Source organism: Dermacentor andersoni, chromosome 4, assembly GCF_023375885.2.
Source record: "Dermacentor andersoni chromosome 4, qqDerAnde1_hic_scaffold, whole genome shotgun sequence".
Classification (NCBI taxonomy): domain Eukaryota; kingdom Metazoa; phylum Arthropoda; class Arachnida; order Ixodida; family Ixodidae; genus Dermacentor; species Dermacentor andersoni.
The window spans coordinates 126,721,084-126,793,172 of NC_092817.1; the positions used below are offsets into that span (position 1 = coordinate 126,721,084).

Genomic DNA, 72,089 nt, shown 5'->3' on the forward strand with positions numbered 1-72,089 from the left:
GACAGTTTTCTCAAGGTCCACGACATCTACCGAGATTTACCAATAGCCCAATTGGGGGCCTATCAATGAATAATTGGATCCGTGCAAGCAGTCCAAGGCGTCATCAATACGCACCAAGGGGTAGACATCCTTGCCTGTGATTTTGTTGAGGTGTCTGCAATACACACAAAACCGCCGACTTCCGTCCTTCTTGACAAGGACAACAAGGGGCGCCCACAGACTGCATGAAGGCTCGATAACGCCTTTAGTCAACATCTCATCGCCTTCTCCTTGTAACACTTGTAGTTCACCATGTGGAACACGGAACGGCCGGTGGCGTATTAGATTGGCGTCTCCGGAGTAAAAACGATCGGTGACTACATATATCTGGGCTAAAGGATGGCCGTCAAAGTAACAAATGTCGGGGTAAGTTTCCAAGAGACAACGGAGGTCAGTAGCTTGTGCTGAAAGAAGATCAGGTGCAAGCATCTAGCTAGGTTTATCTCTGAGAGTCGGTGAATCGGAGGTTCCTGTAGATGGCGACGAAATTTCAGCTTCAAGAGCCGATATCTCGCAATCGTTCATAGGTGAGATGTTGCCCAAAGACTTGCCCATGGGAAGAATTTGATGTGAGCAGTTAAGATTAAGGAGAAGGAGCGAAGTCTGCTTGCCTGTAACAGTGAGCACGGCAGGTGGAACGGCCAAATTTCTTTCAAGCAGTATGTCAGCGGTATGGCATAGTATATAGACACCGTCTAAAACAGATGGCAACAAAAGTAGAGTAATGTACGTAGTGGCTTGAGGCGACAGGCGGATGTCTTCGGGAGAGCATAACAGTGGTTGATTGAAAAGATGAGTACTCCCTCTTCCCAATATCTAACTGCAAGGTCACCATATTGCCCTGAAGATATAATATATATTATTGGAAGTCATAATTGATTCGAAAAAAAGTTTCATCCCTCACATGAAATACCTCAAGGCCAAGTGCCTGAAAACAATGAACATACTAAAAATCATCACGCTTATAAATTGGGGTAGTGGTAGAAGATGCTTAATGAATCTCTACAAAAGTCTTATACGATCGCGTTTAGACAACGGGGCTCATCACCCCCGTAGTCGAAAGAGGAACCGTTACAAAAGAGACATTACAGGAGGTAGTAGACGTCGTAGCGAGATACGCGGAGGCAAGCAAACTTCAATGCGCTCCGAAGAAGTCGGAGCTCCTCATAAGCAAGAAGCGCTCTTGAGGACGATCACCAGCCTGGGCCGCTATTTTGTAGCGATGCCTTATGCCTTATTCTATGCTATTCTTATCATCCACCACACACGGCCGCCTGATCCCGTTGATAATGTGGGCAGACCGTCGCTCTGACCACTGGCCAAGCGCGAAAAGCCTGAAAAAGCATAGAATCGGAAAAGGCATCGCTACAAAATACCGGCCCTGAGCACCAACCATCGGCCTGCGAATAGGCCCTAGAGAAATCTCCACCGGAGACAGACTTCGTATCCTCGGTTTACACTTAGAAAAAGACGAGGCGGGTGATACGACATAGAAAAGCTGCAACACACGACCACACAGATCTTCCGCATGATGCAACGAATTACCAGCAGGAAGAGGGGACTCAAGGAACAGGACCTGATCCGACTTGTGCAGGCTGTGTTTGCGAGCTGCATCGCGTATTGGGCACCATGTATAAATTTGAGCCATGCTGACACGCAACGCGTGTAAGCGAGCGCTCGGGCTCCCAGCAGGAACGGTCGCTTTTCCCCACGACAATACTGGCGCGCACAGCTAGCCACAGGAAATCATAGAGGCCCACCTGGTAAGCCAGAAAGGAAGGCTACTACATGGGCTGGCAAATATACTTTGCATTTGTATCATGATACGATACAAGATAGTCGGGCAACAAGTATTTGATATATAGATGTATTTATTTATTATACATAATTTTAAGGCCTAGTGGGCAGAAGAGAAAGGAGTGGTGAAAATGTGCAATATATGCAGTAGAGGGCAAGAATAGAAAATCAAACTATAAGGCACCTTGAGCGGCGATCTTAACGTTGGTGGTGTAACAAATTCAGACTGTGAAGGCGGGAAGGTCGTTCCATTTAGTGACTTTTCTTGGCAAAAAGGAAGAATGGCGCAAATTAGTTCGACAAAATGGCACTTCAATTTTGTGTTGATGGTCGATGCGAGACTAGATGTAACTAGGTGTGGTCAAAAGATTTTCTTTAAGAGAAGAATTAAAGTAATACATTCTATGAAAACGACAGAGGCGAAAGTGCTTGCTACATAACCAGAGGTCAGGTAGATCTAGGGTTCTTTTCATGGACGTGACGCTAGAGTGACGGGAATAGTTTGAGAGGATAAAACGGGCGGCATGGTTCTGGATGCTTTCAAGGGAAATGTCAAGATTGGCATGAGCAGGGCCCCATACGGTACAAGCATATTCTATGTTTGGACGGGTGAGTGTCTTCTATAGAGTAAGCTTTAGTGAGGTGGGTGCTGATGCAAAGTTTCGTCTCAAATAGCTTAACGTTCGGTTAGCATGCTAATGATAGTTACTTAGTGATGTTAGTTAGTGACTGTTAGTTAGAGAGTTAGTGTTAGTCATTAGTGATGTTAGTTAGCATGTTAGTTAGTGGATCCACGTGCCAACGTGGAATCCCCTACCCCGCACAATCAAGACGCATCTTACCTACCACACCCAGCACTTGTGTCTTCGATCTGCTCCTACGCAGATTTCCAAACCAGGCTACATACGCCGTGACAAGCCGCGCGCCCGCATCAGAACAGCGATGGTTGGGGATACGAGCACAGGTCTAATTGTTGCTCCCTCGTCCTACAAGTCATTTGATTTACTTAGGTCTTACTGGTACTTGCTGTCTTATACCGCAACCGCTGCTGCTGCTACTGCTGCTCTGTTGCACTTGTGTTTTGACCAGTTTTCCAACTTGTGGATTCGCGATGCATATGCATATTGAATTAGCTAAGAGAATAGATGACCTTGAAGCAATATTTGACCATCGAATGACAGAACTCACTGGCAAAATCGGACTTGATGTCAAAATGAAGCTTCGAGAATCGGGATTTGATCTCAGTGCTTCTAAATTGGAAGTTACGAGCGTGGATACTAGCCTCAATGTGCTTAATGACATTATTGAGGCAACCCGTGATCAAAAGAAAAAGCTTTGTTCTGCCAAGAAAGATATGAAAAATTGAGAATGAAGCTCTAAAAAAGAAGGCGGCTGCCCTCGAGCAGTATAGCCGGCTGAACAATGTTCAGATTAAGGGCGTCCCTCTACGCAAGGGGAGGACTGTGTTGTCATTACACAGTCCATTGGCAACAAAATGCTAAAAACAAAAAAAATATGCTGCCCCAAATATTCCGTGGCTGACACCTAATCTATTAAAATGCCTGCAGGAAAAGAACAACGTATACAAAAGAAAAAAAATCACCGTTTAATATTAATATACAGAGGTGTTCTCAATATTGCTCAAGCACTATAGTAAAATTACTTAAAGCCGCTAAAATGGCGTACTTCGAAGAGAAAATAAAACTGGCTGGGAGTGACGGCAAAAGTGGAAAATTTTGAGTTCCTTCCGTGGCACAACTACTACGCATTGAGAGATAACGTTGATTCTCTCGGGGAACGATGTGATTGAAAACCAATCACACATTGCGAATGCTTTCAATGACTTATTCGGCATTGTTGACACTACCCCTCAACTACACATGCTCGCGATTATCATATTCTTTTTTTTCTTTATCCGGCTTCACCTGAAGACGTTTACCACGTTATCATCAGTATTAAGAACACAGGTGCTGGTTTTGATAATTTTTCTGCTGCCAACATAAAAATTATAGCACATTTAATCTGTGATGTTTTCTGTCAAATCGTCAATAGTGTATTTATAACTGGGTTCTGCTTAACAGCGCTGCAGAAAGTAAGAATTATTCCCGTCTTTAAGAAAGGAGACAAGCGATTAATCTCTAATTGCGGCCCCATAGCAATTCTTTCATTTTTCAGTAGAGTCATAGAAAAATTTTCTGCAGGATATTTAAGAACTTATCTAGACAAGTTTGGTATCCTTCTAACAATCAGTATGGTTTCAGATCAGAATGCTCAACTGAATTGGATCTAATGTCGGTAACAGATGAAATTAAATTTGCCATTGACATCGCTAATGTCGTTGGAGGTGTATTTATTGACCTTTCAAAAGCTTTTGATTCGATTATGCACGACATTTTATTGCAGAAACTGGAGTCAATCGGTGTATCTGGGTCCCCATCATAACTAATTCATAGTCATTTGCATGATCGTGAACAAAAGTACATGTGTCTGGTACCTATTTTAATCCTCAAACCATCAACATATGCGTTCCGCAGGGGTCTGCTTTTATTTCTAATTTACATCAATGATATTCCACTAAGTCCTGTACATTCTTCCTGTATACTTTGTGCAGATGATACCACTCTAATAACCGCCAATAAAGATGTTGACACCATGTTGTTCAAACATAATACAGATTTAATAAATGTTGGTGAATGGTTAAAAAGAATAAATTGAATAGAGATACTAAAAAATCTAAATTCATCATATTTTCTCTATTAACAGAATTATTCCTAACAATTCATTTGCCTATGTGGGTGATTCTCGAATTCGTGCAAGCTCTAGTGCAATGTTTCTTGCGGCCAAAATATATGAACAATTAAAGTTTCACTTGCTTATCTCATTGCTCCCACGAAAAGCATCATATGCCGTTCAAATTTTATTGAAAGTTCGTCCTTCCTTTAGTTTTGAAATATTGTTGTTGCTTTATTACGCTTTCTTTAGGAGCAACATTGTCTGTTGCATCTCATCGCGGGGAAACGCGCACGTTGCTCATTGATCAACCATTCATCCCCTCCAGAATCAAGCAATAAGAATTATATCATTGAGCAGGTTCATGTCCAATGCGTCCTCCTTACTCTACTCACATGATATTTTATCGGTTACAAAACCGAACAGATACTTTCTCGCCATTCTTATATATAAATATATGCATAGAAGGCTTCCAAAAACTTTACTGCACACTGATCAGTTTCCTCATGTATCATCAACTCGCTTTGCAAAATTAACTATCCTTCTCTTACCTAAACCCAGGACTAACTATGGCAAGTCTACAGCTCATTTCTGATCAGCATCATCTTGAAATTCCTTGAATGTAGCTATTTGCGGCGAGCTCGACCACTGGAAAAGCTAGCGCCACCGTCGGCGTGACGTGGCATGAGGGATCACGTGGACACAGCGGCCGCGTCGGCTGCTTCGGAAGCGCCAAAGTGAGCTGAAAACGAAAGTTTAAAGTCCCACCTGCGCCGCGGTTCTGATTAAGTGGTGAGGCTTTACCGCCTTGTGTGTCTGCTTGACACCACTTGAAAGTACTATAATAGGTAGTGGGTGCCTTTGGAGGCGTGCGGCATGGTAGGCTACTGCTCGGTGCCGCAGTGCCGGACGCACGCAACGGAGCCCGGCGTCAGCCTTATTCACACGTAGCCGCAGGGTAAGGAGCTGCGTGAAGCTTGGCTGGCGAAACTTAGAACCGGCAGATAGCCATCGGCTACAACTCGGGTATGCAGCAAGCACAGGTGCGAGGAAGATTTCTGCTACGGCGCCGGGACTGCGATGTTCGGTGAGTAGCAGAAAACGCGCACCGAGACGCTCGCCCGCGCCCGCTGCCCGGCTAATGTCATGACGGTTTGGTCTATGAATTGTTGATGCAAGATACTGGCAAGTTCACTGGAACGGAAAGGGAGCGGTAAGACGCACAATATAAAAAGGCACGGCATATGGTCATGTTTGTGTCATGAATTAATGCACTGGATTACGAAAATCAAGCAGAGGGAAATCGCACACTGAGAAGACCGATAAACACACAGTGCGACGCAACTTGAGAAATAATATTGAAATGTCCAAGAATTTAGAAGACAAAAAAAAAAAAGATTAAATCGTCGCGACGGCACATCACAGTCGCCGTAGCTAGCGTCGAAATCTCTATAACGGAATTATTTTTAACAGTTCTGATAGCGTCCACGCAACAATGGTTGCTAGTGTACTGTCAAATGCTCATATGCTACGGCCTAAAGCTCACGGCATGGTGCGAAAACACGCTCACAGCGAAAGCAAAACATTGTGCGCGGACATGCTTGCAGACGCGCAGTCGGTCGCTGCGAACCCGTGCGATCGCTGGATTGAGGCTCGATTCTGTTATGCCTCATTTGGGTATACAGACATTCCACCATAAGAACATATTTCACATAGTTTACTCTCAGCGTTTGCCTACCTTTCACGCAAGAAGCCGGTTTGGGAGACTATTGCGGCGACCGCGCGCAGTGGCGTTCACGTACTGTACGTATTCGGTAAAGAGATAGCGTCTGTAAACGATTCCGTGCTTTGAGTTTGCCCAAGATTATTATATCGACAGTCAAAAACTTCCATCCTTTTGAGAGTACCTGCGTAAATGTCCAGGAGGGTTGCCGCGTGGTGTTTTTATTGAGCGCCGTAAGCGAAACCTATATATGAGGAGCGCGCCGCATGATCCCCCATACTACGAAAGGGAGGCGCTTCCGACAGATGGCGACTCCGTAACTCCTCGCTGCCAATAAAGAAGAAATTCCTTGATATTTTTTGAAAGGCTTTGCGCTCGTACTTGTTAAACTCATAAACACTTCTTAATGTTCACATTAAGTGCTCTCATATTTATGTATACATGTTTTAATTTTTTGCTAAACTGAACATTTTTATAACTCAGTTTTCTGTGCCTACCACTGTTTATCCAAATGTTGCTCTCAGATGTATGATTTTATAACAGGTCTGACTCTCATTCTTGCGACTTTGAGGACTCCTTCTTTATTTATGCCTCATATGCAATGTATTAAATGTAGATTGATAATAAATCTTGAATTCAACATGCACATTCCATGAAAATTTTCTGTTAATATACAGGCCAAGATACTTATAGGAGTTAACAACCGACAAGGCAGTAGAATTAATAGAATACGGGAATACATCAGAAGAGGTAGAGCTAGAGTAGACGCGCATAATTTTGCATTTAGTAGTGTTAAGCTTCTAGAGCCATTTGTTGGACCAGTTGGATACGCTATCCAGGTCGTCCTGTAGCGTACCGGAATAATACAATAGATACAAGAAAATATCGGATAATTGTATCCGATACGATACTTTGCGTTTGTACCTTCAGGTACTACGACACATTCTCAAATTTCTTTGGTGCTTGCGAGCAACAATCACGTACACAAAAAAGGCGCATTATGCACAAGTCTCGTGGTAGTAGTGCCATCCACGTGTTGGTTCACAACCGTTAAACTTGCATCCACAAGATTCTTGAAATCACTAATTTGTGAAAGCCACTAGACGCAAGACTACCCCATTCTTCCATCCTTCCCAATTTGTAACAATTTCCGGAATATCCCACAAGATTTCGCGGTCCACTTTCTCATACGCTCCTGTAATGTCTGTAAGAGCTCCACACAACGGTCTACTTTCTGCTCTTGATATTTCAATACACTGAGTAAGAAGAAATAAGTTATCATCCAAACGCCTACCTATTCTGCAGCCATTATGAAGTTCGTCCAAAGCGCCCTTATTCTCTGTCCATGCTTGCAGCTTTATCTTGATTGCCTGCATTGCTAACCTCTATACTACCGATTTAGTGGTCAACGCTCTATACGAGTGAATTCTTTTTCCCCCTTACCTTCATAAATTAACTTCATTATACTTTGTCGCCAACTGTCCGGTATTCGTCTATCTTCTAAAGCTTTTTTCCACTGCTTTCACCAGAGCTTCCTTACTTTTTCGTTCTAGTTCATTATTCAGCCTAACGGGAACCTCGTCTAGCCCTGTGGCTGTACGATTAGGAATTTTCTCTTCGGCTTTCTTCCAGTTAAAATTTGTCAGCCCTAACTACGTTTCCATCTGGTTTTCTTTCATTCGCTTTTTTTGTTCAAATACAATCTCGTCATTCCCTTGGAAACATAAGGCTGTTATTTTTCGGATTAAATCTAATGCCACTTCCCCTTCCAGTTTGTTTCCATCTTCGTCTAGGATGTGTTGTTGCATTGTTGTTGACTTCCTGATTAATAATTGCATGTGGTTCCAAAATATTCTAGGTGCGGCCTTCTTTCTCTCACGTATTTCTGAAAACCAACGTTCACTTTCACCTTTTAATTTTGCTTGCAACAGTATCTGAACCATAGAATATTTCTTCCGGTATATTTCCCATTTACTGGCTTCTTCATCCTGCGGCAACTGCGCTTTTTTTCCTGCCTGGGCTCGCGGGATGCATTCTGTCGTTCGGCGACAGAATCCTATTCCCATATCCTATTCCAGAATCCTATTCCACATATCCTATTCCCAAAGTGATGCGTTTATGGTCACTCTATATGCTGCTATACGCGTCTTCGTCAATCACCATTTCTCTCAAATTATCGTGAATTCCCTATATCATCAGATAGTAATCAATAGTTAATTGCCGGTTTGCCACTTCCCACGTGATCCGCCCTTCACACTTAGGCCCTGTATTCATGATAACGAGGTTATGTTCCTCACAAAGACCTAGCATTGACTTCCAGTTGTTGTCGGTATTGCCATCTAGATCCTGTATGTGGGCACTCATGTCACCTAATAGCATGATTTCGGCATCATTCCTGAAACCCTTAATATCAGCACTTAGGCATTCCACTAACTCTTGATTCTTCTCAGTGAATAGTTTCTGGTCCACCAATACGTTACGCCCAGCCAAGTTTTCTTTCCACTCATTGTCCCTGATTGAATTAGCATTCCAACTCCCCCTCCTTTCTTTCCGACTTAGTTCTGTTGCACCCTTGGAAAACATAAACCTCAATCACTGGTGGCTCTTCCAAGTCTCTAAGGTGCGTTTCTGTTACCGCATACACCCCTATTTTTTTCTCTATTTAACTGCTCCTCAATCTCTGCCCACTGTTCTTTTCTCTGATTTCCTGCGCGGTTATGTAACCTATTAGATGGCGAGCTCTGTTTTCTTTTCCCCCGTTTTTTGTTATTGACTGCGATGCTATTCTGAGTTTCCACTAGGCGACCTTATTCCTGAGACCCCGTGGGCGCCCTAAAGAAGCAACAGCGCGAACAGCAAGTCGACAGGTCACTTCTCGTCGAAGCCTGTAATTGGAAGTGGATCCCGTCTCGTTCAAAACCACCACACCTTCTCGCTTCCCTGTTTACTTCGGCAACCTTTCTCTCGGTTCATTTTTCACATCGCCTCATTAGCAGCGACTACGGCCCTTTGTACGTGACTGTCACGTACAGGCACCTCCGGCAGCGTGGACACCACGATCTGGACCTGAGGGGACAGCTCGCGCAAGTCGTCCACCCCCTTCGCCAAGCCTTGGGGTAGTCCTGACCCTTTCCTGTTAAGGCCGTCATTTAGCACACCTGCTACTATGACAAGGTTGCGCACGTCGGCATTTTCCGGGAGCCTTGCTTTTGCTCGCTCCATGACAAAACTAAGTGTCCGCCCCGGAAATGTCCCTACCACCATGCTTTTATCGCCTTTCACTCTCTCCACAATTGCTTCTGAGCATCTAGCCAGGCTTGAGTCACCGCACTTTTCAACATTTCACTCTCTCCTATCTCTCCCTGCTTACGTTTGACATTTTCCGCGTGATTCGGACTTGACAAGGGGCATTGACCCCAGCGCTCCTGCTTTTTTTGTGTGGCGGCCTCTAGGTAGGTTCCTGGGAAAACACGCCAATCCGCCACAAAATTTCCCCACAAATACGCGCAAACTGCCTCTGGTGGCCAGTCGTGCGACGAACGAGATTACCTTAATTCTGTACAGCTACGTGCCATTTGAATACTTTTAAATTTTGGTGCATGATAGTTGGAACACCCTGTATATGTAGATAACCATGTTTTATGATTAACTCTCTTTTATGCCTGCCTCCTCGCAATCTGTTTCCCTTGGCGTTTCTGTTTTCCTAACTGGACATTGTTTTATATACCGCATTTGTCTTCTCTGATCGTTCTGTAGTGCGTTACTTTTTCAGTGTACCCGTACGAAGGCTCCGTAGCTACCCCTTGGAGTTATAATAAACATTTTGTTATTATTATTATTATTATTATTATTATTATTATTATTATTATTATTATTATTATTATTATTATTATTATTATTATTATTATTATTATTATTATTATTATTATTATTATTAATTCTGCTTTAAAGACGAACACATTTCCAAAGCCTTGGAAAACAGCTCGGATCGTTCCGGTCTTTAGGTCAGGGGTATAAAAGCAGCTGTGAGTAACTACAGGCCTATTTCTCTCCTATGCGCAGCATCTAAATTATTCGAGTCAACTCCGCACTCAGTAATTTTATCCTCTATTAAAAATACTAATTATTATTACCTGTCATAATCGCTTGTTCTTCTTGTTAGGTCTGCCTGCGTCTTAGGAGTCGAAAACGGTCGATGTGCCTGGTCTATCTACCGCATGGATCGCAAGCACTGCACCATCTGACGTCATCAACCCACCGGACACCTGATACTTGCACGTGCTGAGCTGGCATCGTTCAACGAGGGTCCAGCGCCGGCCAATCAAAGCATCACACGAAGAACTGGAAAGTGTAAAACCGAGCGTTCCCCCACGATCGGCTGCAGTCCGGCGGAGCGTGTGAACCTGTCATAATCGCTTGTTCTTCTTGTTAGGTAAGAACAGTTGCCTTTGATTCTCGGTTGTTTTCACCTTTCTCCGCCGGACTGACTCGCAGAGCTCGTGAAAGTACCTCGTTTTCTTTTATCGTGGTATTTGAAGAGTGCATTGCTTGCCACAGTGCGTTACCCGATGATGGTCGTTTTATGTCGTGCGCTGAATGTAAACATGGCTACCATTTGGGTCAACCTTGTTCAGGCATAGCGCCTAGTACTTTTGCGACCAAGAGCCAAGCCAAGCGAGAAACGTGGGTCTGCAAAACCTGTCGGGCTGGCAGGCAGCGAGACGCTTCAGCATCGCAGATGGAGTGTAGCCAGTCAGGGAACGGCAGTTCTGTAGAGCCATCCTTGGCTTCTCAGGGAAATAAAAGGCAGTATTGCTTCTTTGTTAACTCTGCATGCAAAAGTGGATTCCATGGTTCTGCTGAAAACTGAGTTTATTAAGCTTTCCATGACTGCTAAAGACCTACAGGAATCGGTCTCATTTCTGTCGAAACAGTATGACTCAGTACTGGAGGAGATGAAAGCTAACAATGAGCGCGAAAAGGCCCAGGAAGAGGAAATTGTGCGCTTGAATGAAGTGGCAAAGGCCCAAGCGATACAGCTTGAGCTTCTACAACATGTACAGAATGAGAACGAACAGTACAATAGAAAGAATAACTTGCAAATTGAAGGCCTTTCACTGGAACAAAATGAAAACCTAAGGCATGTTTTATCAGAGGTAGCCATTAAGCTAGAGCTAACGAACTTTTCAAGCACTGATGTAGAAGTGGTGCACCGCTTGCCTAGTAAACGTAAAACAACCCCGACAGTCCTGATACGGTTCACTTCTGTAGCAGCGAGAGAAGCTTGGTTTGATTCACGAGGAAAGCTGCGGCGATTACACCAGAACAGTTCTCTACCCAAATTGTTTTTCAACGATAACTTGGCAAAGGCAAATTGTAGTTTGTTTTGGCGTGCAAGAAACGTGTTGTAGTATAGTGTCGCCCCTTGCCAGATCTCTGTGTTATCATACATTTATGTTTCTAGTAGTTTAGCTAGATGGCGCACCCCCCTTCTGTCATGTGACGAGCTGGGACCTATCAGGAGATGTCATCTGGCGTGTGAAGTCCTTTTTAGTAATAAACGGCCGCAAGCCGGCCCAGTCCTTGTCCGGGTTTCATCAGGAGCAGTTAGCTCCGTGTCTTCCTCTCTGCGTCGGCGCTCGCCGCGCGTTCGCTGGTCGGGGGCCCCCGCTTGCCTGCCGCTGCCGACACAACACGTGTCTAAAGAGAACGGGTACAAATTCGCCTGGGTAAAAGGCGTGAGATTTTTGTAAAGAAGGACGAAGGTGCACCTTTGATCCTAGTAATCAGGCCAGCTGATATTGCTATGATTGTATAAGCAGCATGGCGTCTAGTTTCTGTGTGGTTCCTGATTTTAGAAGGTTCAAAAATACGTTTAGCCTGAGGTCACAACATAATTTTACTTTCGTGAGGGTAAACATAAGAAGCCTACAAAAGTCCTGAACTGAATTTAAAGAGATAGCGGAAGCGGCTAGCAATTACGTTGACGCTTTTGTTCTCACTGAGATAAATATACCACAAGTCGGTGTCGATATGTTTACGCTGTCTGGTTATCGTTCACATTTCGTGACCCGGCCATGAGGGCGTGGAGGTGGTTTAGGGATTTTTGTTCGTGACATGCATGTGACGTCTGGAATAGATATTACGTTCGCTCATGCGAAATGCCTGGCCATAAAAATAAATGTTTCAAATGCAGATCTAATCCTCCTTTCGATATATCGTCCACCATGTAACAGTATGAGGCGATTCTTGGCAGAGCTCGATGAAATACTGGCCAAATGGGGTTCAGCTGTGCAGTTATGCTTAGCTGGTGATTTGAACATAAATACGCTATACGTCACGTCAACTACTGTTTCCGATTACCTATCCATTTTGTCTTCTTATGGTTTGGAATCCATCATAAATCATCCGACTAGAGAAGAGTGCTTAAATAACCGATTCATAGGGTCCTGCATAGACCACATTGTGGTGCGCGCATCTGACTATTCTGTGGCTGCTTGCGTCATAAATCAGAGGTTAGCTGACCACTACTTTGTGGCCTGTCGCCTTTTGAAGCCTTCTCTATCTGTAGAACATCAATCGGTTGGGAACACAAAAAGAACTAAAATGAAAATTCAAATCACTAATACATAAATGTTCGACCAACACATCACTAATTTTGCCTGGTCTTTGCTGATTGATGGCAGTGCACCCGATAAGGTATACGAAAAGTTCTCCACTCAACTTAAACACTTTCAGCGCCTAAGCACATATACTGTTATGAAAAAATGAAGAAATAATGTTAACTGGCTTAATGCTGATATTATGCGTGCCATATCTTTTAGGAATTGGCTCTGGAAGCGCTGCAAATGTTCTCCTAAATATGAGAGATTAAAAGCTGAATATAACATGACAAGAAACAGAATAGTCGGGCTTTTGCGAACAGCGAAGAGAATGTATTTTTTTAATAAATTCAACCAATCGCGCAAAAGTCCCGCGAAAACGTGGTCTATAATAAATAATCTTAGGAGAGGAAGTGACGTGCTTTCTAATCCCATTGACTCATTTCTAGATGACAAAACAGTGGTAGTTAACGCATTCAACCGTTTTTTCTCGCGTGCTTCTGCAAACGCTTTATCCCAACAGGAAAATCATTGTACGTTGAAGGAATCTGTGCCGGCGTCCACTTTTTTGCCTAACTTATCAACACCTGACCTGAAAAGGATTCTTGTTAGTTTTCGGCAAAATAAACCACCAGGAATAGATGGCATATCAGTAGGGACTCTGCGAAGAAACTTCGATGTGCTTGCGAACATCTTGCTTTTTAGAAACTGTAGTAATTCCCGAGACTCTAAAAACGGCTATAGTTAAGCCACTATATAAGGGAGGCAGAAAAGATAAGGTTGAAAACTATAGACCAGAATCAATTTTGCCGGTACTTTTCCAGATAATAGAAAAATTCCTTTACGAATGCATCACGTCTTTCTTAATGAAGTTTTCGACTTTATCGCCCAGGCAGTTTGGTTTCGTTGCTAATCGAGGTACCACAGTCCTGTTGGAAGAATTCTCAGATGAAGTATTTCTGCATTTGAAAACAACTTATTCACGTGTGCGCTATTTCTAGACATAGAAAAAGATTTTGATACAGTGAATCATAACATTCTACTAGAGAAACTAACTTTAATGGAATTCAGAGGGCCATTACGCAACGTACTGCGAAGCTACATGTGTGGTAGGTCACAGATAGTTATGGCCGACAAGGAAACCGTCAGTAGCAAGCAATAGCTTACAGCCGATGTTCCCCAGGGATCAATTTTATCACCTCTTTTATTTAACATATTCGTAAACGATCTTCCTCTAGTAATTTCTAAAGGCACTATCTATTAGTATGCTGACGATACGGTAATATTAACAAAGCATATAAATTATGATAAGGCTGTGGGCTCCCTGCAAAATACAATACACAGTGTATTGCACTGGTTTGCGAAAAATTGTATTAATGTAAATATCATGAAGACACAGTTAATATGTTTTAGAAATCTCTTAAAGACCACAGCAATAAACATTCCAGTATTCTTGCATGACCAGCACTGTGTTTCATGTACATGTACCCTGTTCAGTATGTAGACTGTGTGAAATATCTCGGTTTATTTATTGATAGCAGCATGTTGTGGCAGCATCATCTGGCCTATCTGTGTGGCAAACTTAGGAGTGTCGCTTGGTTGCTTTTTAAGACGAAATGTTTCAGGCCATCATCGATAAAGAAAACCATAGTGCATGCACTCGCATACAGTATATTGCGATACGGAATCACCCTTTTCGCTTTCTGCGCATTGCGATGGCAAACGAGAATTGACAGGTTACTAAAAAATGTATTGAAAAGTGTTGCCTATGGCTGTGGCCAGGTGTCAGGCGACAATTAATTTTCAGCGTTAGGTTTTCCTTCAGTTCAGTCGTTATTTAAGCAAACTGTTGTTCTTCGTCATTTTTGGAACGACCAATTGAGAGAGAAATATATAGCCCCGCGACTTTTGAGGGACAACATTCGTTTCAATGTTCCTTGTTCATCAACTAGGTATGGTGAGACACGACGATGTGTCTATGTGCCAAAAATCTTTAATGATCTACCTGACGAATTTTTCTCGGTTCAGTCAAAAAAGGTTTTAAAAAAAATGTCATCTTCCATCTGAGTGATTTTATGTAGGGGTATGTGTTTATTGGAAGTAATTTGGCTGTCTGAACTTGTATATATATATGAGCTTACAAGAATGTTCACTACGTTGCCGTAACTTGTCTTTAATTTTTGTTTTTTGTTCTGTATAAGCATGAAAGAAATGTTCACTACGTGGGAATAACATGTATTTAATTTTCCTTTTGTTTGCGCAATGTTTTGTCGGCACTAAGGTAACGCCTGTATGTACATACACTGACCTCATCGCTGTTGCCGGCGCTGCCGGGCCTAGTCACACAAGCCATTTAGACTTCGACAGGCCCGCTTACTATGTATACGTTCTTGTGGTGCATAAATAAATGTTGTTATTATTATTATTATTATTATTATTATTATTATTATTATTATTATTATTATTATTATTATTATTATTATTATTATTATTATTATTGGTTGTAAGCACCCGTGCAGTTATCATCAACAATTCACCATCTCAACGTCAAAACTCCTTATTTCCCGCGCTCTTCGTATCACCGCCTATGGCTGCTGTGTAAACTATTGAAAGTCTTCTAAGTTCTCATGCGCGACGCAGTGACTTGGATGCTTTTCAGAACAAACCGGAAGAATCGTGAAACTCTATAATTTCACCGAAAGAGATTGAAGAGCGCATTACAGCAGCAATGCACGCAACACCCATCATCCAAAGATCAAATTCAAGAACATCCGTTGACGTTATGTATGAAGAGCTGCGGGCAGTCTGACGTAGCGCCGAGAGGAAATAAAGGCGAACTAGATTGATATCAGACTTGAAGACGTCACGCCGCGTGCAAGAGAAAATTCAAAGATACTTAGACAAGCTCGACAGACAACGTTGGAGGTCCTTTTGCACCAGCCTGGACCCAAGAAAACCGTTGTCAACAATATGGCATGTTGTACAAGCACTGCCATCTTCTCCACAACAACTACGTCCCTTCCGAGCTTTGGCTATCATCCATAGGCGCAGTGAGAAGGAAATCGCGGAAGATTTCTGCATACACCTCTCCGGATCTACAACATCGGTAGCTTCAGTGCTCAGGTGTGCTCCTCCAACAATGGACGATCGCCTCGACCTCCCATTCACGCTGCAAGAGCTACGTGCAGCAATTTCCTCTTCAAGACAAACAAGTGCGCCTGGTCCTGATGGCATTACCTATTCTACCTTGCGCCATCTAGGCCCTCGAGCGACCGAAGAGCTTCTGGTTTTATACAATCTATCTTGGTCCTCGGGAACTGTGCCTGCACACTGAAAGACAAGCACAATCGTGGCATTATTGAAACCAGGCAAGACACCCCATGCTATGCTTTCCTACAGACCTGTGGCGCTTGCCAGTTGCATAGGTAAAACCATGGAACGCATGGTTTTGACGCGCCTGGTGTGGTTTTTGGAGAAGCGTTATATATATCCAGACGCAATGACAGGCTTCCGGAAGGACAGGTCGTCAATCTACAGCGTCATTGACCTAGTAACAACTGTTGAACATCAGAAACGTCGCCGTCGATTAACGGCTGCTGTCTTTCTAGATATCAAGGTGTTACGTTTCCCCTACGACGCGCGGTATAGCCGCCGCGGATGCAACGGACGCCGGGGCTTCGTTTAAAGCGGCGGACATTTTGGCCCGTTCAGCGCTGCCGCAACGCCTCCTGCCATGCACGTCCAGGCATGTTTCAATGCCACGTGTCTTCGTGTGTGCGTGTGTGTGTGTGTGCATGTTGGTGCCCACGCTTGTCAAAGCGCGGCAGCCGGGGAGAGGAGCTCCCCAACTGTGAAGCGAGGAGGTCTGACCGGCGCCGGCCCGGCGGATGCGTCACCTTCTAGTCTCAACGTGTCCGCGCGGCGCCGTCAAGTGCGCCTCATCCCGAGCCGTTCCTTCTTGCCCTCGACTCCGAGAGTATAAAAGCAGCAGCCCACGGACGCCGAGAGAGGCTCCGATTTCTTCCGTCGAGTAACGTGGTCTCCCGTCTCTCCACTTCGGTCGACCTGACCGGCCGCTCTTTTGCGATGCTAGAATAAACAAGTTGTTCTGTTAGCAGTCGACTCATCCTTTGCCAGGACCTTCGGATGCTTCCAGCTGTGCCCCAGGCCGCCAGGCCAACGCTACCCTTGGGGCTTGCGACCCATTTGCAACAACAGGCTGCCAGTGGTGAGATCGCGACAACGGAGGCCAGCAGCGAAGATATGCGGTCGAATGTATGCTGAGCAGCACAAACGACCATCCGGGAGCAGTGCAACGAGCCCTGTGTGATGACTGGTTGCCTGCAGCGGAACGACTGCGCTGAATTTTTGGCTGCGAGGTTTGGTGAGTGCGGGACTTTCTTCTTCTGAGTTTTGCCAGGCTTTTGTTAGTGTCAGAAACAGAGCTGGTAATTGTGGTTGTCGTTGCTGCCGGGTTAGTTTGCGGCAAGACAATAGTAGGCAGTAGAGAAAGCAGCATTCAGAGCAGCCATGGATTGGAAGTCATTGCGCAAACCGAAATTGCTGGAGCTTGCAAGAGAGTTGGGTCTGGATGTCTCAGACAAACTCAGAAAACCAGAACTGCTAAGGGCTATTCTTGAGTAAGAAGCTGAGGATGACGAGCTGTCGGAATGCGTTGAGACCAATGAGGAGAGGGAGACGGCAAAAAGACAGGAGCGCGAACTTAAAGAGCAAAAAGAGAAAGACGAGCGCGAACTTAAAGAGCAAAAAGAGAAAGACGAGCGCAAACGTAAAGAACAAAAAGAGAAGGAAAAAGAGGAGCACGCCCGTCAACACGCTTTGGAAATGAAGCGTCTCGAGGTAGAGATGGAACGCGCTCGTAATGGAAGTCAGGCACACGGTGCAGGAGAACGAGTATCGTTCAAAATGACTGACCTGATGCGGCCGTTTAAGCTTGGAGAGGACATTGGTTTGTTCCTGGTTAACTTTGAGCGAACGTGCGAGAAGCACGGGTTCTCTCGAGAAACGTGGCCACAGCGCTTGCTCACTTTGTTACCCGGCGAGGCGGCCGACGTAGTCGCTCGCTTGAAGAGAGAGGAGGCAGAGGATTTCGACCAAGTGAAATCGAGTCTGGTAAAAAAGTACAGGCTGCCAGCGGAGGCGTTCCGTCGGAATTTTCGGGAAAATGAGAAAGGCAGAAGTGAGCCATATACAGAGTTTGCCTACAGGCTTATGTCAAACATGCAGGAGTGGCTCAAAGAAGAGAAAGCGTTTGGTGACCACGAGAAAGTTCTGCAGTGTTTCGGGCTGGAACACTTTTATAGTCGGTTACCCGAGAACGTGCGGTACTGGGTCTTGGATAGGCCAGACGTTAGTACGGTGGCTAAAGCCGCCGAGCTAGCCGAGGAGTTTGTGACGCGTCGGGCTCGCGGAGCTAAGGACGGTCAAAAGGGTGAATTTGGCTCCAAGTTTGAGAGGCCGAAGTTCACGCCCGTGAGAGCAAGGGGGGACACACGTAGTGCGGATGCGAGAGAAAGCAGTCCGACCGAACGTAAGGAGATGGCGGCAGCCGAAGCCGAACGCAGAAAGCGGTTCGAGACGAGGCAAGTGCGCGTGTGTTATACGTGCCAGAAGCCGGGTCACTTTTCGGCGCAGTGTCCGGAAACAAGAATAAAAGTCGTGTTTTTGTCATTATGCAGCACTGACGAGAACATGAAGCTTCTCGAGCCTTACATGCGAGACCTCCTCGTGAACGGGAAAGAGTGCCGAGTGCTTCGCGATTCCGCAGCTACAATGGATGTAGTTCACCCCTCTTACGTAGAACCCGATATGTTCACGGGCTAGTGCGCATGGATCAAGCAAGCCGTGGAACCTCATAGCGTGTGTCTGCCCGTAGCAAAAGTGCTTATTGAAGGCCCTTTCGGAGCGCTTGAGACGGAGGCCGCAGTGTCATCTATGCTGCCCCCCCAGTACCCGTACCTATTTTCAAACAGGTCCGATCACCTCCTGCGCGAGAGGGGGCTTTTGTTCGGTGAGGCTAGCGTTCAGGCCTTAACCAGATCGAGAGTTCGGGAGCTCGCTGCAAAGGCGGTAGTAGCGGGGCCGACGGTGTCGAACAAAGAGAAAGGGTTGGAGGCGCAGCAAGCTGATATTCAGAGCACGTCCGAACTGAATAAAATTGAGCCTGTAGCGTTGAAGGCACCAGATACTGGAGAGGACATGCCCGACACGGGAAAGTTAGAAGAGCTATCTGCAGATTTGCTCATCGCGCCTACGTCAGATGGACTCAATAGGTTGCTAAAAGTCAGCCGGTCGGCTTTGATAGCCGAGCAAAAAAAGGATGGCAGCCTAGAAAACATGCGCTACAATGTCAAGGAAGGTATCGCCAAGAAAAATGCTCGTTTTGTGGAAAGAGGTGGGGTCCTGTACAGGAAGTATCTAGACCGCTGGGGAGTGGAGTTCGATCGTGCCTCAGTGCTGCCGTCAGGATCTGTTGCGCTTGTCGCATGGAGGTTCGTGGTCCGGACATCTAGGAGTTAAGAAGACTAAGGACCGTCTCTTGCAAGAGTACTATTGGCCAGGGTGTTTTCGTGACGCAGAACACTTTGTGAGGACATGTGACACCTGTCAGCGGGTGGGCAAACCAGGGGACAAATCGAGGGCGCCGTTGAAGTTGGTACCTATCATTACGGAGCCTTTTAGACGGCTCGTTATTGATACAGTGGGACCTCTGCCGGTAACAAGCACGGGGTACAGACACATTTTGACTGTGATCTGGCCAGCGACAAAGTTCCCTGAAGCAGTGCCGCTTAAAGAACTCAGCTCATTTGAGATAGTCAATGCACTACTGTCCACATTTGCGCGAGTTGGTTTTCCTGCGGAAATCCAGTCAGATCAGGGCACAGTGTTTACTAGCGCTTTGACGACAGCCTTTCTCGAAAGGTGCGGGGTAAAGCTGTTACACAGCTCAGTGTACCCCCCACAGTCGAATTCCGTTGAGACGCTCCACTCCGTCATGAAGCGCGTGTTGAGAGCATTGTGGTTTGAACAACAAACTGACTGGGAGCTGTGTCTGCCTGGGGTGATGTTTGCATTGAGGACCGCGCCGCATGCGGCTACGGGGTTTTCGCCAGCTGAGCTAGTGTACGGTCGCTCGCTTCGGTCTCCGCTTCGCATGCTTCGAGACGGATCACTGCCCTCTCCAATGGCTGCAGACCATCTCGTCCAAAAATGGCCGCCTCCTGCGCTCGAGTCTCGCTTTGCAACAATATTCCTTTGAGGTGCGTTACAAAAAGGGGAGTCTCAACGGTAGCGCCGATGGCTTAAGTCGAGGCCCCTAACGTAGGAATCAGCCTCAAAGTTGTTTGTTACTGATGTTTTTCTTCCTGAGGCAGGAGCTTTAACATATTGCTTTTGTTTAGTGTTTCAAAGTCATGACGTGCTTTCTAGTGCAATTTTCCAATTTGTGGACGCGTTCTGAGTGCTGCTAGACTACTGTAAGGAACTAGGCAATAGTATAAAAGGGGAAAGAGCCTGGCATGGCTTAGTGAGGGTTGTGTCGTGCTTGCTGACTGAGCGGTTGAGTTTCGGCGTAGTTCTAACGCTTGCTGGGAACGAGAACAAAAATGGCATCTCTCCCGAAGTCACTTTGCAGTGTCCTGTGTGAACCTGAACGTGAGAACGAGGCCTTCTCTGTGCGCTGCGCTCAAGAAACGCCGAGGGACGACCGACTTCGGTTACGAGCATCATCGAGCGACATCCCTCCGGACAGCGGATGCAGTCCCCTGACCATCGGGATCTCCTTCTCCCGGTGGGGCGGTCTGTTACGTTTCGCCTACAACGCGCGGTATAGCCGGCGCGATGCAACGGACGCCGGGGCTTCGTTCAAAGCGGCGGACATTTTGGCCCGTTCAGCGCTGCCGCAACGCCTCCTGCCATGCACGTCCAGGCATGTTTCAATGCCACGTGTCTTCGTGTGTGCGTGTGTGTGTGTGTGCATGTTGGTGCCCACGCTTGTCAAAGCGCGGCAGCCGGGGAGAGGAGCTCCCCAAGTGTGAAGCGAGGAGGTCTGACCGGCGCCGGCCCGGCGGATGCGTCACCTTCTAGTCTCAACGTGTCCTCGCGGCGCCGTAACGTGCGCCTCATCCCGAGCCGTTCCTTCTTGCCCTCGACTCCGAGAGTATAAAAGCAGCAGCCCACGGACGCCGAGAGAGGCTCCGATTTCTTCCGTCGAGTAACGTGGTCTCCCGTCTCTCCACTTCGGTCGACCTGACCGGCCGCTCTTTTGCGAAGCTAGAATAAACAAGTTGTTCTGTTAGCAGTCGACTCATCCTTTGCCAGGACCTTCGGATGCTTCCAGCTGTACCCCAGGCTGCCAGGCCAACGCTACCCTTGGGGCTTGCGACCCATTTGCAACAAAGGGTGCTTTTGACAACGTTCTACATGATGCAATTTTAAATGCCCTAGAATAATGTGGCGTCGGGGGAGGTATGCATCAGTGGATAGCCAGCTACCTTCAAGAGGGAACGATATTTATGACAACTCCAGACGGTGAAACAAAGAACCACCCCGTCTATAGTGGAGTGCCTCAAGGAGGTGTATTGAGCCCAACCTTATTTAATGTCGTTCTCATTGCACTGGTCAAAGATCACGCAGGCACAGTCTCGGTCTCTCTGTACGCAGACGACATCTGTATATGGACCACGAGCTTAACGCGCTTGCAAGTGCAAACGAAGCTGCAGCGCGCGGTGTCAATAACGTCGAGATGCCTAAACAGTCGCGGACTGCAGCTTTCACCGGAAGAAAATGTAACCATGGCATTTACACTTAAGTCAATGGCCTGCTACCCCGTTATGATTGATGGGAAGATTATACCTTCAGCAACCTACTACAAGTTTCTCGGAGACAGCATCGACCGCGACTTATCTTGGTCGAAGCACCTCTCTGGATTAAAAAAAAAACTGGACAGCTTTACTCAGCTCATTCGACATATGTCAGGAAAATCATGGGGGCCCTCCAGTTGTACGCACACTTGAAAGTGCTCAGGCGCGCGCACTGAGAATTTGCCTAGGAGTACCACGATGTGCGTCTACTTGGGGCACTATTGCAGAGGCAAGTGCGTGCACAGCTCGAGTTTATCTGCAACATGAGCCATTGCGAGTGCATCTAAAGCTACTGACTAGGCGCAGGAATCATCCACTCACAAACGTCACAAGCATACGTCCTGTCGCCGCCTACTCGGAAGCCGTGTTGTCGCCGCAAGACTTATTGCCGTCGGACTTCGAACCGGGAAAATCAGACATCCACCTGTCCGTAGCAATTGCTACAAAGGAAACCCATACGGGTTCCTCGAAAGAAAAGCCTTAGAGTTGAAGAAAAATTCGTCCTGGTCCGGGACTCGAACCAGGGACCACCGCCTTTTCGGGGCAGCCGCTCTGCCATCTGAGCTAACCAGGCGGCTAGCAGATGGCAGGGCGAAGTCGAATTTGTCGACAACACGAAGCATAGGCAAGAGTTTGACGTAGTAGTCCTGCGGAAACCCGGAAGGTGGAGAGAAGTAATGAATAAAGGAAAGATCAGACATCCACCCGTTTCGTAGCAATTGCTGCAAAGGAAACCCATACGGGTTCCTCGAAAGAAAAGCCTCAGAGTTGAAGAAAAATTCGTCCTGGTCCGGTACTCGAACCCGGGACCACCGCCTTTCCGGGGCAGCTGCTCTACCATCTGAGCTAACCAGGCGGCTCGCAGATAGCAGTGCGAAGTCGAATTTGTAGACAACACGAAGCATAGGCAAGAGTTTGACGTGGTAGTTCTGCGGAAACCCGTAAGGTGGAGAGAAGTAATGAATAAAGAGAAAATCAGACACCCACCTGTTCGTAGCAATTGCTACAAAGGAAACCCATACGGGTTCTTCGAAAGAAAAGCCTCAGAGTTGAAGAAAAATTCGTCCTGGTCCGGGACTCGAACCCGGGACCACTGCCTTTCCGGGGCAGCCGCTCTACCATCTGAGCTAACCAGGCGGCTAGCAGATGGCAGGGCGAACTCGAATTTGTCGGCAACACGAAGCATAGGCAATAGTTTGACGTAGTAGTTCTGCAGAAACCAGCAAGGTGGAGAGAAGTAATGAATAAAGGGAAAATCAGACATCCACCCGTTCGTAGGAATTGCTACAAAGGAAACCCATACTGGTTCCTCGAAAGAAAAGCCTCAGAGTTGAAGAAAAACTAGTCCTGGTCCGGGACTCGAACCCGAGACCACCGCCTTTCCGGGGCAGCCGCTCTACCATCTGAGCTAACCAGTCGGCTAGCAGATGGCATGGCGAAGTCGAATTTGTCGACAACACGAAGCATAGGCAAGAGTTTGACGTAGTAGTCAAACTACTTCTCTCCACCTCGCAAGTTTCCGCAGAACTACTACGTCAAACTCTTGCCTATGCTTCGTGTCATCGACGAATTCGACTTCGCCCTGCCATCAGCTAGCCGCCTGGTTAGCTCAGATGGTAGAGCGGCTGCCCCGGAAAGGTGGTGGTGCCGGGTTCGAGTCCCGGACCAGGACGGATTTTCCTTCAACTCTGAGGCTTTTCTTTCAAGGAAGCCGTATGGGTTTCCTTTGTAGCAATTGCTACGAACGGGTGGATGTCTGATTTTCCCTTTATTCATTACTTCTCTCCACCTTGCGGGTTTCCGCAGTACTACGTCAGACTTCGGACCGTATGACATACCCAAAGTTCCACTCTGGACGATGGCAAAGCCAACGGTGAAACTCTCAATCCATGGAATAACGAAGAAGTCGAAAATGCCGCTTGCTGAGCTCAAGCATTTCGTGCTATCATGCATTGCTTACATGTATGGATATTACGAACATGTTCTTACAGATGGTTCTGTGACACAGACCTCTTCCGTGGCGGCCTACACGGTTCCAGGAATGGGGATCGCACAACGGTTCAAGACAGGACACAGGACATCGTCTACAGCAGCTGAGTTAACCGGAGTTCGTGAAGCAGTTCGCTGCATACTGCAACAGAGTCTCGAGAAGTGGACAGTGTTCTGTGACTCAAAACCAGCACTGCAACTCATCAGCAATTATATGAATGACAGAACCGCATATAGTCCTCTGGTTTATGACATCATATCTCTGCTTGCTGAGGCGTCTCATTTCGGCCACACCATCGTGCTGCAGTGGATTCCTGGCCATTGTGGAATAGTTGGAAACGAACAGGCTGACGCGGAAGCAAGAAAGGCGCACACTGACGGAACCATTATAAAAATTCATTTCTCACGGTATGACATTAACGCCTTGCTCCATACCTCCATTAAAACTTCTACGGCGCGACATTGGGACAACCCTGAACGTCGACAAGAGCACCTCCATAGACTTGACGCTGGATTACAATTCCGGTTTCCACTTCGGTTGCGGAGAAGCCAGGAAACACTCATTCATCGATTACGGCTGGGTGTTGCATACACCCACCGATACCTTCACAAGATTGGACAAGCACGGGACGCTGAATGTAGCGTCTGTCACACTCTCGAGACAATAGCTCACGTACTTTGCGTGTGCCCTCAATATGCGGCAGAACGAAGAACACTCAAATCTACTGTTGACAGCTTGGACTCCCGCCCCTTTTCAGAAGAAAAGCTTTTAGGCGCGTGGAGGAGTGTTGACTGTGCCCAACGTGCCATAAAATCACTTTTGAACTTTTTAAGTGAGACTGGTTTAGACGATCACCTCTAGAAGCTATGAGACGTGTAGTCAGTGCGAAATGTATTTGCGCAATAACTTTTTGTGCCAAGATTACTCTTACGTGTATTGCGTCTACAGTGCGCATCCGCAGATTGGACAACGTGTATATAGTATCTCATTGTACCATAGCATAATCACCCACCACCTACCTTTCCCTGTATTTCCCACTTCCCCTTTCCCCAGTGAGGAGTAGCAGGCTAGAGACACGCTCTCCAGGCCGACCTCTCCTCCTTTCTGTTCATTAAAATCTACTCATCCTCCTATTGAAAGACAAAAATCTGTTTCTGCGTAACCTAATGTTAGCTCTCCTCATGCGTGAATCTTCCTTAATTTTGCATGTTCGTCTATTATTGAATTATCCTGATTTACCAGGACAAAACTGTGCTCGCATCTGAACTGCCCATTTCCTTCGAGTTTTTTTTTCAGCAGCCGTCCTTGCAAACGGGATCGACAAATACTGGTCTTCTGTGCGAGCTATCATAACACCTTCATACGCACGTTCATTACCGATAATGCCACAATGAAAACAGCTGCGGTTAACCTATTCGGTATGACGTAGCTGGTGTATACTCGCTGTATCTTTAATTTAAGAGTAGCAAAGTAAGCTTTTTGAGAGTTGATCACAAGTCTACCTTGCTCTGGATACCAAATTATAGTCACCTGCCCTTAGGGTTGAATGAGACACCAAGGATTCATGGAAAGTTTCGCTGCATGCGTTAAGCCAGATGGTAGCAAATCACTCTGAACTGATACAGTTTTGCAGAAAGAGGTGTGCGGTCTCTTAGTGGGTAGAACAGCTAATTGGTGATTAGGTGTGCGGGAAAGATGCCTTATGTGTACCCTGAGTGCTTCAACTGTAATGTGCGTCGTGATTAGGAAATCTCAAGCGACCGCGATAGTTGATGCATTGATACAATTCGAGGGAGGCCGAGACATATACGAAGAGCCTCATACTGGATAGTTTGGATTATACGTAGGCTCCTCTTGTTCAGTGTTGGTCAGGACGAGCAAGCTATATTGTAGAAAGCCTCAGAAAGAGCGCCCATATTGTTGGTGTGTTTTATTTTATTACAGTATGCTGTGGTCACGGAGGACCATGCAGGTGGGCTATTGTTTATACAATTGCACAATTTTGTGGCACGAATGAAGCCGCCCAGCACACTAGCACAGTGGAACGCGGCCACTCGCTCTTGTCGCTTCCTTTCCGCTTCCTTGCCCTTGGTGCGGGTGACATGTTAGCCCGCCGCATGCGCATTCGCTCATTCTTCTTCTGACGTTTGGTATCGGGGGAATCCACATTCTTGGGGCGCTTCTCCGAACCGCTTGCCGTGGTCTCATCACTGGGCCGCTTGGGACCCGTCCGACTAACTCGACTGCTGCAAGACGTCTGACAAAGGAGCGTTGCCGCGCCGCGCCGCTGTACCGTCACGTGATTGCTGAGAGATTGTAAGGGGGAGAGGCCGCTGCTGTGGCGGCGCAACTGCTGCTATGCGCCGCTGTGCCATCACGTGATTGCTGAGAGAGTGTGAGGTGGAGAAGCCACAGCTGGCACCGTTCCAGGGCACGGACGGACGGACGGTCGGACGCCGCGAGTATGAGCCAATAAAGGCTTTTGCCTTAATACCACTACAGCAGTGCAAGAATCACCCTCTCCATTACTTTGCCCACACAGCTGCGCAATGCTACGCGGCAGCATGATGAAAGTTTCAGACGGGATTCGCCAGGCTTCAGATGTAGAACTGCTAATAGCCATCCAGCTGAGCAGACACGTCATGCCTGCTCAGCGAGACAGCGCAGGGTTCTGTATGAAAGTGCATAAGGTACTCGTCATGATGTACGTCCGCACAAAGCAAATGCCGCCTTAGTTTCTGGGGGGGGGGGGGGGAAGTGAGAGGCCCATGCCGATATCACATGGGGGCTGAGGGCTGATAGAAGCTGGCATATTGGTGGGAACTGGTCACTTGGCTGGGCAGCCTCATACAAATCTTCTGCCACAGCAATATGTGGTCGCTGTTGGAAGACGACTAGGGCCTTGAATGGGGCCCGCTGAACGGGAGGCATTCGGGGGCCTCTTACCGTTCCCCATGAATGAAATAGAGGCTTGCGGGGCCTAGCGGTTCCTAGAGGGTCGTCCATTGCTGTGACTTCACCTTGCCAAAACGGTGTTGTACCTTCTTTTTCAAGCGCGTGGCTGTTCTTCGGTCAAGGAAGCATATATCATCGCATTGTGCAACTAATCGTTGATGCGTTCCGCAATGTATTAACGGAACTACCCCAAAGTGGTAGTGCGATGTATTTCAGGGCACCGTTCTCCGGGGTTGATTTTTAAAACTGGTACTAAGCAGAGATTTTCTAGCAAAAGGCGTTAGATACTGGATGACTTTTGTATTGTGATCCCAACGCGCCAGACAATTTCGCTGATTAAAAGTTTATTACTGAATATTTTGAAATATTGATCTTCATTTTTAATATCGCGGCAATTTTTATATCCGCTACCACTATGAATAATCCTCGGCAAAAAATGTGACTGTCTAAACTCGCATGTTTTAAAATCCGACGCACCCTGAAGTGATTTAACATTGCATTAACGGACATTTCTTCTAGAGCCGAATTGATGAAATATTTAGGACATTCACAATGCGGCAGCAATGACAGAAGTATCATACATAATAAAAACATAAATACATACCATCAGGATATCTGCATTCACTGGTCCGTCTGTCACATCCTGGAAACGAACGAGTCCAAGTCAGAACTTAAATGCAGTACCAAAGTATTATTCAGTTTAGCCGTAGGCATACTCACCAGTGCTAATTCTTGCGTGGTAAAGTTTTTTCTGACTACACTACTCAGAAAACTAGCACTTTTACGAGTCGGTTTGCTCTAATCGCAGAGAAACAAGCACCAATAATGATATTATTCTGGCTCCTCAAATAAATTAAGCGAATCTTGTTCTTAGGTAGTTGGTCGTTCATGTCATAAAGAAAGAGCGGAGCGAAGCCATAATTTCAAAAGATCACCGCACGAACTCTCTGTGCAGATGGTTAAACAGTGAAGCTGAAACCTGCGGCCCAGGTGTTCACCACTCGCTTAATCCCGACGGTTCAATGAACGACGGCTTGGTAGGCTGCCGGACAGTCGGTACGCATTTGCTGCTTGCGCTCGGCTGCACGAGCCTGTTCTTGTGCCCGGGAGGCAGCATCGGCATGGCGTAGACCGGTTCTGCTTCCAGCGTTACCGATCAAAAGCTGCGTGCTCCTAAGGAGTACGTATGACGCGTGGCCTACCCGTTTCGGAGTCGACGAGAAACTGCTGCGCGCCTGCTCGGCTGCGATGGAGAGCAACGAAGTCACTCCTGGCAAAGCTGGTCCAACAGCACCTAAATAGCACAACGCCTTTTCACTTCGATCCATTATAATTGCCATGTTATGTGGTCCGACAGCCACATAATCTAATGGGGATATTCCCGAGTAGGCAACAGTGGTTATCGCGTCACCCCTATCATCACGTCAGCCTGGTCAATGGAAATTTTGGGCCAAGTATATAGGTGACGTCATGGATCGGAGTAAGCAGGTGTTGTGCTATCTAGGTGGTGTTGGCTATATCGCGGGCCTCTCTTTCTATATTTTTTCGCGCATGCGAATCTGATTGCGCCGGAGGAGCTTTCGGCGTACAGGCGACTGACGGACTGACGAATCGGCTAGCCATATAGAGCTTTCGCTGTAAAACACAAACTTAGAGGACGTGTGCCACCTACTTGTACTCTTTGACCAAGTATTTGATCCATTTTCTGTACGCTATCAGGTAGGTGGCTTACAGGAAGTTGACCTACTACATGCTGCATGTTAGGTTTCCTGTCCTCGGCGTCTGGCACGGCTCGTTTTATTGCGATAGCAACTACATGGGCAATAGCGGCGCGTTCGCCGGGCGAGCGCGGCTCGATCTCGCTTGTGCGAGCGGGGATGGTGGGCCGAAAGCGCGCCTTCTCCTGTCATGCGCGAGGCACGGGGTGAGCCGAGGGGGGCGTTCTGCTCCGTGCGGGCGCCCTATCATGAAAGCGATTCTGCGACGTGGCCAAAGTGCGCGCCGGCGCTGGCCTCATCGTCAAAGCGATCTGCGATGTTTGCAGATTGCGCTTAGTGGCAGTAGCTTTGTATGCGCTGTGCTTTCGACGTTCCGTTCGCGTTGAAGCGAGAGATGGGCAGGTCGATTCGATCGGTGCTTCTGCCGCGATTTCTCACTCCAGCATTTCTGCAGCGACTTCCTGCGCTCATCGAGTGAGATGTGTTCATGTTTACCTATCCGCGTGATACAGTGCTTGATACTTTATTTAAAACACGTTGGCGGACTAGTTGGTTTGAATCCATGACAGAATGCGCGAGCTCAATTGAACAAGGACGTAGAAGAAACAGATACACAGAAACAGCGCTGTTTCAGAGTATATGTTTCTTTCTACGTCGTCGTTCAATCGCGCTTACATGTTATATCATTGTTAATTTAGTTAGTAAGCGAACGTCTACAAGTGAATGCGGCCGATAAAACTGATATCCTTGCTTCGTATAGCAATCTACTATTTTGCTATCTCAATCGCTGCTTAGCCTTTTCCGGAGAAAGTGCGATCTTTCTTTTTCTTTCAATGAACATGCAAAATGCAGTCGGCGGCAGAAGAATACTGTTCCCGTTTTAATGCCAATACGAAAGCATACGAAAACTTTTGCTATTCAGCTGACAGTAGAACGTATTGACGACTGACTCCTGTGGGACCAATCTTAATGTGGAAATGAGGATACCGTTACTAAGGTAAATATAATACATCAATTCATATAATTCGTAATATTTTCCTTTCGTAAGAAGAGAACAGAAAGGAGACATATTACTACCTTGTGTATCGAGCCTCGCTTCCACGTCTTCGGCAGCATATGTGGCTTGGAGAAACAATAAAACAATCGGAAACAACATGATCGGGAGAGTGTGCGTAGACGCCATCGGTCTGGTCGACGCTCGTGGGCGAGTTGTGTACAGAAGCAGAGGCACGGCGTTTATATTTACTCCCCGATTCTCCCATTTCGCAGCTGGAAACGTGATTTAACCAATCATGAGTTCTTTTTCCTGATACTCCCTAACACGTCAGCACAAATCACGTTTTACGGACTAGAGATCAAGCTCAAAAATAATATACTTCCTAAGATTTATAACTTTGTTTTCAATTTTATTGTACCATGAATATGTAGGTGTCTATGTATGGAAGCGCGGAGAACACGAACGAACGTGAACGACCAAAAATATAATAAATTTTAAAATATATATGCACATAAAATGTGATTTCTAAGCGGATCTTCTTTTGTTTATCTGCTCCATCTGTGTCAGTTCTAAGGTAGGGCAGTTGTCTACACGGGTAGTTATACATCAATAAATTGCTGCTTGTCTGAACCAAGCTGTGCTTAATATTTTCTAAAACGTATGTTTTCGCTAGTAAGAGTAGGTGTTCTAGTGGCATATAAAGCGGTAAATATTAGATCCGCCATGGCGCTTAAAAGAACATATGACAACAGAAATCTTGTTTTTAACACTTTCTCCTTGCATGCCGACGATTTCGCTCGGCCAGAAAAAGGGTGCTCAATAATCCTTTAAAGGAGCTTGGCCCCGCCATGAACGTCCCCTTCTTGCTTTCGAGTGGAGCTTCCACATTGGCGTAAAGGCACCAGAATATTTGTACTGCAATGAAAAGCTTCATCCTTGATTCAATAATTAATTAGAGCGCCAAGCATAAAAATTGGGAGGACGGTTAAGCTTCGCCTTTAAGAGTGAGACGCCTAAAGCATTCAAAGAACCCTTACTGCTTTTCACGCTTCCCGGCAACTGCAGCTTATGTGACCGTAACGTTTACCGGGAAACACTGGCTGCGAACGCTATGCACGAAGGCGAGCATCCTGGTAGAAACGCGGCCTCTTGCGTGGGTCGATCTCCTGTTATTGTTTCGCACTTTTAATATTGTTAAGAATGAAGAATGGTATTATTTACAGCGAAAATGGTAGAAAACACATGGGACGGTCCGTAACAGCCCATCACTCCGAATACCTCGCGCCGCGTCTTCTTCTTTTCCACGCTCCTCCGGTGCGGCGTTACATTTTCCCTCGGAGCAGACGAAGCTCACCGAGCGAGTCAAAGTGCGCGTTGATGGTACGGTTACAAATCATGCGACGAGCACAACTTGCGTCTTGCGTTAACGGCGATTATCAGCTGTCACTTTAGCGATGACATAGGTCACTTCACTCAAGCATTTGAGAATGACGACGGGGCTGAATACTTCGAGAGAAGCTTTGGCAAAGTCCCCTTTTCCGAAGCGGTGTCTACAGCCACACGAAGTCACCGGTTGCGAATCTGACGGACAATTGTTGTGCGTCGAAGCGAACCTCAGCATGAACATGGGACGATAGGGCTCTGAGTCGGGCAAGTAGACGTGCTTCTTCACCATGACAGAATATCTGCGTGACAGAAGCGTCGTCGTTAGGTGAAAAAGGAATTATTGTGTCGAGAAACCTTTGAGGATGCCGAGCGTAGAGGAGGAAGAAAGGTGCGTATCCTCTGACTCCATGTTTGGCTGTGTTCAAGGCATACGTGATGAACGGTAATACAGCACGCCAGTTCTTATGATCCGCTGAGATAGACATTGAAAGCACGTTGACGAGGGTACGATTGGTGCGCTCAGTCAGACCATTGGTTTGCAGATGGTAAGGTGTAGAATGGCGATATTGAGTTCCACAAAGGTGTAGCAACTCTTCCACGACGCCAGCGGTGAACTGCCGTCCGCGATCACTTATCACCACACGAGGAGCTCCATAGCGCAGCATAATCGAATGCAGAAGAAACCCCGAAACATCGGATGCTGTAGCTGAGACAAGTGCCATTGTTTCAGTATAACGTGTAAATAATCCACGCACACGATTATTCAGCAGCAGCCAGTGGAAGACGGGGAAGGGACTAAGTAAACCTATGCCCACTTTCTCAACAAGTGAAGTCGGCGGTCTAACCGGATGCAGAGTTCCTGCAGGAGCTGCAGTCGGTTCTTTGTGACATTGGCAGACATCACTGTGATGTGTGTCGTGCGCGACACGGTGCGGTGATTGGAGACTGTGATGTGCGTAGTGCGCGACGTGGTGCGGTGGTTGGGAAGGGCAAGAAGCAGGCAAGTAGTCCGCTCGCCGAGCCGATTTCCGTGCTGGATGGAAAACGACAACGTCGAAGAGCATCCGGCACGTGTACACGCGGCCCGAGAAAAGAAACTAAAAGAAAAAAAAGCCAGCCCATTTAGAAGAAACCACGGAGCGTCAAGCAGCCAATGAGCAAACGACGAATCGGCCAGAGCTGCAGAAAAGCTAGGCGCGCTGGCAGGAGAAGGGGGAGACCCGGGGAGAGTTCCAGGAAGCGATGCCAGGAGAAGACCGGCCACCCGAGCGGGCGTTGAAGACAGGCCGTCGGGTATCAGACCCGAACCACCACGACTTCACCCGGTTGTGGCCTCATGCCAACCCGTTCCTGTGCGTTGCCACTCTATTCGATCGTGAACCGCCGCCCGAGGCCGGCGAGCCTCTGCGCCCGTGGGCGGGACGAGAGCAGTCGGGCTACGGGCTCGAGTTCTACGCCCAGATGCCTGGCCAGAACGCCGCCGCCATCTGCTCGTGCCGCCAAGCCGCATGCCTTCCCTCTCCAAGCCAGAACTGCCACACTCTGGTCGCCCGGTCAACGGTCCAACACCCCGACCTTTGGTGAGACCGACACCACTTCTGTCGTCATCCTGCCTCCGCTTCTCCACGTCGAGGCTACTATGCGCCCTCACAGTCGTGGTCAGCCCGGACTCGCGTACTGTTAATACCATCGTAGCCCTAAGCGCGTTTCTTGCCGTAATGTCCTTTGGAGTGTTAATTTTATGGTTTTTTATTCTCGTTCTATTTTTATTAAAAGTTTGTGTGTCTGTTTTTGAGACAAATGGCTTTGTACTCAATTGGGTTCTCGGATGCTCCACCTCAGAGAACCGTCTGAATCTTTAAACAAAGGAACCTGCATAATAATCACAGCTGGCGACATACTGCTTGATTGTCTTGCACGATTGAGGCCAATAGAAACGTTGTCGGAGGCAGTGGAGCGTTCGAGCGAATCCTTGGTGAACGGATGTAAGGTTGTCGTGCATGGTCCGAAGTACAGCAAAGCGCAGGCATTTTGGGACGACGAGCAGCAGTGGAGTACCGCTGTTTGAATAATTTTTGTGGTAAAGCAGACCGTCACGAATCACAAATGGCGTAGCCCGTTCTGTGGGTCGCATCAATAAGCGGCTTTAGTGAAGGGTTGCGCTGTTGTTCGTTCTTGAAGACGGCAAAGTCAGGAAAGTGTGATGAGATTGTAGTTAAGTAGTCAACGAAATCGTCATCATCAGTACCCTCGCTCTGAGAGGGCAGACGAGATAAGCAGTCGGCATCCACCGCTCTTATAAGCAACAGAAAAGTCGCATTCTTGAAGACGCAAGGCCCACCGAGTCAACCACCCGGCTGGGTCACGCAGTCCAATGAGCCAGCAGGGAGAATGATGGTCGATGACAATCTTGAAATGGCGGCCATACAAATAAGTTCTGAACTTGTGGACGGTGAAAAGAGCAGCAAGACATTCCAGTTCTGTGGCTGTATAATTGATCTCTGGTTACGTCAAAGTACGACTTGCGTACGCAACGACGTGTTGCCGTCCGTCATGAAACTGGACGAGCACAGCACCAATGCCCACACCACTTGCATTAGTATATAGTTCGATGAACGCCTCCGGATCGAAATGGCGGAGAAATGGCCCAGAGGTTAGCGAGAACTTCAGCTGCAGGAAAGCAGTGTCGCATTGAGCGGACCATATGTAAGGAGTGTCCTTACGGAGCAGGTAAATCAGCGCACAAGCAAGCTGGGCGAAGTCTTTAATAAACCTGCGAAAATAAGAACAAAGGGCCAGGAAACTGCTGAGGTCTTTCACTGTCTTCGGCTGCAGAAATTTGCGAACAACAGAAATCTTTTGGGGAGCTGGTCGTATACCGTCCTTGTCGACGAGATATCCCAGCACAAGGGCTTGACGCTCACCGAAACTACACTTCTTAGAGTTTAAAATGAGGCCAGTCTGTCGGATGCAGTGCAGAACAACGCCGAGCCGCTTTTTGTGCTCGTGCAAAGTTCGGCCAGAAATTATCACGTCATCTAAATAACACATACAGATCTCCCATTTGAGACCACGGAGGATGGAGTCCATAAATTGCTCGAAGGTTTCTAAGGCATTACATAAGCCAAACGGCATGACGTTAAACTCATACAGTCTGTCAGGCGTAACAAAAGCGGTCTTTTCTCTGTCGGAAGGGTGCATCGGTATCTGCCAGGACCCAGACCGGAGGTCAATCGACGAAAAGTACGATGCGAAGTGAAGGCAGTCAACAGCATCGTCAATCCGTGGTAAGGGATACACGTCTTTCTTTGTGACGGCATTCTGTGACGGCATTCTTTGTGACCAATCTGCTTTACTGGTTGCCATTTCATGCTTACACAACTCTCGATTGTGGGAGAGCCGCTTTTTTTCTCATAACCCTTTTTTTTCATTAATTTTCTACAAACGGCCCATTTCTTGGCCGATCCCCCACGGTGGGTATGTGCCATTTGTACAGAGGACCATAATCATGATCATATTCTTCTTCAAGTGGGCTGCATAATTACAACAGACAGTGAAGAAAAACTAAATGTTGGACATTTGAGAAAACAGGCTCACAAAACAAGAATTTTCAACGTCTTTTACTGCCGCGATCGGTCACGAAATACAACTTTCTTGGGGAATATTATTCCCACTTCCTTCGTTCTTTTCTTTCTTCATTCACCGTTATCAACGTTTCTCGTTCATAGTACTTGAGAGCAGAATCTTTCCTATACCAATTCAGTCCTGGGGAGGACTGAGGGGGGCGTTAATTGTGTCGTGGGGCCGTCATTATATACGAGCACATGACACTACACGGTTTCGTGTGTACATATGTTGTCACGTAGTAGTGGCGGTGAAGAAGGAGCAAAACTGTGAATGGCCAAACTAGCGTTTTGTTGAGCGAACCTGTGCCCTCAAAAGCAGGCTACACTCAAAGAACGGCGATAGCGGCGAACACAGTCGGCGATCGTCGAAAATTTGATCTGCCGGTCAAGCGTGACGGCTTTTATAAAAGGGTCATCGAAGGTTCATTAATCCCTGCTGCCCGCGTGTCTTCCACAAAGTTCTACATAATTCGCGTCACACATTCAATCAGATTACGCTAGCTTCGGTGGCAACTGACTACGTGTAGAACCTTCCATAACATTCGAGAAACCTCCGACACACAGGGGCGCGTCCCGCGCTGAGTGATAACGTTTATTAGACGCTGAAAGGAGGTCACCCGAAAAAGATAAACTAGACGTGTTAATATAACACATCTATGTGATGCGAACAATCTTATGATAAACTCGGCTGGTCGTTTTAGAGTGCAGAGCTCATTACATTTGGCTGGTTGAAATTGACGCTCGTAACGCATTCAGCTGGCCGATTCTTTCAGAGCACCATGCTCATGATCAGTGCACTCAGAAGTGCTCTCCCTCTTGATGGGAGAGTGCGACCAAGTTCTGGAGAGAGCGTTCGTCCTGTGGCTCCTGGCAACTTGCCTTGCTGGTTGCCGCGGAACATGCGCGCCTTGATTGTTCACAAAAGAAAACGCGCTGACGAGTTTCCTGTTCCGCACTCCGACTGCTCCGGCACGTGGCTGCACGTTCGACTCGGTCACGCTTCATCTGGCTAAGATCAAGAGCGGGACCCGTGTCGTTGCAATCCGAATCCGACCGCGGTAGGTAACAACCGAATATACCATTAGTTGAAATTTAGAGCTTGCCCCGTCAGCTTCTCCTTCGTATAGTGTCATGTCTCAAAATTCAGGTACACTGACACGCCCAGGTTGCTATTCTATTCTATATAAGCAAATAGGCGCAAGGAGCATGCAGATTTCGGAGATCGGCAGGATAATAGCATCTTGGCCCTCGAGAAAAGTAGAGGTAAGGCTATCCGTTGTGCAGATGGTCTCAGTTTGGGCCGACAACCATCCATTAAGCCGACGACTGAGGCCGGCGGAAAGGGTGGACACCTAGCAAATCCTCCTCCTGGGTCACCCTCGTCTGGGTGAATTTTGTGTTTGTCGGCCCGGATAGTATCCTGCTAAGCGTGGACTAATTCGAGACAGCGTTCCCCACCCTGCCGGTACAATGTCGGATATTGGTCGGTACTTGCGGCGCTTGACCACGCTGGGGAGATAAATAACCGACGAAGACGAAGTAAATGACGAATGAGAAAAGACATTGTTAGATGTTTTGCGCAAAAGTTAGGGATCCGAAATACTTTGAGGACTGAACCAAAACCGCACGGAATACAACTCTGAAGTAAATCGGTATGAAAGTCACACTGTAAATCACGAATCGCCAAAATACACAGTGAGCTTGTGTATACAGTTTACTGTTTGGGAATATAGCAAGCAGCTGTCAAATTTCAGGGGGTTATACACGCTGATAACTCTGACTGGTAAATTGCTCACTCTGTGGTGGCGCCAAGTAAAAAAAAAAGCATTCAATGAAAGAATGCCTTCAACCATGCAAACACTGTGTTGTGCAAGAGATGGCAAGACGGCGAGACGTGCGATAAAAAGTTTTTCATGTAAGCCTTACATGCGAGTATCTTGAGGGACGTGCTAAGTAGATGTAGAGTAGATAACTCAGAACGCCGAGTGCGCATATAGGCTAACTGATCACCGCGGTCTTTCCAACATAGTCTGTGAAATATATGCAGATCTTGTAGTAAATAGCTTGGACAATGACATGGGTCAGTTTGTCACACAAAGATGAAGATGATGCGTAATTACGACGACGCCGAAAAAAATCTGCTAGTGCTAACTGATATTCAAGGACGTAGATCATTTCAATGAATAAATCATTCAATCACTCTAGCAATCAATCACTTTATTCCAACATCAAAGGAGACATGTTATTAGTCACCACAGAGATGCTACAATGTAAGAGGAAAAAGCCCTCAAGGCTTCGCAAAGGCCTTCATCCCGTTTTGTAAGGCAACAGCAACACCAGTGTTCGCAAAAAAAAAAAAAAAAAACTGGAGTCTAATACAATGTCAGACATTGCAGTAAATCTTATAGTGAGTGCATATTACACGCACGTGTATTATGCACGGAAACTATAGTTTGTAGAACAGGAACTTTTCATTATTTTATTGTTGCATAGGGCTTATTATTATTGCAAGTAAGTAGCGTATAATTTGGCGACCGTGATTAGAACGTCTCTAAGAATTTTTTCCATCTGTATAACGCGTGTATTCCAGGGGCGGTCGTGAAGGATTAAATCCGTTAACTCTCCCAAGAAAGAATTTTTATTAACGTGATAGCATTAGATCTCTATGTTTCAAGGTCACGTTGTGAAATACAGAAAATAGCACGTGACCTAAGGAACACCAGAAGCGAAGTAAGGTATGTCCAGCCATGTATAAGAGACGATTAATGATTATCAGAGTTAATCAATGATTTATTAGGGATTGGATTACAGTGGACTAGGCTGGATTAGGGTGCATTAGGGTGATTACGGTAGATTAAGGTATATTATGAAACATTATGGTGAAATAAGGTGGGTTAAAATCGACTAAGGGGTGCTAAAATAGATTAGGGAAGATTAAGGTCGATTAAGGTGGAATAAGCCGTATTAGGGTAGTATAAAGTAGATTAGGGTGTATGAGGGTGAATTATGGTGTATTAAGGAGGATTATGATGTACTAAGAAATATTAAGGTCGATTAAGGTGGACTTTGGGAGATTAAGGTGGATTTGGATGGAGTAAGGTCGATTGGGGTGGGTTAAAGTCGATTGAAGTGAATTACAGTACACTTTAGAATGATTTCGCCTTCGTGCCACTTAGACGATAGCTAAGGACACCTGGGAATTTTTTTCCCGACTAATGCGATATCGTTTTAATAAAAGTTAATTATAGATGTCAGATACTAGTTGTAAATGGCTTGAGTGTGTGCATCCACTGGAACACCCACAATCGTCCACACAGCTTTTTTTTTTATGTGGTTTACATGTCCTGCATAAGTTCCTGTTGGTTGTACCACATGGCCAATAGCAGTAATTTAATGCAAATAAAAATGGAGAACGATACAACAGGAGTTGAATTCTTTGTAGCAAAACAAATCGCCACTGCGATAAGGCGCCTACGGTGCGGGAAAGTGTAGCATGAAAAAGCTCGGCCTCGTGTTTCCAGAGCATAATTCTCATGAAAAAGCGCACCTAAGCTTTTAACTCCAGGTAAATATCAATAGGGGAAGGCCACAATAATATACGCGGGCTTGTTTCTTGGTCGAAAGAATACAGCTTCTGTTTTCGTCGCGTTTACTCTGCAGCGATAGCTTATGCTCCATGGGTTAAGTAATTCGAGGACACCATGTTCTCTGTTGCGTAGTGTATATAGATCGCAGTACACGAAAAATAGGCTCGCGTCATCCGCATAAGTAATGAAGGTTGTATGTTCACCAATGTTTGCTAAATCATTAAAATACAGGTACACTAAAAAGAAGTGGGCTCAGGATGCTGCCTTGTGGTATGCAATGTACTATATTTTTTCTTACTAGGTCTGCAGTAATTATTGCAGCTCTTTGCTGAAGATATTGAAAGTTAACGTGTATGATGGCCAGCAAGTTACCCTGAAATCCATAATGTTCCAGTTTTTTTTATAAGTGTAAATGGTCAATTCTGTCAAAGGCCTTGAAGTAATCAGTAAAAATCCCGAGTGCATATTGTTTCTTTTCGAATGCATTCAGTATGATATTTTTTTCAACAGGAGAGCGGTTTTGCTGAACGCAGCTTTGCGAAACCCAATTCAGCAGGCGTAATAATATTACGTTTATTTAAAAATGACTCCATTCGTTTATGTATAATTTTTCGATTACATTGCAAATTACCGCCTGAATTGAAACTTCTCATATGTTAGTTTTGTCGCCACGTTTGAAAATATTAGAAACTTTGGCCTCCGGAAGACGCCAAGGAAATGTGCCGAATGCAAATAATAAATTAACGATCTATTTCGATCTACTTTAGGAAGATACCAACGACGTGCTTAACTGGCGCAATTTGTAGGCCATCCACGTCGCAACAGCTACCGGTATTAAGACACGTAATTTCAGTCGTGACCTCTTGTGTAGTTAACGGAAGCGGGAAGGCAGTTTCCCTGATTTGTGAGTTCATAAACCGTGCAAAATGTTGATCACGTGAGCTCTCCTCAACCGACGTAAAGAAGTCATTGAAATGCTAAGCTAGATCATTGCCAGTAAATGTTTTATTGTCCACATTGATTTTGCTCGGGCATGCGTTTTCGTTTGAGCATGAATTAAGCAGTCTATTTAATTTCTTTTTTTCCATCTCTCTTCAGTTGTACTTGTTCCTTCAAGGTCGTAAGCACGCCTCATCCCATGATATGTCTTTGGCACAACAGACAGATGTTATTAAAGTATTCAAGTTTATTTTTTCACACTTTTATTTGACGCTCACTACACTTGGATTTGCAGCAGATGATCCTGAAGAACAAAACAGAATAATCAACATTTTATCGGTTGCAATATAAGACGGAAAAAGCTCCTATAAGTCAGGTTAATTTTGACGTAAGCTGATAATTATATATGACAAATGTAGCGGCCCAGCTACACGGACTTCATACCTACTCCATAAAATGTAGGATATAGTTGTGAATCACAATCGTATCAAGGCGACAGACATAAAAAATAATAATGAAAGCACACAGTAAATAACTACCTTTCCTGTTTTCTTCGTTTTCTCTTTAAATGTGGAATTTGTAAAACAAAGGTAAATGAAAGTCGATGAAGAAACATCTTGGTACAGACGGGAACCAAACCTAGGCCTTTGTATTACACGTGTGATGTTCCTTCCAGTTGACCTACCGCGGCGCCGTGTTCCCGTCCACTTTCTCTGGTATTTGTGTGTGTGCACGAGAACAAGCCATGGAAGTGTTAGCCAGTGCAACCACTCACACACATGGTGGCGGATGAAGCGAATATTTCCCGCGCCGGCGCCGCGTAAAACGCGAACTTAGAAGAACTTGAACTTTTCTAAAAACACTCGTACGCTGCCTAAAATCCAGAAAGTTGTCAAAGTTGAAACCCTCGGCACGTAACGAACGACGAGAAGGGGAACCGAGGGGCCAAATTGTTGTTGGTCGCAATCATATGAAACCTACACACGATGAACGATGACATCAAGAAAATATGTGGTGAACTACTTTTCTTTTACCACATTACAGGAATAATGAGGAGGACGAGTACAGAAGACGGTGGAAGACGGAACCGAACGCACATCTTCCTAAGTACGAGAATTGCAGCGCGAATGGATGGAGCGAGAAAGGAACACGAAGGCAACGTATAGACAGGCCCTGTCACTCATTGTCCACATCTTCGCTTTACGCGTAGATGGATATCGTTTCGGGATTGTAACTTGTTTGTGCAAAACTGGTCCCATTATTCAAGACAGTGTATAATTGGCTCGTAGTCCCGTAATGCACAGACTACAAGCACTCAGCAAAGTGTGCGTCAAAAAAACTATCATCATCAATGGCTCTTACCACTGTAAGCAAGCAAAAAATTCAATGGCTCATAGCCCCGTAAAGCAGAGGCTAGAAGTAGATAGATAGAGAAACGTTATTAAAAGAGTAATCAGAAGAATCGCTAAAGACCGGGGCCCCAAGTCCAGGGCTCCGCTGTCTCTTGCCATCTTCTCAGCTCTCTGTATCAGCTTGAGCTGGTCGTCGAGGGCCGAGCTGGACAGCACTGCCTCCCACTGCTCCCCCGTGGTGTTCGTGTCGGGGTGTTCTATGTTGTGTTGTGTGCACACCGACGTAATGTGGTTGGTGTGGCCCCGCACCACGGGCATTCGTCCCTGTAGGCTGGGGGGTGTACGCGATTTAAAATGTGTAGGTTCGTGTAAGTGCCTGTCTGGAGCCTACGCCAGGCAGCGGCATTCTCTGTCTTTAGATTTCGATGGGGTGGTGGATATCGCAAGCGACTCCCTCTGTGGTAGTTGACGATGGCTGAATATTCGAGGTCGACAGGGTCCGGGTATTCTGCAGCTGGCGTGATGAGTGCTCGGTTATGCACGAATCCTCGAGCTGCTCTGTCGGCCTGCAGGTTGCCCGTGGCCCGGTATTCATATCATGGTTTGGGTGGTGATGCCCTCAGTGTTCTCGTTGGGTATTTGGCCTAGGGCTTCTGCAGCAGGTTTTCCTATTCTTCCTTGTAGGAAGTTGCGACAGACCTGCTGGGAATCCGTGAGGATCGTCAGTACTTCGCTTGCGTGTTGGCCTTCGCGGATGTCTAACGCGATGGCCGGCTCTTCGGATTCCGTGATCGTGCAGGGGCGGGTTGATGCAGCGGAGGTAACATGGCCTCGGTGGTCGCACACCACTGCCACTGCGCCTTTGTTGTTCGTCCCATACATGGCGGCGTCCGTAAAACGGGCCGTGGTATGGAACCCGAATACTTTCTCCATGTACTGGGCTCTTGCTCTCCTCCTGCCAGAGTGTAGGTTAGGATCCATGTTACGTGGTATCGGGGCAACATGATACCTGTGCTAGGCCTGACGAGGTATCGAGCAGGTTTCTTGGGTTCGTGTAGTTACAGCTCGGAACCCCAAGGTTTGTAGGACCTGCCAGCCCGTGTGAGTCCGCGCAAGTCTCTGTTGTAACTGTTACACCAGTTAAAAAAAATAAACAGGAAATCCCCCTTATCGACATTTACGTTTACGTATAATTGTAAAGAATGAACGGCGGAACGTTGCCGAGTTCACCCAAAGCATATCTCATGTTCTTTTGCAGCTCGAATGTTAACAGTTGTTAAAGCGCTCTTTTACTTGGCACCTTGTTTGCAAGCGGCACTGAACACAAATTACAAGTGCAATAAATGTGCGTGCGTGCGTGCGTGTGTGTGCGTGTGCGTGTTTGCGTGTGTGTGTGTGTGTGTGTGTGTGTGTGTGTGTGTGTGTGTGTGTGTGTGTGTGTGTGTGTGTGTGTGTGTGTGTGTGTGTGTGTGTGTGCGCGTGTGCGTGCGTGCGTGTGTGTGTGTGTGTGTGTGTGTGTGCGTGCGTGCGTGCGTGCGTGCGTGCGTGCGTGCGTGCGTGTGTGTGTGTGTGTGTGTGTGTGTGTGCGTGCGTGTGTGTGTGTGTGTGTGTGTGTGTGTGTGTGCGTGTGTGTGTGTGTGTGTGTGCGTGCGGGCGCGCGAGCGTGCGTCTTATGTCGTACGCTTATTTCTTCACATAACTATACGAAGATTATCGCTCAAGTCGCAAGCGTTCTTTTTTTCTTTTTGGGGGAATGTATAAAAGTTATCCGAAGTGCTCTTGGGAGGCAGAAAACTGCAAAACTGTTCATAAGGGCTCTTTGGAGAATACCGGTCAATTTCAAAGGTCACGAAAGAAAAACAGGAAGACCTAAAAGTATGAAACATGGTTAATAAATGCAGAAGCTCCTGTAAACATCCACCTTCATCTAGAAATGACACCAGAGCGATTGTAATAAATATTCCAAAGGTTTCAACAGAAAGAGGTAGCGTGAATAAGTTATCGCGAGCTGAGCGCGAAAACAATATGGAAATGCATTTAAAGTGATCTGTCACGTTGTTAGTTTGGATAGAAAACTCGGCACAAGTGTCTGCATGTTCATTAGTTCTACATTTCTTTCACCATAACATAAGTCGCTATACATAATGTTCTAACTTAAGCTTCTTGACGCACTTTACAACAACAACGGACGTAGTACTTCGAGCGGCTGTTAGAGCGATACATATTCTGAAAGATGCAATAGCATTTTAGAAGAGTTGTTTCCTGAAGCTGGGAGAAGAACCTTAACAAGAGTGTAATGTAAAGTTAAGAGGTTTTCCTCCCAATGCACCTCAGGGCGGCTGCAAACACGCAAAACGCCACGGTATTGCGACCAATACTAAATAAAAAAGAAAATAATTGGGGAGCGCGCATTCTTTCTAGATGAAGCTAACACTAAGCACGCTCTACCCCAACAAGTGTTCAAGGCGGAGTATCGTGACAGTATTGTTAATGGGTAGATTTCAGTATTGAGAAGGCTAGCGGATCATTATAGAAATGTTTTCATCTGCCCAAACCAAATGGAGATTTTCTTTATTCGCTGCCGTCACTTAATCAAGACAAAGACGATTACAGTGGTGGCCCTATATTAAAGAAGCACACACGAACGTGGGCTCGCCGCTTATCGCTGTAACCGAGCGCAGTCTGCTTGGAGACTACCTACGAAAGCGGGTGAATCTTGCATATCGGCACGTTAGCCGGCAAGTAAAAATGGATTTCTTCGCATTTTCTATTTCAAGTGTCTTTCGTGCAAGAGGACTATAGTGCATTCGTGTAGTCATCTTGGCTATTCTGAAGCACGGGCTGTGGAATCCAGTTACATCCTCTAAAATTGTTCATTTGTCTCAGTTTTGCGGAAATAAAATCACCTATTTTGCATCGTTGCTAAAATTTATAAGAAGAAGTTCAGCATAAGAGGCGCATAGTTTTGTCTGCTGCTCCATAAATAAGTCCACCGGGATAGAAGGACGCATGTATTCCAACAGAAATTATATGAGTGGAATGCATGTTCAATAATAAAGCTCACCGCATGTTAGTGCCAAATGCATTTGCGATGTTAACTAAGATGAATTACATTTGAGATACAAGAAAGTCACTGTGGTTACTTACTCTCGTAGGACAGAAAAAAGTGCCATCTATTTGAAGCCTCCCAAAGCATCGCACATGCCGAGAGAAAACCGAAAAATATGACCACACAAAAACTGTGTTGTGTGAGTGTGCTTTGTCGTCATGCAGCGCGGTCCTGTGCATTGCTCTTAGTCGCAAATTCACCCGCCCTTCTACTACATACTTAGTGTCGAGAGCATTTCTGATTCTTCCAACCACAGTCTTCAAGACACGGCCCGCATTTGCTCACGCCTTTGGAACCTCTAGGGCTATGCATCTCCACTGCCAGCTCGCTCACTGTACACAGATGGCGCTTGCTCTGTGCACAGCCATTTGCTGCCTCAAGACGTGTCATGCCGCCTGCGCAGCCTTCCGATCCAGGTCACTGCGGCCGTTTTCCGAGAGGCATGGAATGGACAAAGTTATTCTGCGATTATATTATGTAAATAAGCAGCGGAACGTTTACGCAGACCGTAGAACAGAAAGTCGCATACGCAAGCGCTTAACAGCGCTTATGTGTGTCTTCCTGTCCTACGGCCTGCGTAAAAGGTGCGCTGCTTATTTCCATCGACCATTTGCACCGATTCGCCCAAACACCTGCTCTTATATCTGCAACTAGATGAAGGTGCACGTTAAAGGATGTCAGATCATCGACACGAATCCGGAGCACTACTGCGTCGCTCACAACCCACTGTGTACTTTGAGGATACTAAACCCAACATATTTTTTTTAAAATCTGCATCAGAAATATGCTGCACGCCTGCACTATTGAGTAAGCCTGCTTCCCAGTTAAGAAATATACAACTGCAGCATTGATACAAAAATATATTTAGCGACATTTCGAATAGTCTAAAAACAATAAATTGTGTATATGTCAATTCAATATGAAAAAGACATTTATGTCTTGTACAAGGTCCACTGGACAATAAAAGTTAGGATACAACTAGAACGAAATGGATATAAACGTATTTCGGGTATTATGTTGTGAGACTGCTTTAGTATTTAACTCTAATACATGCGATTGGAAGGTTATTTCCCAGATGCCCCAAGTTACGTTGCCAGAGTAGTTATAGGATGGCATATGAACAAATGCTCTGTGCAGAAGTTAAGGTGCATCGTTGCATGTGTGCCAAACAGGGCATTTTGTGTGAAACAGTGCAGAAACAGCAGAATTCCACAAAAGTTGCAAAAGGTTTGTACAAAAAACGTCCTACAGGAAAGAAAGGAATTCGAGTGGGTGCAGTGTTTTCATGAAGGCCATAAGGACCCTATAGTGACGATAAAAATCAGGACTATTGGTTAAAAACTCAGATGACAGCGATAAACTTTTGCTGAGAGTCGTCACTAGTGAGAAAGTTTGGACTTGTGAAAGGGGCACCGAGCTGAAGTTGCAGTGCAAGGAGTGGAAAAAGAAAGGCGAGTCTATGCCAACAAAAGCAAGGAAGAATAACGCAATAATCAGTTAGGTTGATTAAAACTTCTGACTGCAATGGAATCGCTCGAAACGAAATTTTATGCAGCGTCTGAGAGATCGTGTGCGTCGCGCGCGAGGAAATCTGTCGAGAGATCAGACTGGATTCTGCACAAGGACAATGGCTCTGCTCATTCTGTACTGTTAGTGCGCGATATTTTGGCAATGCAATGCACTTCATAATTCTCATAGAACCTAGCCGGATTTAGCCTCCGGTGACGTCGCTTTTTTTTTCAAATGCAAACTGGAGCTCTCTCGGCGACCATTTAAGGGAGATGACAATGCAAAAGAGAATTACATCACTCTTGAAGCGTTATGAGTGTATTATGTCTAATGTTGAAGATGACGTCGTAGATGCGTCTGAAAGTTTGTGAAATGCGTTTTTTTTTTAAATACTGCGTGAAATTTACCAGAGATCTCGCATTATAACAACACGATAAAAGACTTTCTTCAAAAGTTGCCATTAGATTCTGTAAGAGAGTGCGCCAATGTATAATGACGTTAAAGGTATTAACTTATCTTGTGTGCCACTATTTCGCCGCGTTGCAGTGAGGGATCTATAAAGCCAAAAGGCTATGGTAGTGACAGTCAATTAAGGAAGTAAACGGGTAATTATGAGGTGTGTATATATATATATATATATATATATATATATATATATATATATGACATGTTTTTATTTATAATAAAATCATAAATCATGCATATCCTAGTATTGTGATTAATTACATCTATACACTAAAATGAAGCAGCTAGAGTTAGCGAGAGGGATTATGAAGAGGAAGCAGCGCTGTCTTCTGCAGCTCTTAAGGGAGCATGGTTATATTGAAATTTAATATATCAGACTTCGTTATGCAGCGAAAAATACGGTACTTGCCGAACCTGAGCTATCCACATTCTCCTAATTCTGATCAAGAGGTCGCAGTACGCTGGATAATTACATGAAAGCAACTGGCACAATACTGCTGTTGAAAATGCAAGATCCCACTTATCAGAAAATATCTGCTGCGCATTGCAAAAAGTGACTATCTAATGCTGGTACCACCAAGTCCGGGGCCACGAAATAGCGATACAATCGTATTAATATAAACAAGGCAAGAACACGGCCAATTCAGAGTACATATTTCTGTTCGCTCTAAACGGCTTCAAATGAAACGTGTAATAACCGTATTCAAATTCGTTTATGTAGATCACAGATCTTATCAACCCTCGGATGAAATCACGGTACATATGTTTGGCCGTTCTTTCTTGTTACGAATGTTTCTGCCATAATATATGAGCGGTTCAGAGAATTGGCCATCATTTAAGGTTTTACACGCACTTTGTCGCCACACCATCGGAGCCAGTTGCGTCAAGCTGCATTTCTGAGCAATACATTCCTGGCAGCTCCATTTGCATTTTAGAAAAACATGTTCAAGAAGGTAGAAGCTAAGAGAAAGTGTAATGTCAATTTACCATGCGCTCATGGCACTAAAAAAGATTGAAAAACGCCACCGTAATCAAGTAGACAAAGAAGAAAAGCCTTCGGAAGCCAGCCTTCTCTTCAGCTGCCGCTAACACAAGGCACGCTCTATTTTGTAAATATTAATTTGGACCGAGCACAACCGTCCTCAACGCATGCACCTCTTAATTAGTGGTGGTGCAACTCGGCTCGTGACGACTAGTCCGTCACTTTGGGAACGGACGAGCTAACGTACGATCAAACGTTACTCGTGATCAGTCATTAACCCGAAAGACTAAATATAATTTACTCAACGTAAGCTTAATATAAGTTCTTGTGTGAGGCTGAGCGAAGCGCTGTTACCACGCTCCCGCTTCTCGTACGAATGCTAAGTAGCTGGTTTTATTCTCTATTTACGCCTAGTCTCGACTAGATGATCGGCCGCGCGTATTTCTGCCGACTTTCAGACACGAGAGACATGATAGCACCAGCGCCCGTCTCCGAGCCTTTACGCGTGCTTATAGAAGATTGTCAAGCACGTAGGTGGCACTGCAGCTCGTAATACGCTATCGTACATTCATAGCAGCGATCGTTCGTGCCCTTTGCCGGCCTTTGTGTGTCACAGCTGATGCGCGCCGCGGATTCCCCTGATAAGGGCGGCGCTGATTACTTATGTTACTGACGGCTTGCTGAAGGCCGGGATGCAAGCGTTCGATCGTAAACGTGTTATTTACAAGCATTCGCAACGAGATCTTGCGACACGCGCTTGACAGATGTCGCGTACCTAATGGTAGCGTACCCGATACCTTCGGAGTCGTCGTGGCACGGGTTTGGCACTCGTTTAGATAGTTTTCTTTTTTTTTTAGAAAACATAATTATCAAAAGAGGAAAACAAAATCTGCATTTACTGAAATTGCATTACCCCCCGTGTTGAAATTTTATGCTGTACACGATATTACTCGGAGCCAGAAACCTAACGTGAGCGCCTAATGCTCATCGTCTTGCTATTCATCCATTAACTCTGCAAAAGGTCGTCAGCTGCGCTGAATCTTTAGTATGGTAGCTATAGCTGGGCGAGTCGGTACATCTACGTAACCATTACGCACAGCCCGCTCTAAAAAACACGGACGAAGAATAGTGACGAAATACGAGCGCCGACTCAAGAGTAAAGGTTAATTGAGTTTAAATGCCCATACAAATAGGAAAACTTAGACATGCGTCCCCCCATGCACCATACATTCCCTCAACCAAAAGCAATGGAAGAAAGACGAGCGTGAAAGCAAGAAGTCCGATCATTTTAACGATTAGATGCTTAAAAAGAAATGTTTTTATTTGTTGTGTAGGGCGAATGACGCCTGGCTTACGCACCTGTCATCACATTTGATGATTAGATAGGCCGCTGAAATGAGGCGGGGCTTTTAATTTTTCTTTCTCCAGATTACGCCTGTGCGTTCAAAAATGGGCTTGCGACTGAAAGCTGCGTAATGGGTGGCCAAATGTGATGGACCAGCGTTCTTTAATCTGGAGGAATTTTCTTGCAACCTTTTGTTTATACAACTGCCCTTTTTGCCGATGTAACAAAAGCTCCGCATGACAGGGGAATCTCGTACAAAATATTGTTGCGTCACGCCACGAATTTAGGTCTATGCTTTACCTTACATGTAGCGTGCGCAACCAAATCTGACATTTGTGCTCATGATTGCGCAGCCTGGCACAGACTGCGTTTTCCCACTCTAAATATAACAGCCCTGCACGCTCGACTGACAAATTCAAATATAGTTATTTCCCCCCGACCCATAAATGTAGAACCAGCTTACCCCTAACATACTAAAATTGACACTGGATAATTTTGGCAAGGCAATCACTGGTTCATACCCGTGATTTACAGGAGCATGTACTATATACTATGCTTATATGCAATATGTATCTATTGAGACCACTTTTTCTTTCATTTTCAACATATTTCTTACACTAGTGTTTTGCTGTGTGTGTGGCACCTTTGATATGACACCTTTGTGGCACCTTGGGGCTTGGCAGCACTCCGACAATGCGGTTCACTGACGCCGGACGCCTTTTCGCATTACAGGTGCTCACAGGCTTCTGCTTCACCGTTGGCACCTGCTGTTCTCCTGGTGCCGTCACGGGGCCTGCGGGCACGCCCGGCTTACGGTGTGTTGGCTTGCGGGATACTCTTACCTGGCGGAGCATCCTCTATCGTCTGCCCGGGAATGCCAATGCCGACCGACGCTCAGCGCCGCCTCACGTCTACAGTCAGCTGTATGCCTTCGTGCGTGGTGTAGGCTCGCCCTACCCTCAGCGCGCTGGTGTTACAGACGGGCCAACCTCGTCTACCCTCCAGTGCTCCGAAAACGATGCAAGCGCCGTTGACTACTGCGCCGCACCGCCCCTGAACGGAAATTCATCGCATCTATCGTCTTCATACAACTTTGCCTCAGCCGACGCATCGAAACAGACATCAACCTTCACGCATAAAACACGTCACCCCCTCGCTCTCATCAGTGGTCTTGGCAGCACTCCGACAATGCGGTTCACTGACGCCGGACGCCTTTTCGCATTACAGGTAACAACCAATTACGCTATTTATGCGCGTCGTTCCCGCTATGCCGCTTTGCTAGTGCTGCCAAGCCCAGGCTGCTGCATTACCATTGTTCGCGACTGCACGTCTGTCATCTTACAACTTCTTGCTCTCTCTGGCGACATAGAATTAAATCCCGGCCCTAACACCCGTTCCACTTCAACGCAGGCATCCTGTGACATAATGGCTGCATTGGAGGAAATAAACTCAGGTCAGGCATCTCTTCTAAGTGAAATGAAATCAATTCGAAATAAACTATCTCAGAACGACAAAATTTTTGACGACATTAAAAGGCGACTAACAAAAATTGAAGGTGATGTTTCCGCCATAACTGCACTAAAAACCGAAGTTAATTGCATCAGGACAGTGGTCGATACAAACACTAAAGCCATTTCCGACATTTCATCAAGACTAAACGATTCAGAAGATAGAGCTCGTCGTTCTAACCTTGTGTTTTTTGGGGTATCTGATACTGAGCGTGAAACGTGGCAAGAATCGGAGAAGAAAATTGTGGAACTTTGTGCTTCTAACCTTAATATCAAGTTGGATCCCTTCGATATTGAGCGCGCTCATAGAATTGGCAGATACAGCTCTAATAGAAACAGACCCATAATTATCAAATTAGCTCATTTCAAAGTAAAACAACACATTCTTTCAAATGCTAAACAACTTAGAGGGTCCAGCTACAGCATATCGGAAGACTACTCAGCTAACACTCGGCATGCACGTAAACAACTAATCGAGTTCGGCAAGTCGCAACAGAAACCTTTCAAACTCCGGTACGACAAACTAATCGTGGATAACAGAAGTTACAAGTATGATAACACTACAAACAGGGTTATATCAACTTCATAGCTACCATCACGCACTATCGCAAAACCATATAGCATCCCTGTATCATTCGTTTATACTAACATTAGAAGCTTATTGCCCAAACGCGAAGCACTCTGTAGCCTTATCGATTCTGCTGATTGTAAGCTTCTTGTACTAACAGAAACGTGGCTGAATTCTACCGTCGATAACACAGAGCTTAATTCTTTCCTTCCTGATTTTGACATATTTAGGCGGGATCGTGTAGGCAAACGCGGAGGAGGTGTTCTGATAGCTGCCCATCGCAGCCTTTGTTGCTCCATTATGAATATCACTTCACCTCTAGAAATCTTATTCGTATTGTGCAGTTCTTCATACCTACAAACTATTATCGGTGTATGCTATCGACCCCCCGATGCAGATGCTTCCTTCACTATTCACTTCCACGACGCACTGCAAACTGTTACGAAATCATTTAATCATGCGCAACTACTCCTCTTAGGTGACTTTAACTTTCCTGATATAACATGGTCCGAACCAGCCATAACACTGTCTAAAAATAACCTTGAATGTAATTTTCTTAACACATGCCTCACCTTTGGTTTGACGCAGCTAGTGTCTACCCCAACGCGGAAAAACGAACAGTGCTCTAACATACTCGACCTTATCTTAACATCCCATCCCGACAGTGTTTCTTCTATAACACATCTACCAGAACTAAGTGATCACTCGGTACTACATGCAGAATTATCCTGGCAGCTACCTCATTGCAAAAAATCAAAAAAGAAAATAACACTCTACGATAAAGGTGATTACATCAGCATCAACAATGCATTAACCGAGTTTTACAACTGGTTCATTATAGATTTCCCGAAGCGCACAGTAGACGCCAACTGGACGCTTTTTAAAAATAAAATGATCGAACTCACTACGACTTACATACCAACCATCATTTTAACAGAGCGACCTTCGTCCCCATGGTTCAACAACACATTAAAACGACTAAACAATAAAAAGAAAAGATTGTTTCGTAAAGCCAAGCGTTCCAATACCGCTCCAGCCTGGGAAAAATATTACGTCACTGAAAAGGAGTTTGATTCCTTAGCCGCAACAGCTAAACGAACCTTCTACTCAACTACACTCCCTAACATGCTGCAAAACAATCCCAAACAATTCTGGAAATACATTAACCCAAATAACCGTAAACCATTACTATTATATGATAACGATAATAACCGTGTCCCAGACCATAAAGTATCTGAAGTACTAAACTCTGTCTTCTCTTCCGTGTTCACTTCTGAACCTAACACTGACCTCCCAGACTGTCCTTACCTCAACAACCCAACGATGCCTGACATAATAATCGTAGCCCATGGTATCACCAAGCTAATCGAGTCCCTCAAATTAACATCCTCAGCCGGCATCGACGGCATCAATTCCAAAATGCTTAAGAACACCGCGCACATCTCTAGTGTATTTTTGTGTCATATCTTTCAGCAATCATTATCATCTGGAGTGGTGCCGCAAGACTGGAAAATAGGTAAGATAATTCCAGTACCAAAAAAAGGATCATCATCATCGTGCCACAATTACCGTCCAATTTCCCTCATCAGTGTTTGTTCTAAACTAATGGAGCATATAATTTATTCTCTTATTGTAAACTTCCTAACATCCGCTAATTTCTTTAATCCAAATCAACACGGTTTTCAGAAAGGCATGTCCTGCGAGACTCAACTAGCCCTATTCGTTAATGACATCAGCTCGCATCTTGATCAAAACATACCCATAGACGCCCTCTTCCTAGATTTCCAAAAAGCTTTCGACAAGGTTCCTCATGAACGGCTCTTTCTAAAACTATCATGCCTTAATCTTAACCCTCGTGTTCTCCAATGGATACGCAACTTTCTCACTAACCGTCAACAGTTCGTTTACGCTAACCAATGCTCGTCTACCTTATCACCCGTTATCTCTGGCGTGCCACAAGGCACAGTCCTGGGACCACTACTCTTCTTAATATACATTAACGACTTACCTATAGGCTGTTCTTCCAAAATTCGTTTATTTGCCGATGACTGTGTAATCTATCGTCCTATTACTAACGACGCTGATTCTCGCGCCCTCCAGTCCGACCTTAACGTCATTGAAACTTGGTGTAACAATTGGCTAATGTCCCTCAACGTCAAAAAAACATCACTACTTACTTTCCATCGTCGCCAATCATTTATGTCAGCTAATTACACTATCGCCGGTTCGGAAATATGTGCTGTGACTTCATATAAATATCTAGGCGTTAACTTGTCCAATAACCTCAGTTGGTCCTCACACATTTGCAACATTAGCAATGATGCCAATCGTGTACTAAGCTACCTGCGCCGTAATCTACGTCTTGTCCCGCACTCAGTAAAACTACTCGCATACTTAACAATCGTTCGACCCAAGCTAGAATACGCATGCTCAGTATGGGACCCACACCAATCTAACCTGGCAACAGCACTAGAATCCATACAGAATCGTGCAGCAAGGTTCATTCATTCTGACTACTCTTACCACACTAGCGTTACTAAACTCAAATCATCTCTGAAACTTCCAACCCTCGAGCAGCGCCGCAAAACAGCAAGACTGTGCCTCTTTTACAAATTTTATCACTCACTACTTGATCAGACCGACATCACGCCTGCGCATCGCACTTCATCCCGTCATGGCCATTCAAAGGCTGTTTATCCCCCTCCAGCTCGCACCTCCGCTCATCTTAACTCTTTCTTCATTCAAACAGCGAAAGACTGGAATCATCTACCTTCTGAAGCGGTGCACCACTCCAGTCATTCATCGTTCAAGGCATTTATTGAAAATATTATGTAAATATGCCCACCCCTCATGTAAAACCCCAAATGGGGTATTTGAGGTACCAATAAATAAATAAATAAATAAATAAATATTGCCCCCCACTCCCGCGATAACCCTCTTAGAGTTCTAGCATGCATAAATAAATAAAAATAAAATAACAACATAACCTAGACGCAGATGGAAACAAACTGTAAGGGGGCGCGGCATTAAATTACATCCGAGAAATAATAACCAAACCTATTCAAGGCAATGAAGAGGTTGTACTTGACCAAAAAAAAGAGTATGAAGGAGAACCAGATGGAAAATTAGCTGGTGCTGACAAATTTCAATGGGAAGAAAGCCAAACAGAAAATTCCTGAGCACACAGGCACAGTGGTAGACGAGGCTCGCGTTAGGGTTATTAATGAACTAGATGCAAAAACTAAGCAAGCTTTGTTGAAATGAGTAGAAAAAACTTTGAAGGATAAACGAATACCAGGCAGTTGGCGACAAAGTAAAATTAATTAAATTTTTCAAGGTAAAGAGGAGAAAGATAGAAATAAGTCACATAGACCGTTGGCCATTACATCGGTAATATACAGGTCAGCAATTCAGGCAATAAAATTAAAGCTGCAAGCATGCGCAGAAAATAATGGCGTTTTGGGAGAACTTCAAAATGGCTTCAGGATAGGTAGATGTTTGGATAACAACTTATTTGTTCTTACTCAGTGTATTGAAATATCCATAGTAGAACGGAGACCGTTATTTGTGGCCTTTTTAGAAATTACAGGAGCGTATTACAGCGTAGACCGCAACATATTGTGTGATATTCTCGAAGGGGAAGGCTTCGGCGACAATTCTATACAGCTTTTGAGATAACTGACCGAGAAAATTCCGTTTCAGTTGAATGAGAAGGGATGAAGAGCGAGGAGAAAGTTGATAGCAACAAGGGACTGAGACAAGGGTGCCCTTTATCCCCACTGCTGTTTGTAATACACATGATGAGGATGGAAAGGATGCCAGAGGAAAACAATATCGGATTTATTCTCTCATACAAACAGGTGAGTACAGTAGTAGGGCAGCAGCTTCCAGTATTTTTTTTTTTTTTCGCACGACATTGTGTTGCTAGCTAACAAGCAAAGTGAAATGCAACGTCTGTTTAATATCCGTGGACAGCAAGGCGAGAACTTCGGTCTGAAATTTAGAGTTAAAAATCAGGTGTTATGGTATTCAAATAAAACTGCGAACAGAAAGTGTCAATTCAGGGCCAGGAAATACCTCGGGTAAAAGAATATAAATGCCTTGGTATATGGATAAACGAATGTAATACATGTATGAGAACACAGGAAAAAGCAAAACAGCAAAGGGGAAGAGAAATGCAGCGACAACAAAACACAGAGCGCTATATGGATACAATAAGTACGAGGTGCTCCGAGGTATGTGGAAAGGTGTTATGGCTCCAGGACTTCCTTTGAAAGTGTGGTTGCTTGCTTTAAATCAAAGGTACAATCAGGACTCGATGACAACCAAAGGTCAGTGGGACGCCTCGCATTGGGCGCTCACGGGAAGACTACAAATGAAGCTGTATAGGGTTATGGGCTAGACAAACTTTGAAGTGAGAGAAGCTCACAGTAAAATTGATTATGAAGACCGACTGAGGAAGTTGGAAGAAAGTAAATGGAGTCTGGGAACGTTGTGCAGGAAAAACATTGATTCACAGTGGAGGAAAACAACTAGGAAGCTTACCGGCAAGTATGCTACCTGTGTGGTAAGCAACACGGCAACAAAAAAAAAAAAGAAACGTCAAGCGGAAAGTCGGAGAGGCTGACATAATCTCATGGGCGGCAGCAATGCAAACGAAACCAGCCATGAGTAACTACTTAAGAGGAAAAAACGAAATCACGAAAGAAACAATTTATGATAACTCAAAGGGGAAGCTCATTACTTTTCGAAGCGAGATCGGGATGCCTTAGAACACGCACACTTCTAAAGCGAGATATAAGAAGGAAGAAGGCGCATGTACTTGCTGCGGTAAAGCTAGGGAAATGATGGAGCATGTTTTGTTAGAATGGGAAGTTATCTGCCCAGAGGTCGATTTAGGCATGGTTGGCCTCCTTGAAGGCCTTGGGTTCAGCGAGAGCAGGTGGAAAGTGAACGTATCCGTAGTAGATATTAGTGAGAGGCGATTGGAAGATTAGTGGCAGAAAAGTAGAGAAACGAAAGCAATGGAAGCGTGCAAAAACAAAGCCCACAACCGGCATTCAGAAAGTTTGGTCAAGGCAACTCACCGTGGTTTTTTTTAATTTCATTTTTCTTTTCTTTTTCCGCAAAGATAGGGCATTAAGCAATATAACAACAAATGCATGGTGGCGCAACCCACCAACCCTTTCCTAGCGGATGCTCATAGCATCCATCCATCCATCCGTCCTAGTAGGGAGCATAAAGAGTAACGCTAAGAAATAAGCGCCAAAGAGGAGCCCGGTTACCACGTCATGCATCTCGCAGCGTTCTCACGCACAGACGCACCATACATCTCGGAGGCCACACGAAATGACATCATGTGTTCTTAGGGAAGCGTGAAAGACGAGTCTCGCTGTAAGTACACGCCTCATACCTCGCTCGTTTCGATGCTGGCAATACGTTGTGTCGCTATATTGATGCAATACCAACGCCTTACCTTCGACACTTATTGTTCGGTGGGTTCTGCCGCAATTTTTCGTTGCTGTTGTTCAGACGGAAAAAGTTGAGCTCTACCTATATGCTAGCGATGTGTAATCGTGACGATCATCGTGACCTGGACAGTACCTTACCTTACTTCACCTCCACTAAGTTATCCTGGTGCGCCTCCTGCTACACCTATTTTTCGATTTGCATCTATCTTTTCTTTTCGACGCAATGCTACCGGCTATTGTGCACCACGTGTATGACAATTATTTTAGCGCTCGGGGAAGCGACAACACCCGTGCGGGGCACTGCCACTCCTGGAGTCGGTCTTTGACCGACGCTATAGGCACGTTCGCTTGTCTACCATTTGTCTCTGGACACAGTGTCATCGTGTAGGACTTTCCGACGACTTTTCATCGTGTTATGTCCTGTTAAGGGCATCGCCTACCGCGGCTCGGGACAGTGCTTCACCATAGGCTCCCACCGGTGGCATAGCCGGCAATTTCGTTCTTGGGGGAAGAGAGAGGGGGGGGGCTGACGTGTCAGGTCGGCCTCCTCCTTCTAGAAGTTGTCGAGCGATTAAATACGTATTTAATAACTGCATTGTCATTGCCAAAGTTGCTGCAAAGGCATTCTTGAACGATGTGCCCTGTCAAGACAAGTAAAATATATATTTTTTCATGAAAGCATATCCTCGTATGTCTCAAAAATTGTGCCCAAAATAACTGATATCAATGCTTCCGTATCTTCTGTCGAATTATTAAGTAAAGGTAATATCCCACGAACTTTAGAGCTATATCAGTTTGAAACCAGCAAAGCACTGCATGCCGCTGATATGAAATATAGAGGCTATGAAATGAACAAGTTGAGGAAGAATACGTACTTTAACGAAACTTTCTTGTTCAAGAAATTTGTTTATTTTTTGTACATGTGACACGGCCATGAAAAAATCTCAATAACGCTGGCCTTTGTTCCAATGTATTGCGCAGAAGCAGCTATCACCGTCGTATATAGTGAATAACTGCAACGGAATTATAGTTGCAACAGAGAGCACATGTAAATAGCAATAGTTCTGCAAAATATACGAGGGCTAGTCAAGTGAAAGTGAGCCAATGCGAATATATGACAAACGGGGCACTTTATTAAAAAGTAGTCTCCATGAGAATTTAGACATTTGTCTCACTGACTAACGAGTTGCGTGATTCCCGTCTCATAAAACTCCGTGGGTTGCTGCTACAAAAATTCTGTAACTGACTCTTTCACTTCATCATCGGACATGAATGTGGTTTTTTTTAAGAGAGAGAGAGAGAGAGAGAGAGAGAGAGAGAACAACTTTATTGAAAATGCCTGCAGAATCGGTTAGGCTCCCTCCACGCAGGGAGAATAAGCTTTTGCCACGACGCGGCCACTACGTCAGTCTCGTGCGTTGTGCTCCTCGAGGTCTTGATTCTGGTTTCTTTAGGTGTTTCTTCAAATGCCCCAAAATGTGGAAGTCACAAGGCGACAGGTCTGGGCTGTATGGCGGATGTCAGCGTTTCGCTCTTGAATTTTGCCAGTTTATGTTAACCAGATCAGCGACTTGGGGACGGGCATTGTCGTGGAGCAAGATGACTCCATTCCTGAATTTTCCGTGTCGTTTGTTTTTTATTGCGACACGCAGCCGATCCGGCGTTTCAAAATGTCGGAAACGATTGATAGTCTCTCCAGGATTAGCAAATTCGGGCAGTAATGGCCCCTGACGATCGAAAAAAAAAGGTCAACAACACCTTCCCGGCGGAAATGACGGCCTTTGCTTTCTTTGGGGGCGGCGAACTCGAATGTTTCCACTGTAAGCTTTGCCATCATGCCTCAGGCTCGTAGTAGTGGCACCATGATTTGTTCCCGGTCACAATTGCACCCTCATTCGTCTTCACCCTCATTGTGATACCGGATCAGATCAGTTAAGGCAGCGCCGAAATTCTGCATCTTCTGGCGGGGGTTCCAAATGTTGGGGGTCCATTGCGCGCACAAGAGTGATATCATCATCATCATCATCATCATCATCATCATCATCATCAGCCTGGTTATGCCCACTGCAGGGCAAAGGCCTCTCCCATACCTCTCCAACTACCCCGGTCATGTACTAATTGTGGCCATGTTGTCCCTGCAAACTTCTTAATCTCATCCGCCCACCTAACTTTCTGCCGCCCTCTGCTACGCTTTCCTTCCCTTGGAATCCATTCCGTAACTCTTAATGACCATCGGTTATCTTCCCTCCTCATTACGTGTCCTGCCCATGCCCATTTCTTTTTCTTGATTTCAACTGATATCATTAACTCGCGTTTGTTCCCTCACCCAGTCTGCTCTTTTCTTATCCCTTAACGTTACACCTATTATTCTTCTTTCCATAGCTCGTTGCGTCATCCTCAATTTAAGTAGAACCCTTTTCGTAAGCCTCCAGGTTTCTGCCCCGTACGTGAGTACTGGTAAGACACAGCTGTTATAAACTTTTCTCTTGAGGGATAATGGCAACTTGCTGTTCATGATCTCAGAATTCCTGCCAAACGCACCCCAGCCCATTCTTATTCTTCTGATTATTTCAGTCTCATGATCCGGATCCGCAGTCACTACCTGTCCTAAGTAGATGTATTCCCTTACCCGAGATGTTAATGAATTATGGTGTGAACCGAACCGTGAATGATGTTCACACGCTCTACCAGTTCATCGATGCTTGTCCTCCGTTATTGTCTAATCAGCTCATGAACCTTGCCAACTCTGTTGGTGATGATTGCACGGTGGCTTTGGTCCAGTCTTGGATCGTCTTTGCATGCAACTTTCATATCCTTCTTTGAACCGTTTGCTCCAAAGCTTCAGAGTGGCCAATGAAATGCAATTTTCAACGTACATGGCAGCCATACGTCGACTAATTTCTTTTTGGGAAACACCTTCAGTGGTCAAAAGCCTCACGGCAGCACGGTGTTCAACTTTTGGAGTGTCCATTATGTCACGCAACCATGTTCAACCCAGTGAATGAGAGCATTAAAAACCATTATCCTCACACCGGACAGGCCGCCATTGGAATCTGAACCTGGCAACGTTTAATGCTAGAACGTTATCTGGTGAGGCGAGTCTGGCAGTGCTATTGGAGGAATTAGAGGGCAGTAAATGGGATATAATAGGGCTCAGTGAAGTTAGGAGGACGAAAGAAGCATATACACTGCTGAAAAGCGGGCACGTCCTGTGCTACCGGGGCTTAGCGGATAGACGAGAACTAGGAGTCGGTTTCCTGATTAATAAGGATATAGCTAGTAACATACAGGAATTCTATAGCATTAACGAGAGGGTGGCAGGTCTTGTTGTAAAACCTAATAAGAGGTACAAATTGAAGGTCGTGCAGGTCTGCACCCCTACATCCAGTCCTGGTGTAAAGTAAGTCAAGAACATCTATGAAGACGTGGAATCGGCGATGGGTAAAGTCAAAACAAAATACACCATACTGATGGGCGACTTCAATGCCAGGGTAGGCAAGAAGCAGGCTGGAGACAAGTCATTGGGGGAATATGGCATAGGCTCTAGGAATAGCAGGGGAGAGTTATTAGTAGAGTTTGCAGAACAGAATAACATGCGGATAATGAATACCTTCTTCCGCAAGCGGGATAGCCGGAAGTGGACGTGGAGGAGCCTGAATGGTGAGACTAGAAATGAAATAGACTTTATACACTGCGCTAACCCTGGCATCATACAAGATGTGGACGTGCTCGGCAAGGTGCGCTGCAGTGACCATAGGATGGTAGGAACTCGAATTAGCCTAGACTTGAGGAGGGAACGGAAGAAACTGGTACATAAGAAGCCGTTTAATGAGTTAGTGGTAAGAGGGAAAATAGAGGAATTCCGGATCAAGCTACAGAACAGGTATTTGGTCTTAACTCAGGAAGAGGACCTTAGTGTTGACGATATGAAAGACAATCTTATGGGCATCATTAAGGAATGTGCAATAGAAGTCGATGGTAACTCCGTTAGACAGGATGCCAGTAAGCTATCGCAGGAGACGAATGATCTGATAAAGAAACGCCAATGTATGAAAGCCTTTAACCCTACAGCTAGAATATAACTGGCAGAACTTTCCAAGTTAATCTACAAGCGTAAGACAGCTGACATAAAGAAGTATAATATGGATAGAATTGAACATGCTCTCAGGAACGGAGGAAGCCTAAAAGCAGTGAAGAAGAAACTAGGAATAGGCAATAATCAGATGTATGCGTTAAGAGACAAAGCCGGCAATATCATTACTAATATGGATGAGATCGTTCAAGTGGCTGAGGAGTTCTATAGAGATTTATACAGTACCAGCGGCACATACGGCCATAATAGAAGAGAGAATAGTCTAGAAGAATTTGAAATCCCACAAGTAACACCGGAATAATTAAAGAAAGCCTTGGGAGCTATGCAAAGGGGGAAGGCAGCTGGGGAGGATCAGGTAACAGCAGATTTGTTGAAGGATGGTGGGTAGATTGTTCTAGAAAAACTGCCCACCCTGTATACACAATGCCTCATGACCTCGAACGTACCGGAATCTTGGAAGAGCGCTAACATAATCCTAATCCATAAGAAAGGGGACGCCAAAGACTTGAAAAATTATAGACCGATCAGCTTACTGTCCGTTGCCTACAAAGTATTTACTAAGGTAATTGCAAATAGAATAAGGAACACCTTAGACTTCCGTAAACCAAAGGACCAGGCAGGATTACGTAAAGGCTACTCAACAACAGACCATATTCACACTATCAATCAGGTGATAGAAAAATGTGCGGAATATAACCAACCCTTATATATAGCTTTCATTGATCACGAGAAAGCGTTTGATTCAGTCGAAACCTCAGTAGTCATGGAGGCAATACGGAATCATGGTGTAGACGAGCCGCATGTAAAAATACTGAAAGATATCTATCGCGGCTCCACAGCCATCGTAGTCCTCCATAAAGAGAGCAACAAAATCTTAATAAAGAAAGGCGTCAGGCAGGGAGATACGATCTCTCCAATGCTATTCACAGCGTGTTTACGGGAGGTATTCAGAGACCTGGATTGGGAAGAATTGGGGATAAGAGTTAATGGAGAATACCTTAGTAACGTGCGATTCGCTGATGATGTTGCCGTGCTTAGTAACTCAGGAGACCAACTGCAATGCATGTTCACTGACCTGGAGAGGCAAAGCAGAAGGGTGGGTCTAAAATTAATCTGCAGAAAACTAAAGTAATGTTTAACAGTCTCGGAAGAGAACAGCAGTTTACGATGCGAGGCACTGGAAGTGGTAGGACAGATAGTGACTGCGGATCCGGATCATGAGACTGAAATAATCAGAAGAATAAGAATGGGCTGAGGTGCGTTTGGCGGGCATTCTCAGATCATGATTAGCAGGTCGCCATTATCCCTCAAGAGAAAAGTGTATAACAGCTGTGTCTTAGAAGTACTCACGTACGGGGCAGAAACCTGGAGGCCTACGAAAAGGGTTCTACCTAAATTGAGGACGACGCAACGAGCTATGGAGAGAAGAATGATAGGTGTAACGTTAAGGGATAAGAAAAGAGCAGATTGGGTGAGGCAACAAACGCAAGTTAATGACATCTTAGTTGAAATCAAGAAAGAGAAATGGGCATGGACAGGACATGTAATGAGAAGGGAAGATAACCGATGGTCATTAAGGGTTACGGACTGGATTCCAAGGGAAGGGAAGCGTATAGTAGGGGGCGGCAGAAAGTTAGGTGGGCGGATGAGATTAAGAAGTTTGCAGGGACAACGTGGCCACAATTAGTACATGACCGGGGTAGTTGGAGAAGTATGGGAGAGGCCTTTGTGCTGCAGTGGGCGTAACCAGGCTGATGATGATGATGATTCTCACACCTTCGTGTCGCTTTTGTAAAGGAGAGATGCCGCTGCGCTACGTGCATGCTTCGCACATAAAGAACCGAACCATTAGTGCGCGGGGTGGGTTAGGTCAGTGTCATTTGCCTGGTCCTCGTAGATTAGAAATTAGAAGATACAATGGAATATACAAATGTGGAGATACAGCTTGATAAAGGGCAAAGAGTGTCAGTGGAAACAAACTGCACGTATACACAAAACCTCGCAACAAAATATTTGAATATACGTATAATCTCCAATAAATCTATGTATCTAAGAAAAAGTCACTGTATATAATGCGTCAAGCAAGGCAAATAGACATGTTGCGAAATCGGAGATACAAAGATCACAGCACTCCCTCCCTCCACTCCCCTTGATGTACCGCGCGCGACAGGAGGCAGCGCGCTTGCTCCCTGAGCCATCATCGTCAGCTCACTCACGCCACCCCCCCCCTCCCCCTATCCCCCTAGCTTTCACTCGTATATACAGCATGCGGCGCACGGTCATGATGTTATCGCCCTTGGACTTTGTACGGAACATGAGGGCGACGGCGATGGCAAGAATGCGCCTGGAGTGTCTATATAATTGCTACAGCACTAATATAATAAGAGTATCCGGAAACTCAAACGTCCCGTGGCCCTTTACTTTCCGCAAAAGAAGAAGTAACAAAATCGAACTTTCAGAATCTGAGAATTTGCGTCACTGCAGCAATGTTTTCATGTTTTTTTTTTGGGGGGGGGCAGGGGGGCAGGGGGGCACGGAAATAGAAAGCGCCGAGGAAAGCTTGTTGCCCGCAACCTGTTGCCTACTTTGGGCATATCGAAGAAAACGTGAGACACTTGGTCCACAGAGATCCATACGCGTACTGCTCACTATCCTACACCGGCGAGACAAAATTTTCCGGAGAAGTTGCGCTCAAGAAAACGCGTTGAAAACCGTCGAGTCCCCGCGGTGATGGCGGCGAGCTACCATTGCTTTTTTTTTTTTTTTTTTCTCGTCTGCTAGGCAGAAAGCGTCCAGAACTCTGCCATGTGAAAATGCAGTCGGCCAGAGAAAAACGAACGCGCATCGAAGTGCTTGTCGCGGTCGTCGGGGCAACACCAGAGAAGCCCATGCGCTCTTGCTGACTCTAGGAGCCCGCAGCTAGCGAGAAAAAAAAAAAAAAAATTGAAAGCCTGCTTGTGTCTTCACGGATAAAAGTCAAAGTAGAAAATAAATAAGCACGTAGTTACCTTTCCTAGCTTTAGTGTCTTGACATAGACGCTTTGGCGCAGGTGAAAGAAAAATGTTAATATTCTTTTCTGTGACATGACAGCAAAACTGAATCACCACAATGCTTCGTCTCATCAGACCTCGCTGCTTGTTTTGTCAACTTGTCTGATAGTGTGTTCGTATGGCTTGTCTAGTTGTATGGTCTGATATACGATTTTAAGAAAGTAAATCCACCTTTGCCGTCAAATGTTTATAACAACATTAAACCCACAAAGTTCCGGCATTGAAAATCTATAAAGCACGACTTTGGAAACTTCGATGCACCTTCGCATCAAAAGTTTATGAGAACTTTGTACTCGTAAGGATTCGGAATTGAAACTAATGCGCTCTGTAGATTCCGTGGCCTCCACGAGGTGACGCGACGAGCCCGCTCGCCATCAAAACGCCCTTGAAATTTTGCTCGGATGGGGCTCCTTAAGTTATGTGACTCCTGGTGAATGTGCGTTGCCGCGAAATCCCGCCCGATTTCGCAATGTTCGCGCTGAAATGTCTTTTCAAGCGTGAAAAAAGACATATATCTAGACAAAATACAGCGTTATTTCCTGTGACAGGGGGTTGTTTTCGTCGGGGGTGAATGACAACACGGAAAACTTTCGGGGGGGGGGGGGGGGGGGGGAAGGGGCTGTAGCTCCAGAAGCCACCCCCACCCCACCCCCTGGCTACGCACCTGGCTCCCACCTCGGGACATCGTCCACACAGTGTGGCAGAACCGCACTGTTCTGCCCGCTCACTGTCAATCTAGTCAGCGTCCAATCGGCAGAGGCCTGAAAGTAAGATGCGGCGAGCCAGGAAATTAATGAAGAATCGGATGTTCACAGAGGCACGTTGTGCGTGATTCCTCTCCATCTTGGCATCAACACGGCCATCTTGGCTCGGTCAGTGTGTATATAGTCTTAAAAGAACTCATTTTATTTTTCTCCACTTTGTCGCCCCGTAGCACTATATTCAAAACCAGGTAAAGTGATGGCCAACGCATCAGTGCACCGGAAAACAACTTAAAAGAAAGACACCAGCGTCATGGTTTTGCTATTTACTGCTTTATTGCGACATATGTTTTAGCGGTTTACGCAGATGTCCTCGCACGATAATAGTGATTCAAATCCGTTGCAGTTATTTTCCTCTGCCCCTGGACGACACTCGTTGCTGCTACTATCGTAGTGATACATGCCTGCACTTAAACTTCCAAAGCCTAATTGCGAGGGACAGTAACACCCTGCAAAAGAAAATCGATAATAGTAACTCAAGTCATCAGAAGCTAGTTACAATAAAATGACAAAGAAAGGAAAGTACATCAATATAGCTCAAGGTATTAGGACCCGAGTCGGCTCGCATTCAGCGCATTTTACAACTCTGCGCTGCTTTTTTTTTTTTAACCTTCGCTCACGTCGCCTTTAATACTGAGTAATGAAAATATTTTACTGAAAATAATTCACAGCTCGCCAAATAGAGCAGAAAACCACATACTGTGCTAGCTTTATTGTATACAAGTTTCCAAATATAATACGGAAATAGATAAACAATAGTCACTATCATGGGGATGACACACAATATGTTTTTTAGGTGTCATCAATGGTGTTTTCTTGAGTTGTATCTGAAAACAGTTTAAAGGCGATTCAACTCCCAGTTGAAGTTAACCAAACACAATGTGTTCCTTAACAAATTCCAAGTTTATTTGTCTTTGTGGCACAGTTTAAACATAAGTTGGGGTTAACAAGGGTGTATAGGCAGGTTGCGAACGTAGTTCCCGCGCCTACAAGGGTGCCCCTTGCGGCGGCGAGCGCGGAACCGGCAGGATACGAGCGGCCCGCTAGCGTTCGGAAAGCCTGTCTGCGCACTGTTTCGTGCGTAGCTGTTGCCTTTTCTGAGAAATGGCGAAGTGCAACATGAGCTGTTACGTAGTGGGCTGCAACAGCACGTACACCAGCTCAGGAAGAACAAAGTTTTACAGGTTTCCAAGCCGACCGTATGAAGCAGAACGGCGTCAACACTGGATAGCGTTCGTCCGACGGCATAAGCTGTTTTATGTTCCGGCGTTATGCCAAGCGCGTTAACGCTGAATTCTTTGCTTTTACAGCAATGATGGCAGCAACGGGAAACCTGCAGTGCGTACCAGGATGTGCAGCAAACAAAGTAGTTTGTTCCCACACTGTATCGCAGTAAAGCAGTGGAACAATTTCCCAATCCTCTCCCATTCAAAGAGCGCTAGGGCTTGCTGAGAGATTTGAGGAGGGGTTGCAGCTGTTTGAGCTGGCATACACCCTTCTGCACCCAGCAGATAAACTAAGGGGCAGTTGAGATCACCAAAATTTTTGACGGCGTGGTTTATTGGAACCTCCTTTGCACGCACTGGAAAATCGCAACATAAAACTATCGCACTTCCAGTAACTTGGGCGAAAATATTTTCCCAGCGTAGTCTAACACAACTGGTAAGCTCCTCCCCTTTTTTTGTGTTTGGGGAGAGCAACGTTAGAATACCTCGGGTAGGTCTTGCGAGTCGTTCGTACGCCCCACGTTCTTGGATGAGATGTTTTGGATTCGTATTTGCCGTCCTGTATTTACAGGGAAACTACCGCGCCGTCCTTGCACTTCCCTGCGATGCCAGCACGGCAATCGCAGCTCCCCGCTAGGATTTGTCTGCTGTCACCGATCTTCAAGAATCAACGTCGGCTATAATTTCATGCGTCCACACCGTAGATAACGAAGTAACTTACGCAGAGCTTCACGCATCTCGCTGGTGCGTTATTTTTCGTTTGCGGAATACACCTAGCAGTCACTTCCGATCAGTGCGAGTTCAACACTTCCCTCACGTTGTTGACGTGCCCCACTTGAAATAGACGACTTCCTTTCTCTAAATTCCTTTCACGAAAAAAGCTGTGGAGATCTTGTAATTCCCGAAACCCGGTTAAAATTAATATCGGCACGCTGTTTCGCGCCATCGCTACCGTTTGACAGGGCGCCAAACACGCAGCGCGGGCTGCTGACGCCGTGAATAACCCTACCGCATTCGCGCAACTATTCGTCAGATGGCGCTAGGGGTCGGAAAGACAGGGCGCCGCCTAGCACTTGCAACGTGCCCATATTGAAAGTATACTACTTGTTTATCTTTCTCGAATGACCGCTTTTCAGCGTCTAACAAATGTTATCGCTCAGTGCAGCGCGCGCCCGCATGTATCGGAAGTTTCTCGAATGTTATCGATGGTTCTATCCGCTGTCTGTTGTCCCTGAACCTTCTGTAATCTGATTATATGCGCGACACGAATTGTGTGGAACTTCCTGGGGGATTCGCAGGCGCCAGCGATTAGTCTAGAACCTTCGATGACCCATGTACAAAAGCCGACGCGCTTGACCCACTGATCAGATTTTCGATGATCGCCGACTATGTTAGACGCTATCGTTGTGCTTTGAGTGTAGCCTGTTCTTTCTGGGCATAGGTTGACCCAATAACGTGTTCATTGTAGCATTCACAGTTTTGCTACTCTGTGCTTGACCGTCACTACCACGCGACATCTGGTGGATGTGGTTTTAAAACAATTAAATTATGGGGTTTTACGTGCCAAAACCACTTTCTGATTAAACACCGTAGCGGAGGACTCAGGAAATTTCGACCACCTGGGGTTCTTTAACGTGCACCTAAATCTAAGTACATACACGGGTGCTTTCGCGTTTCGCCCCCATCGAAATGCGGCCGCCGTGGCCGGGATTCGATCCCGCGACCTCGTGCTCAGCAGCCCAACACCATAGCCACTGAGCAACCACGGCGGGTGGATGTGGTTTTGAGTTCATGTACAGGACGCCCCCGTCAACCCGACACACCGAATGAAACATCTAGCAGGTCACAAGCTACAACAGCTGCCCCCGAAACACGGGTTTCTACCTGTGAAAAAAACCAAGAAGGTTGCGGCCAAGTCTACAACCTAAATGGCAGCTCCAGCGTCCCCTATCGTGCTGCAACAACCCCGGGAGCCACCGACCTTCGGTGGATCATTGTTTGAAGACCCGGATAACTGGCTGGAAACATACTAAACGGTCTCTGCATTCAAAAAGTGGTACTCTGACGACAAGCTGCGGCATGTGTACTTCGCCTTAGAAAACGCCGCTAGGACGTAGTTTGAAAACGGAGAATCGAACCTGACTACGTGCGACCTGTTCCACAACGACTTCCTGCACATTTGCACGAGTGTCCTGCGTAAAGAGCAAGCCCAAGGTCTACTGGAATGCCACATGCAGCTGCAGAACGAGAACATCGCGATCTTTGCTGAGGAAATGACTCGCCACTTCCGCCACGCCGACCCCGGCTTGTCTAAAGAAAAGAAAGTTCGGTTCTTGATGCAAGGTGGTAAAAAACAGCTATTCCTCAGATTGATACAACACCCGCCCAAGACTATCGCTTAATTTGTTTCGGAGGCCACAACGATCGAGGTTATGCTTGAATGCTAGCCAGGCAAAACAACCACAGTGCGCTGACAATAAACTCCGCCGAAGCTCAAGCGCTAGGCGCTGATGACCTGTGCGAGACAATCAGAGCGGTCGTACTGGAAGAGCTGCAGAAGTTGTTTCCAAGGTCGCAGCTTCAGGTGGCCTAGGTCCTCGCTATTGATACGTGTTTCTTGTGGTCGATGCACGCGGGCGCCCGGACAAAGACGACGAACGCTCTCTGGCTCTCGAGCTGTCGGCTGAACTGGCCAGCTTTGCAGTTGTTCTTTGGAAATATACTTTGTAAATAGTCTTCAGTTCTTAATGCTTCGTTCGCGTAACATTTTGGGGGAGGGTGCCGTTCCCCCTCCTCGCCATGGAGCTCCGCAGCGGCCGCACCGTCTTGCTTTCCCTCAAGGCTCCCAGTGACAACACCTCGCCTGCTTCTACTCCTGCGACCCCGACAACAACGTACGTTAAGGTTACCAATCGCCACGATCCTGGCATTTTCTCCGGCCAAGAAAATCTTCACGTTGCGGACTGGCTCAGCCTGTATGATCGTGTTAGCCGAAACAATCGCGGGGACCCTACCTTTATTCTAGCGAATGTCCTCTTCTACTTGGGCGGAACTCCTCGTATCTGGTTCCGGACACACCAGGACGAGATCTCTAGCTGGGATGCTTTCAAGGAGGAGCTCAGTGACCTCTTTGGAAATCCCATCATTCGGCACCTGGCTGCTAGCAAAGAACTTGCTACCCGAGTTCAGTCTTCTACTGAATCGTATGTCTCGTACATACAAGACGTGTTCGCTCTTTCCCGGAAAGCCCTCGAGAAAATTTGACGGAAAGTGACCGAGGTTGACAAGGTCGGCCACGTATCCAAACGAATCACGGACGACACGTTCAACTTGTTTGTCTTCAACAATGTGTCCACCATCGACGTCATTGTCAAAGAATGCCGCTGCTTTGAGCTCGCCAAAAGCCGCCGCGTCATTCCACAGTTCTCCCGGCTCCCTAACACGGCTACGCCGTCGTCTTGAGTCGACCTTACCGCTTCCCAGCCCTTAAATGAGCACGTCACACGTATTGTACGCCACGCCAACTTGACCCCACCATGACTAACCAGCCCCAGCGATCTCTCTCATTCAGGCAGTGGTGCGGCAAGAATTTGCGAACCTCGGTTTTCCTGCTGCCTGCTCCGTCTCCCGACCTGACGCCCGACTTGTGTCGACAGCTACTCTTCACAGTGATCTGTATTCCCCTCCCAGATACTTCAACCCTGCCGAGTGGCGAACTCCGGACGACAAGCCCATTCGCCATTACTCGCCTCGCCGTATGCCTCCTACCTGACGCATCCGTTGATGGCAGTCGTCCTGCTCGTTCGCCGTCTCCTCAGCGCCGTCAGTCCCCGTAGCCCCAACCACGCCGCTATTCATCGCCGGCCAATTATGGACCCTTCCTGATGGAAAACTAGTCCATGCAGCTTCTGGTGGTAGTGCTGCATTATCTTCGTCGTGTCGAAATCCTCCATTGACGCTCCCAACAAACCAGAACTTACTGGATGTTCGTGTCGACGGTGTCCCTTTGACGGCGTTAATAGATACTGGAGCTCCAGGTATCCATTATGAGTTCTAACCTCCGTCATCGACTGAGGAAGGTTCTCACGCCTGCTACTACATGAGCCGTAAGCGTGGCCGATGGCAGCACTGTTGCCATCACTGGATTGTGTACGTCCCGTATAAGTATCGCCGACTGCCACGTTCCTGTTTTTTTTTTGCAGTGCTGACCAATTCTCCCCATGACCTAATCCTCTGAATCGACTTTCTTACGGCGCATTCACATTTGATCGACTGTTCTGCCGGTACCCTTTGCCTCGAACTTCGTCTACTCGCGCATATTTGTGCCGAACTGCCGAACGACTTTAGTAGGACCGCCTTCGTCCGCCTGCCGCCTAAAGCCGTGACGTTCGTCGATTTGCTATCATCTTTTCCTGTGCCCAATGGTGATTACGTCGCCACACCTCTTCCTGATGTCCTTTTGATGGGCAATACCACTGTGCCCCACTCCATCGTCACCGTCACCGATAACCGGACATTCCTCCCCGTCGTCAATTTCGGCCTGACAAAGGAAGTTATACCCCAAGGTATATCGGTTTCAACGCTGCCTGCTATAGGAGATGACCACGTCATGACGTTTTCAGTAGATGTCTGCTCAGATTCTTCACCATGTCCACAGGATGCTACTTGTCCTGACGCCAAAGTTCGTCCCATAATTGCTGGGGGCCTATTGCCTGAACAAGCAGCAGCCCTGTGTTGCCTTTTGGTTTCCTACCACGACATCTTCGACCTCAACAATCTCCAATAGGGCCAGACTTCAATTGTTAAGCATCGCATAAATACTGGTGATGCCAGTCCTTATTATCACCGGCCATATCGAGTTTCTGCTTCAGAGCGTAAGGTTATTCAAGATGAAGTGAACCAGATGCTTGCCAAAGGCATTGTTAAACATTCGTCGACCCCTTGGGCGTCGCCCGTGGTGGTTGTTAAAAAGAAGGATGCCACATGACGTTATGCATAGATTATTGTCATCTAAGCCGCATTACCAAGAAAGACGATTAACCCTTGCCTCGCATTGACGACACCCTCGATTGTCTCCACGGTGCCAAGCACATTTCATCAATAGACCTTCGGTCTGGTTATTGGCAAATTTCTGTGGATGAAAAAGACCAAGAGAACAACACCACATTCGTCACCCCTCATGGTCTACATCAATTTAAAGTTATGCAGTTTGGTCTATGAAACGCCCCCGCAACGTTCCAACGTTATGCACTCTTTGCTTCAAGGCTTCATATGTTCAACACGCCTCTGCCACCTAGACGTCGTTCTCGTATTTTTGCCTACATTTGAGACACACCTTGAGCACTTATCAGCTGTTCTTAGAGTCTTCTACGAGGCTGGGCTCCAACTAAATTCATCGAAGTGTCACTTCGGTCGTCGCCAGATTAGAGTGTTGGGCCACCTCGCCTACGCTTCCGGTTTTCAACCAGACCCGGAGAAAATTCGTACCGTCACGTCTTTTCCTTTACCTCATTCTGTCAAAGACGTCCGAAGTTTTCCAGGACTCTACTCCTACTTCTGGTGCTTCGTTCAAGACTCCGCAGTGATTGCCCGACCACTTAATGATCTTCTGAAAAAGGATGGGCCGTTTACGTGGGCCCCCGCTCAAACTTCCGCGTTTACCCACCTCACCAACATTCTCACCACGCCTCCTATACTGGCCCACTTTGACGTACCGATGCCAATGATCACGGTATCGGAGCCGTCTTAGCCCAGCGCCAACAGATCGAGTTATCGCCTACGCTCGCCGCCTCCTCACTGAAGCGGAGCGCAACTATTCGATTACAAGTCGTGAATGTCTGGCTGTCTTCTGGGCGGTTTCCAAATTCCGCCCGTACTTGTTTGGCACGCACTCCCGGCCGGCTTGGTCGCTTGGCTCTGCGGCTGCAAGAATATTCCTATGCAGTAGTGTACAAGTCGGGTCGATTACATTAAGACGCTGACTGTTTATCACGCTATCCAGCGGATGAACCACCCGCCGACCCTGAATCCGATGTCGACACTTGCATTTTCTCTTTCTCAGCTGCTGCACAATGCCGACGAGCAACGCCGTAATGCCACCTTGCGCGCCATCATTGATGGCTTGAAATCTTCGCCTTCTGGTTCGTCCCTTCACCTGTTTGTTCTACGGGATGGTGTATTATACCGCCCCAATGTATGCCCCGATGGTCCTGCCCTACCCCTTGTCATTCCTAAGCGCCACCGGTCAGCTGTTCTCCACGAACTTCACGATTTACCAATGGTAGGCCACCTTGGCCTCTCCCGCACCTACCAGCGGATTCGCCGACGCTTCTTTTGGCCAGGCCTTTCCGTCTCCGTCCGGAAATACGTTGCGGCGTGTAAGAAATGCCAGCGCCGAAATACACAATCGACGCTCCCTGCCGGGCGCCCTCAACCGCTCAACATTCCTTCGGAGCCGTTCTTTCGCGTTGGCTTGGACTTACTTCGTCATTTCCCTCTATCCACGTCTGGCAACAAGTGGGCTGCTGTGGCGACAAATTATGCCATGCGCTACGCCATCACCAGAGCGCTTCCAACAAGCTGCGCCACAGATGTCGCCGATTTTCTTTTACGCGACGTGTATCTGAAGAATGATGTTGCACACCAACAGCTCCCTGACCGTGCTCGGAAATTTCTTTCTAACGTCATCGCCGACATACTACAGTCCTGCTCAAGCAAGCACAAGCTGACTACGTCTTACCATTCACAGACTAAAGGTCTCACGGAGTGTCTGAATCGCACCCTAACAGACATGCTTGCAAAGTATGTCTCGTCCGACCATACTGATTGAGACCTTGCCCTACCCAATGTAACTTTTGCATATAATTCTACGCGTCACGACACTGCCCGTTACTCCCCGTTCTTTGTGTTGTCCGGCCGAGAAGCCACATTGATACTGGACGCATACCTTCCATCCACCGCCGCAGAGACCAGCGAGTATGCACTTGACGCCATCACCAGGGCAGCCCAAGCACGCGAAATTGCCCGCGCTCGCCTCCTGACCTCCGAAGAAAAGCGACCGCGTTTGTACGATCGCCAACACAGAGACATCCACTTTTCGCCTGGATCTCTACTACTCCTGTGGTCCCCGACTCGTCACGTTGGTCTGTCAGAAAAATTCCTGTCTCGGTACACAGGCCCATATCGAGTGTTGCGTGTCCTGACTCCAGTTACACTGGCTAACCTCCCTGTCTTTCCTCCCCTTTGTTTCCTCCTCCTCCTGACTCCAGTTACGTACGAAATAGTCCCAGTCAGTACCAGTGCCTTATCTGCCCCGAATACAGCTGATGTTGTGCATGTCGCATGCCTTACACTCTACTAATGTCCTGTTCTCACCGATATTTATATGCACCGGGACGGTGCTTCTGCGGCCGGAGATAATGATACATGCATATTGCGTGTTTCTTTTAGTCGAAGCACGCGGACGCTCCGCCAAAGACGACGAACGCTCTGTGGCTGTCGAGTTGTCAGCTGAACTGGCCTGCGCTGCAGTTATCCTTTGTAGATATACTTTGAAAATTGTCTTCAGTTCTTAATCCTTCGTTTAATAAGGGCTTCACTGGTTACTAGAAGAACCAAAATTCCGACACGGCGGCAACCCCACCCGGTAGCGATGACCTACGCCGCCGCCGCCCGTAGT

The 72,089-nt window shown here is 46.3% G+C and overlaps 1 non-coding gene across 1 annotated transcript; it reads right to left on the reverse strand.

Annotated features, from left to right (window-relative positions):
- Window positions 1–22,835: 22,835 nt before the first annotated feature.
- TRNAS-GGA (transfer RNA serine (anticodon GGA)) lies at window positions 22,836–22,910 on the reverse strand. Its single transcript has one exon. It is a non-coding gene; the product is annotated as a tRNA-Ser (tRNA).
- Window positions 22,911–72,089: the final 49,179 nt, after the last annotated feature.